At 34.4% G+C, this 72,089-nt stretch overlaps 1 long non-coding RNA gene across 1 annotated transcript; it reads left to right on the top strand.

Annotated features, from left to right (window-relative positions):
• The first annotated feature begins 32,298 nt into the window (after positions 1-32,298).
• Positions 32,299-39,270, top strand: LOC140595732 (uncharacterized). Its single transcript, XR_011997588.1, has 2 exons — positions 32,299-32,457; positions 35,904-39,270. It is a non-coding gene; the product is annotated as an uncharacterized lncRNA (long non-coding RNA).
• The last annotated feature ends 32,819 nt before the right edge of the window (positions 39,271-72,089 follow it).

The following is a 72,089-nucleotide window of genomic DNA, read 5'->3' as shown; positions in this document are numbered from 1 at the left end:
ACATGTGTGTGTGTGCTCTCTCACTGGAAAACAAAACAAAACAAAACAAAATTATTCTCTCAACGCCACATAATTTCACTTATATTTGGATTCTAAAAGTCAAATTAACAAACAAAAAACATAAACAGACATAAATAGAACAAACTGGTAGTTGCCAGAGGGGTAGTAGGAGAAATAGGTGAAAAGGGTTAAAATTCACTAACTTCCAATTATAAAGTAAATAAGGCAGGGCAGGGAACCTGAGTGGCACAGTAGGTTAAGATTTGGACTCTTGGTTTCAGCTTAGGTCATGATCTCAGGATCATGAGGTCAAGTGCCCCCATCTGTCTCTGTGCTCAGTGCAGCATCTGCTTGGGATTTTCTCTCCCTCTCCCTCTACCCCTCCTATTCTCACTCTAAGATCAATAAATAAATCTTTAAAAATATAAATAATAAAATGAAATAAAATAAAATAAATAAGCCACAGAGAAGAAAAGATCATTGTAGGGAATATAGTCAATAATATAATAACATTGTATGGTGACAGATGGTAACAACAGTTATGGTAAGAACAGTCTAATGCATAGAAATGTCAAATCACTATGTTGTGCACTTGAGAATAATACATTGTATGTCTATTCTTCAATTAAAATTTAAAAATACTAATTTCTTATTTTATTGATAATAAACAAAAATGCTTCCATATGTAGTAGCTATAATAAATAAAGTTAGATAATGGGTAAAATCTAATGTCAGCAAATTAAAAAGTGGGTTACTGCAATCGCAATATCTGGTAAATTAGGGATTTTTTTTCTACTTTTCTAATTTCATAAAGAGGGAAACTATATGAATTTTTTATCTTACATATAACAACATGGTTGCACTATTAATTCCAAAAATTTTATGTAAATATTACCTGCCTGTAATGATACTTTTTTCCTTAAGCTCTTCTATTTCTTAATTTCCTAAAAATTTAGTCTCTTTACCTGGCTTTTTAACTTTATCTTGGATGTTTAAATTATTAATAGAGGTTTTCTTTATTCCTAATAATCTTTTTCACAATAAAGTTAATTTTTTTCTGGTATTTATCTATATACTTATGTATTAGATTTTGTTTGCTACTTGTTGCCTATATTTACATTATATTTCTGTTCTTTTTTTATATGTCTGTCTTTTGTAAGTATCATAGATTTTAAAAAATTTCAATCTGATAATTTCTATATTCTACCAGAAAGTTTAATCTATTCATATTTATTGTGATTACTAAAATATTTATATGTATCTGTATGTCTATAAATTTAATCATTTTCACCCATTTATTGTATTTTATAAGATATTTTATATATATATATATATATATATATATATATAAGATTATATGAGAATATGTATATATTCTCTGATTCTGGGCTCTATTTTTCCTGCCTTTTCTCTATCCCCTTTTTTATTTCTTCTTTCCAGTCTCCTTTTGTATTACTTGCTTTTGTTATTCATATATTTCTACTTTACTCCCTTGAAAGATATACATTGAATTCCAGTATTTTAATTCTAATGCTGAAACTTTTCACATCCATACTGAAATTTAAAAATTCTTAAATATATATATATATATATATTTTTTTTTTTTATTCATAGAGACAGAGAGAGAGAGAGAGAGAGAGGCAAAGGCACAGGCAGAGGGAGAAGCAGGCACCATACAGGGAGCCTGACGTGGGACTCGATCCAGGGTCTCCAGGATCACGCCCTGGGCTGCAGGCGGCACTAAACCGCTGCGCCACCGGGGCTGCCCTGAAATTTAAAAATTCTTATTTTTAGTTGTATATGTCTTTATTTCTCAGTTTAGGTCTGATTCTCATATTTTTGACTGCTATTTATTCTCCTTCCTGGCAATCATCTTTCTCTAATGACTCATGTCATATAGGTATATATTTTCTTTTTGGTTGTCTTATTTTCTTTCAAGGTTTTTACATCATTATGATTTCCACCAATTAATTCTGTTTTTATTTCTTGAGTATTCCTACTTTTAATTTTACTATTGTTTTCTATATTCTGCAATAAATGGCTTCCATTGCAATTTTTTCTTAGCTAGAGACAGTGTATTTTCACTCCCTTGGGAAATACCTCAATATTTCTGATACAACAAAATACCATTTCTATTTTCTGATTCTAGTCCTCCAGTATGTCATATATTTATTTTCCTATATTTTCTTGGCTGGCATTGAATGTTGGAAAGACAGACAGCACTTGTGCTTAGTTTTCATTTTATTTTGTCTTTTGGAACCGTTCAAAGAACATACTTTCAAATAGTAAGTCGGTTGCCCGTACTGTTCTATCTCATGGACATTTCTCTATTACTCTCTTGGCAACAGTGGATACATTTTACAATTTCTCCTTTTCTCAGCATACTTCTCTCTTGGTGCCCATGATATAATACTTTGATAACTTACTTTTACCCCCTCTAAGATGCTACAGTATTTGAGGGTGTAAAGTTCACTTGCTATGAGAGTCCTGAGTCTTTTCTCTGGTCATTTCGTACAACTAATCAATTAGTAAAATCATGGAATTTTTGGCTTTCCACTCAGTTGCATTTGGATGAAACACCACAGGACAAGCTGGAGGATCTGGAATCCTTGAAGGGTGCCCAAGTCACTGAGTATTGCATTCCAGAAATGGGTACGAGGTATTTTTCTTATGGGATAAATTTTGACCAATATGAAATAAAAAGATAGGAAAGCACATAATCTTCTCCTCCTTTTCTCTGATTGAACACTCCGAGACATACATTCACCTTGAAGCCTGTCTAGATGTTCTTTCTATGGACCAAACAGCACAGCACTGGTGCTATATGATCCATCTGATATTATACCTACTGAGTCATCTACAGAAGTGAGTGAGTTTTGGGTTCTTTACTAAACAGTAACAACAAAAGAATGGATCAATACACATTTGTTTACTTAACTTTTTATTGTTTTTCACCCTGATACCCTAGATTCTCACTCCTTAAATAAATCATCAGTATTTTTATTTCCTTTAGGCTTTGTTATTTAAGGGATCAAGGCTAAGATATTATCTTTTTGTAGATCTTAATACACCAAGTGTCCAGATAAGGGGTCTGGCACATAACAAATACTCTATTAACTTTTATTCAATGTGTTCAGGGGTTGGAAGAATTGTTAAAAAGTAAAAAGAGCATCCTTCTTGCCCAGAGAATGTTTCTTTGCCCTAGATGCTAACAGGAGTGCTAAATTAATATTTCAGTTCATCTTCATAACAACACCATAAATATGGTTTTTTAACCTCCATTTGACAGATGAGAGCTTGGTGGCTTAGAGAGGTTAGCATGACCTATATGTTACACAATTCATGATTGATAGAGGTGGGAATTGTGCACAAGAAATTTCATGTTCTTCTGCTATTTTAGAAGCTTAACTTTATTCCTTATGACTCTAGGTTGAAAATACATGGCTGAAAATTTTTCATAGAGAGTGACACAAAATACTCCCATGGCCTAGCAAAAGTCATTTCTGCCCCGTCTGCTGTTCTCTACTAGTTAATGTGATATATGAAAAGAAGAATCTTCAGAGAAATGGAGATATCATTTGCCATTTACTTACTGTGTGACCTTGGGCAAGTAACTGAGGTGGCATGGACTAGTGTTTTCTTAAATCTAACAGGAAGAGAATAAAAACTGCCTCAGGAATCTGTTGCCAAAATTTTAATACATGTTATAAATCTTCAATAAGTGCTTTTATCCTGTTACTATATAATGCATTTCTTGGCTCTTCTGAAATAAAGTAAAATGTGATTTTGCTCAATGTGAAATAGCGTTAGAGCAAGTGAGAGTCTAACTTAAAAACAATGAATATTTCAAAATCCATCTGTAAATGGCTCTGGACTTTACCGGATGATATTTTAGCCCCAAAATGTATCTTCCTAGTGAGGTTTTAATTATTTAAAACATCTTTGAGTTCCCTAAATGCATGCATCCATTAAACTCAAATTAGGAAATTATAAAACTACAATGCTAAGAACTTGTGATTCTAAGTTGAATAAAGCAATCCTTATTACTTTTTGAGAAGCTTAGAGACAAACATGTGCTAAGTAGCTCTGCTGTAAAGTGAAGTATATTCGATCAGATGTAAGTGGGAAGAACTGTGGGAGCACAAAATGGATTTTAAGCTAAGTGGGGAATCTCAGTGTCTCAAGAACACCTTCCTACCTTTTTGGGCCTTGTTTTCTTCCATCTTTCAGTACTGGCTTAAAATGTATTGACTATGAAATAGACTTGAACCTGCTTGAATCACAATATGCAATGTTTCTTATGCTTATGATCATAATTATGTATTATTTCTCCCCCCATGATATCTTATTTTGGACACATTTTTAATGTGTTTTATCTCTTCACTGTTAAGACTCGATGTCTGTTGTGATGTCTGTTTGTGGAGCACAAAAAGATGATAGTTTAATTGTGCTTACAAACCACATATCCCATTCTTTATGTTATTTACACTTTCTAGTCTGTATTTATGTGTTCACAAATATATCTGATGAAGAAATCACTGAATGCACATTTTTCTAGTTGTATTATTGTGTGTGCATTTGTTTTTTTTTCCTTCATTTTAAAAAGATTTATTTATTTATTCATGAGACACACACACACACACAGAGAGAGAGAGAGAGAGAGAGGCAGAGACATAGGCAGAGGGAGAAGCAGGATCTTCCCAGGAGCCCGATGTAGGACTCGAACCCAGATCCCAGGATCACAACCTGAGCCAAAGGCAGCCACCCAACCACTGAGCCATTCAGGCATCCCTTTTTCCTTCATTTTAAATCATACTGAAATTGTTATGTGTAGGACACATTAGAGGCATGGTTACCCCCCAAAATTGAGTATTAAGTAACCAAAATACTTTGTTGAATTTATGAACAAACAGTTGTGGGAGACTTTGAAATGCATTAGAATCTATTAATGGGGTGTGACTTTTAAGCCAGAGCAGATACATGGTTCTTATCATGCAACCTGGGAGCGACTGATAGGTTGTCCGCTTACAGCTGGTAAGGATGATCCTACCTTAGAAAAACTCGCTATTTCTCCTAATCACCCTTCACTACCACATTCACAATACTCTGACATCAGGTATGTGGGATTTTCTTCTCCTCCACATCAAGCAATTCTCTGCTATAGCATCTGGGTATCCTAAAATTCAATTCAATTCTGACTCTACCTGGAGTAAGCACAGACCCCACAGGTTAAGTCTCTTGTGAGAGTGAGCCCTACATCTCAGAAGCTAGTCGAAAGTCAAGGTACTTTGAGTCCAAGTCCAAGTCACCTGTACTTCTGACTGAATGATTCTAAACCAGAAGTTCCCATGATTCCCTCTGTGGGTTCCATCATTTGGTAGAACAGCTTATAGAATTCAGGGAAAATGTTTACTGTTTACCACTTTATTATATAATAAAAGATAGGATAAAAGATATAAATAAAGAGCCAGGTGAAGACAGGTGAAGTTCAGAAGGATCCCAAAGTACAGAAGCTTCTGACTCCATAGAGTTAAGGTGTGCCATCTTCCTGGCAGAAGATATGTTCATCAACCCAGAAGCTGTCCAAAGCCTGTGCTTTTGGTGTTTTTTATGAAGGCTTTGTCGTGTAGGCATGATTGATCATCAACTCCATTTCTAGCATCCCTCCCTTTCCCTTTCCCATAGGACGGGGGGTGGAGCTGAAAGCTCAAAGCTTCTCCCCATGGCTTGATTTTTCTATGACCAATCCCCATGCAAAAAACCTCCAAGTGTCTTCTCACTAAAACTAAGACACTGTTATCACATCATCCAAGAAATTGCAAGTGATTTAGGAGCTCTGTATCAGGAATCAGGATCAAAGACTGAATATTAGGAGGGAAAAAAGGTACTCCTAGAGCTCTTATAACTTAGGAAATTACAAAAGTTTTAGAAGTTCTGTGGACCTATATATATATTCTATTATTTATCACATATATTATATATGTCTATTATTTGTTATGATATATACATATTCTATTATTTCACATATCCATTTTCATTTTTTTCCCCAATAGTTTATGTATCCAGTCACATACAATGCACTGACCATATTCTGGGTACTGCACATGGTCCTGGAGATACAGGAATTAAAAATCCAGTCAAAGATATTTGCCCTGAGGGAAATTATATTCTAGTGAGAGAAGAGAGGTGGTGAAATATAGAGTAGGTAAAATGGTAGTTTGAGTTCCCAAATCCAAGGAGTTCTAGGTTTAGGGAAACATAACTTTAAACAAGGTGATCAGGGAAGGTTTCATTAAATCCATATCATTTACTCTTTGTACAGTTCACTGTAGTGCTAACTTTTAACATATAATACCATATTCTCTTTAGTTGTTACATGAATTAACTTTCAACATGGCTCATTGAGCTGGCAGACATATTTTCAAAAGTTAACTATAAGCAAATGGCTGGGAAATGTAATATTTTGGGGGTGAGGTGGGAAGGTTGGTGATTTTTATTTTTAATTAATAGATTATTGCTTAGAGTACATTTAAGTTTGCAGAAAAATTAAACAGAAGGTATAAAGGGTTTCAAATACCCTCTCCTTCCTTATCTTCAGTTTTCCTTATTATTAACATGTTGCATTGGTGTGCTGCACTTGAGATACAAATGATAAACCAATGCTGATACATTTCTAAGTTCCAAAAATTATCATTCATATTTTTTGTTGTACAGTTCTTTGCATAATGTCACATGGCCACCATTATAGTGTCATACAGAAGAATTTCACTTTTTTTTTTATTTATTTTTTTATTTTTTTTTAGAATTTCACTTTAAAAAAAAATCCCTTGTGCTCCACCTCTTCATCCCTTCCCCTTCATCCCTGGAATCCTGGCAACCACTTACCATTTTCTCTGTCATTGGCTCTTTTCCGGAATGTCATATAGTTAGAATCAAACAGATTTTCAAACTGACTTGTTTCACTTAACAGTATGCATTTTAGGGTCTCTCATATCTTTTCTGGCCAAGATAGATCACATCTTGTTATTGCTGAATAATATTCCATGGTATGGATATATCATAGTTTTTTTCCGCATTCACTATGGAATAACATCTTAGTTACTTCCAATTTTTGCAATTATGATAAGAACTGCTTATAAACATTTGTGTGCATATTTTTGTGTGAACTTGTTTTCAGTTCATCTGGGCAAATAACTAGAACCGTGAATTGAATGCTAAAACTATGTTTAGTTTTGTAAGAAACTGTGTAAGTGTCTTCCAAAGTGGCTATACTATTTTGTATTTTCTCCAGCAGTGAATGAGAATTTCTGTTGGTCCACATCCTTATCAGAATTCAGTATTGTCAGTGTAATTTTAGCCCTATCACTATACCCTTTCTGATAAGTGTTTAATGGTATCTTGGTACTGTTTTAATAGTGACATCTAATGTCGAAAATCTTTTCATGTGCTTATTTGCCATTTTTATACCTTCTTTGATTAGATTGTTGTTCTCTTCTCAATTGGGTTGTTTATTTTCTTACTGTTGAGTTTTAAGTGTGTGTGTGTGTGTGTGTGTGTGTATTAAACAAGCCCTTTATCATATATGTACTTTTCAGATCAATTCTCCCAATCTGTGGCTTCTCTCTTCAATATCTAAAATTGTTTTTTGTTTTGTTCTGTTTTTTTTATTTTTACACAGCAGATTTTTTTTCTGGAGTCTAACTTATCAATTTGCTTTTTTTTTTTTTTTGGTATATAGTTTTTTTTATTGGAGTTCGATTTGTCAACATATAACACCCAGTGCCCATCCTGTCAAGTGCCCGTCACCCAGTCACCCCAACCCCCTGCCTTTTTCAGTCAGTGTTGTATCTAAAAAATTTACTGTTTAATGTAAGTCCATATAAACTTTCTCCTTATTATCTACTAAAAGTTTTATAGTTTTATGTCTTACATACACATCTATGAATACAGATCTATGAGTTAATTTTTTAGTTTTTTTGTGAAAGATGTAAGATTGGTTTCTAGATTGTGTGTGTGTATGTGTGTGTCTGTAGATATCCAATTTTTCTATCTTAATATCTTAACCATTTGTTAAAATTTCTCTAGTCAGTGGCCTTTGCTCTTTTTCCAAAGGTCAATTGATTATGTGTGTATAGCTATATTTCTAGGGTGTTTAGTCTGTTCCATTGACTCCTTTTTCACCAATATCACACTGCCTTGACTACTTTATTTTTCTAGTATGACTTAAAGTTGAGTCATGTTAGTCCCCCAAGTTTGTCCTTCTTCAATATTGTGTTGGCTATTTTGGCTCTTTTTCATTTCCATAGATTCATTTAAAAAATTATATCATGAAATGGTTTGCTGGGATTTCATTTTGGATAGCATTGAACTTAAAGATAAAATTGAAAAGAGCTATTATTTTAACAATATCAATCTTTCTGTCCATGAAAATGGCATCTATTTCCCTTTGTTTAAATATTATTTGATTTATTTCACAGAGTTTTGTGGTTTTCTTCATATACATCTTGTACATATGTTGTTAGATTTCTACCCAATTATTTGGTTGACCTTTGTGTATTAACCTCATATGTTGTAACATTTTCTGTGATCATTAATTCATTTTAGAAGTTTTTTGGTTGATTCTTTGTGATTTATACATTTATAATCATGTAGTTTTATTTCTTCCTTTCAATCTATACACTTTTATTTTCTTTTCTAATTTTAGCTAGGACTTTCAGTATCATATTGAATAGGATTGATAAGAGGGAAGTCTTTGCCTTGTTCCTGATCTTAGCAAGAAGCTTCTAGTTTCTCATCACTAAATATGATGTTAGTTGTGTGTGTGTGTGTTTTTTTTTGTAGATGTTCTTCATCACGTTGAGGATGTTCCCCTCTATTCCTAGCTTTCTGACAGTTTGTATCATGTGTGGGTGTTAGATCTTATCAGATGCTTTTTCTGCATCTCTTTATAGAGTCATGTAATTATTCTTCTTTAGCCTGTTGGTGTTATGGATTACACTAATTGATGTTTGAATGCAGAGCCAATTTTGCATTCTTGGAATAAATCTAAGTTGGTCATGGTGTATTATTATTTTCATACTCATTTTGATTCATTTTTTCAATACTTTGTTAATGATTTTGCGTCCATGTTCACGGGAGATATTGGTCTGTTAATTTTCCTTTATTGTAATATCTTTGCCTGTTTTTGGTAGGGTAATGCTTGCCTCACAGAATGAGTTTGAGAAGTGTTCCCTTTGCTTCTGCATTCTCAGAGAGTTCAATTTCAGAGAATTGGAATGATTTGTTTTTCAGATGTTTGGTAGAATTTAGCAATGAAACTATCTGGGCCTGAGCTTTTCTTTTTTAGAAGGTTAATGATGATTGATTATAGATTAAATTTTATATATATATGTATATGTTATATTTAATATATATATTTCAAATGATCTATTTCTCCTTATTTAATTAGTTTTAGTAGATTGTGGCTTTTAAGGAATTGGTGCATTTCATCTAAGTTACCAAAGTTGTGGGCATAGAGTTTTTCATAATATTACTTTATTTCCCTTTTAAGATCCATGGATTGATAGTGATAACTCTTTTTCATTTCTTATGCTAGTAATTTGCATCTTGTCTCTTATTTTCTTAATTAGCCTGGTTAGGAGATTATCTATTTCACTGATCTTTGCAAAGAGCTAACTTTTGGTTTCTTTGATTTCCTTTATCAGTTTTCTCTTGTCAACTTCATTAATACCTGCTCTAACTTTTATTACTTCTTTTCTCTTGCTTAAATTTAATTTGCTGGGTTACTTTTTCCTAATTTTTTAAGATAAAGACAGAGATTGTTTATTTTAGCTTTTTCTTCTTTTCTAATATATGCATTCTCTCCTATAATTCTCTGCAAAACATTGTTTCTGGCATCCCACAAATGTTCATGGATTATATTTTTATTTCCATTTAGTACAAAAAAAATTTAAATTTCTCTTGAGATATCGTCTTCAATGCATGTGTTATTTAGAAGTGTTGTTTAATCTCTAAATATTTGGAGGTGTTCCAGCTATCTTTCTGTTATTAATTTTTTTAATTTCCAAAAAACACTAAGTATATTGTTTATTGTTTTAAATTTGTTAAGGTGAGTTTCACGGCCAGAATGTGGTTTGTTTACATGAATTTTTCTATAGAAATGTAATTTTTTAAATGTGTATTTATTTGTTTGATAAAGGGAGAGAGAGAGAGAGAGAAAGAGGGAAAGAGAGAGAATGAGCTAGGAGAGGGAGAGAGGGAGAGGGAGAGAGAACCCTCAAACAGACTCCCCACTGAGTACAGAACCTGATGTGAGGCTTGATAACAAGATGCTGAGATCACAACCCAAGCAGAAACGAGTGTCAGATGTTCAACTGACTGAGCCACCCAGGTGTCCCGGAATGTAATTATTTTTTAACACTGTGGAGCATGAAGCATGTCAAAGATCTTGAGACCCATCATTATAAGTGGTACAACATTCAGCTTCTGATAGTGCTAATAAACCCTGTTGAATTAAAATGAAAAAAATTAAAACTAATGGAATTTGTAAACCTGGTGAATTATTTTAAATTAAATAATCAACATAGAATGTGGAGAAATAATTTATTGAATTTCTTGAATTCATGAATGTATTGTGGCTCCCTGTCACAGTCAGTTTAGGCTTATGTATAGTGATTAAGAACAAGGAACTTAATCCCATGGAAAAATTGTGGAAACAGTGCAAAAACAACAACAACAAAATAAAACAAAACAAAAAAAACCTTAAAATTATCCTACTTGAAAGTTAAGATAGCTAAACTCTGTTTTCATAAAATAGCAAAAGTCATTGTTTCAGGGCTGCTAAGAGTTCATTCTGTGGTGGTTCTGCTTGCAGCGGTTCCAGAAACAAAAGCTTTCAGGCATTTGGAAGTTGCACACTGAGAGATTTGTGAGTTATACGTGGGACAAGGATAGCATCTACCATCTGCCACAGGAATGAATCATCAACAAGGTTGTTTGTGCTAAAGTAAGTAAGCTACCCAAACCCTAGCTAACCAATATGCCAAATGGAGCTTGGAATGATGAGATGATGTACAAGGTAAATGAGATTGTGATTACAATTTTTTAAAACTAAAATGTATGTAGGCTCCACTTGACCTAAATATCCAAGCACTTTCTTTAATAATGTCCATTTTCTTTCTAGTTCTATGGTTTTACATTCTCCTCTATATATTCCCTCTGCATTTCAGAGGGATTTCATATTTAATACTGCATAAATAAAAAAATAACTGAATCTCCTTTAACAATCTCCTTTAAAAATAACTGAATCTCCTAATAAATGCAGCCTCTATTGAATTTTGTTTTGCTTAAATTCATTGCATCTTAATTTTTGAGAATAATAGTTAAATTTTTTCAGTATGAAAAAGGAAAAATAATAAATTAAAAGTTTTTATTTTATAAGTGTTATACAGAAGGTTTTACAATAAAATTATGTATTTGTAATTAGGATTTGGAAACTTTCTTTTAAATTTAATTGAAGCAACTTTACTTAATTTTTGAAGCTAATATTATATATTGTGTTTAAACAGAAAATTTGGTAATACATTTATTGTTACCTTGTAATAAAACATTTTAATAAAATATTTCAATTACTATTTTAGATAATGAACAAATATAATTATTTCCCTCTAATTCTCAATACTTTAAAATATTTTCATTATTATATAAATTAATACTACTATAAAATATTAAACTCACATATTTTAATTTTTGGAGCTTATATTTGTTACTTCAGTACAATCATATTTTTATAACCTCAGATGAATAATTAGCATTTTTATAGCTGTTTAAAGTGGAGTATGTAAAAATTCACTTGGCAAGTATCAAGCAATTGATTTTCAAAAACCTTTAAAATTCATTATATATTTTTATCAGATGTAGTTTAAATTTTTGTAACATTCTCACACAATAAAATGAATCTTCAACTTTTATTTCTCAGTGAAAAATTAGAAGTATGTTGAAATAAGCAGTTTGCTGATTTGGTTCCTTTTGATTGCAAATTCTTTTAAATATATGTTAAGAAACTATTACAAGGATGTGTGTGTGTGTGTGTGTGTGTGTGTGTGTGTTTTACTCTGGTAAAAAGAAATATGACAATTAGATTGTTTTGCTAAAAAAAATATTCTCAACAAAGTTATCATTACAGTATTCTTTCTAGAAGCTCTTCAAAATCTTAGGGAAAGCAGATTTATGAGAGTGAACTTTTAAGATAAGTCAGCATTTTTTATTTAACTAAAACTCTTCAGTTATCAACACAGTCTGGGCACACCGTTTTACTGAAAGGCATTTACTTTGATCCTTCAAAGGGCTTATTGTGCCTGATTAATCCATATATTCCTTTGGTCATAAGCATTCTCATTAAAATACAGACGGCTAGAGGATTCACTAAAAAGTACTGTGAAAAGAGAAAACCAATTCTTAGATAAGAAAGGTTCCTCAATTTAAATATGCTATACACTTGTAGTAAAAAGTCTGTCTTCGTGAGTCACTGTGAAAAATCAACCATAAAAATGAATTTTCCTTTTTGCTTAAGATATGTTTATATAAAGTATTCTTTTGATGGAGAAAAAAATATTTGTAGCTTTATTTATATACTCCCCAAACATAAGATATAAAAGAAAAAGCTAAGACTTCTAATCACAAATGTAAAATGAAAAATGCTTTAATAATGCAAAATGAATTATTATTTATCAGTGAATTTTGTCAGGTAATTTCATCCACTTCTCCACTCACATTGGACAGAAAGACTTCCTTTTAAAAACTGACAAAACTACTTTAATAGTCTGACAGCATTTGGGTTATTTCAACAAAGAAAGATGAAATAATGTATTACCAGAGCTCCTATTGAGGATAATTAGTATTTTCATAAAAAACAAAACAAAACAAGAAAAGTAACAAAGTGAAATTCCAAGCTATTTTCTACCATGTTCCTACAGGGAAAGAAAAGTTAATTTCAGTTGTGATTTTGCTCATACATATATGTATGTCATTGCTTTGTATACATCAACTATGAAAAAAAGTGCAATGAAAGATTTTCTAGTGATATTTTAAAGCAAATATCCAAAAGACTCCTTCCTTTTTTAAACTGGAGACAATTTCACCTTTGACCTATAACTTAAAAGAATAAGAAGTGAAGGAAATTATTATTTTCACTGATTCCCTTCCTTAAAACACAAGACAAGTGACTACTGTTTCTTGTTTTTCCCCTAACAGGAGACTTTGCAGAACCAAATGCTAATAATCTGAAATATTCAAAAGTTTTTTGAAATATCTTAAAGTTTGAATATATATATATGCCAGATTTCAATATATAGATTTAGAACATACATAATATATAGAGTATAGAATAGGATATGCATATATAATAACTCATTTCTATTACTTACAAGACAGCTATTCTTCCCTAATTTTCAAATATAAATAACATTTACATTGTTATTTTTCAAGAAGTATGACATTAAGGCCAATCTCTACATTGCTTCAATTTGTGCCTTTAAATGGTACATAGGGGCTGAAATTCAGCTTGTATTGATCACAGAATCAGGAGGGTAGGAATGGAGATAATTGCACCCAAAGATAAAGAAATCTTTTAAAAATTGACATGGCTTTATATATAAGTGAATCACATTCCTGTATAATATCATATATGTTTTCAAAACTAAGAGAATGCAGGGACACCTGGATGGCTCAGCAGTTAAGCGTCTGCCTTTAGCTCAGGGCATGATCCTGGAGTCCCAGGATCGAGTCCCACATCGGGCTCCCTGCATGGAGCCTGCTTTTCCCTCTGCCTGTGTCTCTGCCTCTCTCTCTCTCTCTGTCTCTCATGAATAAATAAATAAAATCTTTAAAAAAAAAACTAAGAGAATGCAGGTCATGTTTTAATACCTTTTATTTTTATGCTTTATATTTATATTGACTTTTAAGAAATGTTATTATTTGAAATGTTTGTATCTTTCTTCTCACTTTTGGTCATAAGTTTCAGTTCACATCTTTTACTTATAGAAAATATGAAAAGTAAGATGAGTGCTATACCAATTTTCAAAGGATGAATCATATTCTGTATGCATTGTGAAAGAGCCACTGTCCTGTGCTTCCCAAGTAGTGCCTGCTGACCTCACAGTCGCCTCTTCTCAAGACCTCACAGACTTTTACTGATCTGACTACTGAAAGGTTTGCGAGTCACGAGAAGCCTGTAGGATCCTACTCTAGAGCTAAGGCTAGTGCCTGTTTTGATGATGTTAGCCTGAATAACATCTTCAAGAGATTGAAAAAAAATGCAGAGAAATGTGGAAAAAGTGACAGAAATTTTTGGAGATGTCCTTACCTTTATGCACTGCCCTCTGTCCACATTCACATTCTGCTTTGCTTATACTCCATTCTCTCAGGCCTCAAGGTCTATGTTCTTAATTTTCCTACAACCTAAAATTAAACCAACCCTCTCCTGAGCCATAGAACTCTGTCCAAAGGTAGCTTCCTATAAGGGAGTCTCTATTTATGGATGTTTGGTTTCTGACCATTTTTAAACCTCACCCCTTCCCCTTCCTCTTTTGCTCCACATCTGGACAAGCTGATGAGAAAGCCCGGGTGCTCATTCTTTTGGTACCAGGAGGAGTTTCAAACTACTGCATACCCTTTTGGTGCACAGGAACCCTTCTCATGGCCCCACTCATTATTCCAAGCAAGTCCCCTTTCCTTGCTCTTTCAAGCCACTTTTACATCAGTTTAGGGGCTGTTTTGCTTTCACAGAGCCTCATCATGTAAGTAATAAGACCTTTCATACCTTTTTGGTGTGTATATGGCTTCAACAGTCTTGACATCTAAACTATATTTTGGGTAGGAGTTCATCCTATTCCTAGAGAGCAACTATACCTCTTTTTTTTTTTTCCTAGTCTTAGCTGAAATATCTTGTTTTCTGAAAAGTTGTAAACAACATATAGAGTATCTCCCACTCCCATACCACACAGTTACGAAGAATATTCTCTATACAATGTATCCTTTCTCCCTCAAAATTTGTATATAAATTTGTAATTATTGTTTTTATCTATTTATGTGCTTGTAGTATTATATATATATAATATTATATATATATATATATCTTCTTATGTCTAATCAAGAACTCAGTATCTTATTGCCTTAAATTCTACTTCATAAATGTCTTTCAAGTGGGGACCTCCTCTGTCTTCTTGAAGTAAGATCTAGATGACTTCTCTTCTAGATTACTAAAGTGCTTACCTAGTTGGTCTTCCTTACCACCATCAGAGCCTTCTGATCCACCAGTCATAGTTATATATAACATAAACTTTATATTGTAAATTTTTTAGGTCTTCCATCTGTCTAAAATTCTTTTTTTTAAATATTGTATTTGTTTATATGACAGAGAGAAGTAAGCAGGGAAACGGCAGGTAGAAAAAGAAGGAGAAACAGGTTCCCCGACATATCCTCGTTGCCAGGACCCCAGGATCATAACCTGAGTGGAAAGTAGATGCTTAACTGACTGAACCACCCAGTTGCCCCTCTCTAAAATTCTTTAAGGTTCATCATATTTATATTTTATTATACTTTATTTCCTCCATATTTAACTATATCTGACTCTTATACTATTGTTAAGTAAAAATACATGCATACTTTAAGGCTTTTAGGGTATATTTTAAATTCATATCTTTTCCATGGCCTTCAAGGCTCTAAATAATCAGGCCTCTTTCTGGGAACTCAGCTTACACTGCTTTTCCTCAAGTTTCAGCCACATCAACCACCTTTCCATTTGTGAGATGTGCAAAGCTTCCTACAGCATAAGGTCTCTCTCTACACAGTTACTTACTTTGCTCAGAAGATTCTTAAAATTTGTATATGGCCAGCTCCTTCAACTGTCACCTTCCCAAAGTAGCCTTCCCTGACTTCCCAACCTAATAAAGCACTCTACCCCACCATCCTTCACTCTCATAAGACCTTAATCCATTCTTAACCTTGGAAATTTCACTTTGAAGTGTCTTTTTTCAGGACACCTGGGTGGCTTAGCAGTTGACCATCTATCTTCTGCTCAGGTTGTGATCCCAGGGTCCTGGGATGGAGTCCCACATCAGGCTCCCTATAGGGAGCCTGCTTCTCCCTCTGCCTATGTTTCTGCCTCTGTCTGTGTCCTTAATGAATGAATAAATAAAATCTTTTTTAAAAAAAGGGTCTTCATTCCAAATACCTTCTGAGTTCTGCTCTAAGTGTTCTCAGATTCATCTCCATTAACAAGTAGGTGATAAGCACCGTAAGAGTAGAGACTGTGTCTTCCTCAATACACTGTTCTATCCATAACACAAAATGGGTAGCCTGTAGCAGGATCACAATAAATAAATGTTGACTGAAAGATTAGAATTTGAATTCAAATTCCTGAACCATATGTGAAAATCCTCAAAGGAGAAGGAGCTCTTCAGGTTGCCGCTTGAGAGTCCATGTGGCAGTATCCTTATTATCTTAAATTAGCCATTTCCCATGTGTGTATTCAAAGCAATACAAAGAAGACCATTTGTTTTTTTGTTTCCTTTTGTAAAAATACTGAAAATACTGTTTTTTTTTTTTGAAATTGTAATGTTTGTATTTCAGGATGCGTTTTAACTACTGATTAGCATTGTGTAAGATTTTGCTATTCTTAATACCTTGTATGTTTGACATCCTCTTTTCATTTTAGTGAACAGAAAAATTACATCACAGAGATGTGAAATCTTGCATTGTTTCCATTTAAGTGTTAAAGGATTCTTTTTAAATTCAATAATTCAGAAATTGTTATGTTAACAATTTCTTAGCAAGAATGATGTGGTCCTAAAAGATCCTGAACTCTGTCATTAAGCTTTTTCTCTTTAAATAAACTGTTGATGGTATGTTGGATATGCATTTAATGAAATAATACACATTTAAAAAAAATCTCACTATTCTTACTCTAGGACAAGAAACTCCCAGAAATTATGTGACTTTATGTTTTTAAGTGGATGAAACTATTAAACATATTTCACATATTGCAATGTCCTTTTAAACACTGTCATTTGATGTCATAGAGGAAAATAACAAAATATTTTTCTTTTATTCTCTATCCATAATTCAGTGATCTAGGCTACATATGCATTACACATGCAGACATATATGGGAGATGCATCTGTAGGATGCATAATTAATGAGTGAAATTAAAGCAGAAATTGCACATGGCATGCTTAATAACATAAAAGGTGATACAAAATAAGCAAAACTCCTAGGAAAATAAAATTCCTCTTTTGATATTATCTATCACCAAATATTGAATCATACTAAGTTATTAAAAAAACAAACAAACAGGCTCTTATATTCACTTTTAGCCATTCCACAATCCTAACAGATTATACATTTTTAAAGTTCATTTTTGTACTTTGTTCTTGGCAACCGGATGCCTCTTTTAAAAAAAACGTATTGATTTTATAAGCAAATGCATTGCTTTGGGAAGGATATTTGAAAAAGTGTCAAGGAGGAAATGAACTCCATGGGGAGAACTGCTAAAATCTGTCAGGTGATGTTTGGGCTAATGCATATCTCTGTTAAATTTCCTAATATCACATAGAAGTGAGTTAAGCATCAAACAGAAATGAAGCATATAAAGTAATAGGAGAAATATATCATATTAGAAGAATGATTAGTAATAATCTCTAGCTGCATTTTCACAGATCCTAATAATTATTTATATATGAAACTCTGTGAGTAGACATTTTTAAGAATTATTGTATCATGAGGTAAGTAGAAAAAGTACAGATGTTCCACTGCACTTCATATTTAATTTTGCTTCTGACGGATTCCCATTAAATGCTAAATGATTAGCTAAATATTTAGATAGTTGAAGAAAGCTATCCTTTAAAGGGGTTCTTTACAAGATTGCTGATAATTTTTAAATGGGGGAATATAATAGAGAATGTTATACATATAGCCATTAAATGAGTTTTCTTGTATGTTCATAGAGTCTGCGAAGGCAGGGACACATACTGAAGAAATAGAGCAGATGTTGGCAGACTTTCTCCACTTATAGCAGTCAGCTCTTATAGCACATCTCAGCTCTTCTATCAATCAGGAAACTTGATTGTAGAGAAACAAGAAAAAAAAAAAACTTTTGAGCCATCTTAAGTAAAGACCATTTTTTTTTTAAAGATACTAATGAATCTTGGGACTCTTCTTACTCAAATTACAGCTGGGTTGCTTAGCAAATGAAACATCAGACAGCTGTTCTCTACCTCCTACTCTGGGGCCACATACCTTTTTCCTTTCTGTTCTCTTTACAGTCCCATCTCTACATACCACTTTCCTCTGCAGAAGACTTACTTTCTACCCTGGAGAATGTGGTTTGCATGTGGCAGAGGGAGGAGATTATGTTGCCTTCAAGGTACACTACTATCTCACAGAGTTTTCTAACTCAAAATCTCCATGTTGTTTGGTTAGATGCTGTGTGCTCATTCAGAATACCACCTGCATTCTTTTTTTCATGTTCCTTCCTCTACTAGAGAGATTAAAAAGTAAAGAACATAATTTCTCACTTTCTTTTATTGTAAGGGCTGCCATGTAACACAAGGAAACACAAAGTGAAATCTAATTGAGACTGATTGAAAAAAACTTTGCTTTTGGAAAAGGACATCCTTACTTTCTTCTTCTTCTTGCCCGAGATGCAAGCTTAATGCTGGGAAGGAAGAGCACCTGGGGACATTTGTAAGGGACACTTCCTCCCAGTTTGAGTCAATAATTTATCTATGACTCAGTCATTCACAGCTAGAGAATTAGGTTCTTATACTACGTATGACTTCCTTGTTCAAACTCAGCAGAGTAAGAATGGATGTGAGTGGAAAAGAAATAATGGCTAGCACTAATAAGCTCAACATTCGTGATCATTTTTCTTTGATCCTGCAGGCATCATTGATTATTTACCAGTTTGCAAATGACAAGAATGATATTCCCCCAGACATGTGAGATTGTAAATATTACATTATTGGGAAGATAGTGTTTTGACAGAGAAAATTTGGCAAAATACTAATTAAGAAAGATTGCTAGTGAGAAAACTAAGTACTTTGCTTTTCTGTATATCAGTGTAAACCTTTAATACTGCAGAACATTAACCCTGCAGGTACAAAAAGAAAGTCATCATGATGATTTGTACATTGGAGATTTTTTTGGAACTCAAATATAATTTTTAGATTCTAGAAGAATATAATCCATTCATATATTTAACATTTACTGAGAGCTGATAATAACCCATTCTCTGTGCTTATCGACTGGCCTTTGCCCTGAAGGAGTTTAGTTTATTAATAGACACATATATCATTAATAATAATATTGTAAAAATTATACTAATAATATGGTTACACTATAAAGTAATTAATTTTATGTGCATATCAAAAACTGTTCACAGAAATACTCTTGAATTGACTTCCTAAGGCAGAAAGAATCATGGGATAGAGAGGTGTTGGGTTTGGGGGGAGGACCAGCAAAGGCATGCTAGGCAAAAGCAACAACATGAATAAGGTTTAGTGACCTGAAGTTACTCTGTGATAGGGACCTGGCAGTCAGTTTATTTACCCCTATGTTAGACTGAAAGGGTGTAGCAGAAAGCCAACTGGAAAATTAGGTTGGTGCTAGACTGCAAAATACTAAGGTCTTGCTGAAGAGGGTTAATTAACTCTTTTACTATTCGCAGTGGGGAGCATTAGAGACTTTAAAAATTTCAAGAGACATAACATAAATAGATCAAAGCTTTTAGAAGAGGGCTGTGTTAGTCATTTGTTCTCGGTTTCATATACTGCTTCATCTGCGCTCTTCTTGGCATAACAGTGGAGGCTGCACATTTTTCCCATACTCCCCTGCCTAGTCACTTATGGCTAGGTTCAGTCAATGCACTAGGGGGAGATTTGGGGATGGAAAGGAAATTTGAAGAGTAGGTGTTCCTCACATATTCCTTCCTCAGGCAACATTTCTTAGAGAAGCTGTACCTCTTCTACTTTGCTCTCACCACACCAACTATGTTTCCATGTTTGCAGCAGCTGACAGGCACATCTGCTCCAGCCCCTCCATTCACTATGAGTTCTGAAACTGGTACCACTACCTCCTCCCTATGTTTCTTCGGCTCTAAGAGTGGTAGTAGCCTCCAGTAGTTGTTAAACGTGGAGATTTCCTAATTTTTCCCTAATTGCCCTTTTCCTGTTATAAAATTCTGGGATTAACTTTCCATATTAAATACCTTCCATTGAATTACCTGGCATGAATTTGTCTAACTGTACTCTGATAAATTAAAAAAAAAAATTAAGATAACTCTGGAAGGAAATAGGTTTAAATTCTTTGTTATTACTTTTAAATGCCTTTGAATGAATGATGTAGTAAGCAATATCTTACATGAAAGTGCTGTCATGGGAATGACGCCAGTGATAAATTGGGGCATTTAATCATTGGAAGTTCAAAAATATATTTCTTTCTCTTTTTGCCAATCTTTCCATTAAAGCCTTTGCACAGCCTAACTTAATTTTAATATCAACTGATACTACTTGGGCAATGTCAATATAAAGAGCCAAAATAAGACTATCTTATTTCCTTGTTTTCTTCTATGTATTTCTTTTTCATATCAATCTGCTTTTTTTACAGAGATCCAAAAAAAGCTTGAGGATGTTGTTTATAATTTAAAACCTTGAAGTCATTAAAAATTTAATGGCTCAGTGGTTAAAACAGACAAGTTACTTCAAGCTCACCTGGCTTGGTTTTCAAGACAAAAATATTTGTCCCAGTTGCAATGCAGGTGTAATATAAACACATCAGTAGTGACAACATATTTTGCGCTTATCTTTTAAGTCAGTATTGTCACCACTGTATTTATAAAGTGAATTTAGGGACTTTCCCACAGAGAAGGCAGGTGAGGTTGATAGACAATAGGAAGGAAGTAATTTGTGCCAAGTTAGATATGTAATTGGTTTAAAATAGAATTGTACTAATCATTTTGTTGCTATTAACTTTTATCAAATTGATTAGTATAAGCTCATTCATAAACATTGAAGGTATATAGGAACATTTATTTTTAATCCTTTGCTTTTAAAAAACATTATTTGACTTCTCTAAAATATAGTAATGTTTTTGCTTAAAATTACCTTTAAGTTCCTTAGAAAATGGTATGGCTCCCCTCTCTAATAGTAACACATCTTTCTTCATATTATGTAAATAAAGAAGTTTAAATGTGAGATCAACATGGAGTATGGATTGTTAGAAGCATTGGTAAATTTATCTCCATTAAACTTTAAGCAATTATTTAATGTGAAATATTTCTAAAGTATCTCAGTAATTCATTTCCTAAAGTGATATTAATCCCAGAGCACACAATAGAGTATTATAAATTTTAATCAGATGTCCTTTAGATTTCTAAGCCTATCAGTTAAATCCAAAGATTGCCTTGGAAAAAAATGCTGAAATGTCCTAAACATTTCCAAATTTCCTTGATGCATAGCCACCAGAACTGACTGTGTGGTACTTGATGGAAAATTCTTCAAGCATACAACTTTGCATTTGGACTCTGACATTTGTATAAGATGATGGTAGGATTGGCCAACTCTCAGAGTATTTTCATTTTTGTTTTCTGTTCAATAATGGAATGATAGTGTTATGTTTATATATAATAATCATGTTGCAAATTTTATGGGTTAGCAAAATACATGAACAGAGAAAGAAGTACACTTTTGATCATGGAACCTGACTGTAAAAGTTAGACAGATGTTCCTGCCTTCAGGTTTAAGTAATACTGGTAAATTGTACACCAATAAAAAGAGAAAAACTTAACTGACATAAATCCCCAAAATATGCTCTATAAACATAAAAACATCTTAAACTGCTATGTACATATGCACATACATCTGTATCTATATGTATTCATTTTTTTTGTGTGTGTTGTATGTATACAGTTTACAGGCTGTTCAATTTCCCCTCCTAATTAGTTTACCCTCTATATATTTTAAATTCAAAGTATAGACAGGAAGTCCTTTTACCTTCCATGCAGTTATAAAGATGTGGTGAACTTTTTATGCCATCCATAGCAGTCATTCGTATTTAGAACATTTTCTGAGACTGAGAGACAGCAATACTAATTCAGTGATTAATACTTCAATATCAATAATGCTAATAGACTCTTTTAGTGATGAAATATTGCTACCTTGGAATCTCCTTTCTTCAACTTATTTAAAAATGACAGCCACGTCTTTAATGACAAAATATTTCAAGCCAGTGGATATTTCCTTTAAATGAAAGATTTTTCCTAATGATCATTAGAGGAATCTAAGTAGATCCATACAAGTATGTACAAAACCCAGCAGGTATTTGTACACTGTGATTGATGAGGCACTGTAGGTTATTATTCCCCAAAGACAGCAGACCAGGTTTATGTTGCCCGCTGGTACATGCCGGCAATTAACAGTGCCTAATATGACATAGGTGCTTAATCAAAACATTTTGAATTGATGTGTAACATACTTCCTCCAATTTTTGTCCCATACTAGAATTTATGACTGACATGAGTCAACATAGGGGGAGTCAGGGGGCCATAACTCCACTCCATTTGTTCTGACTTATAATGGGCCATCAGTGACTTTGTCTTGAATGATCAAGGGATGGACATATAGACATTACAAGTATTATTACAAGCTGCACATGGCTTCCACAGCTAAGGGAAACAAATCACTCAGAAACCATTTTGATTTATTTGAGGGTAAATAATTATTAAAACTGATTTTTTATTCTTAGTCTAGTGTTCTTTATAGAGCAGAAAACTGATGTTCTTGAAACTTCAAATCAGAACATTAGAAAGTCAAGCCTCATATAGTCATAATTCTCTTCAACTTGAGGTTGAAGACTAAGATGGAAATTTTTGCCTCAAAAATTTCAGTTTACTTTATAAAAACAGGAACTTGTTATATGGTGGTGCTTTATTTTCACAAATGTATCTACTTTCCAGCACCAAATAGTTGATCCCCATTATTAACAATTTTGTGTTTGTGAATTTGCCTACTTAAGCCCAACTAACTCAATACTTGGAGTGTTTTGTTGTCATTTGTGGACATTCCACATACATAGAGCAGTGAAAAGTTTGTGTGACCTAATGCACATGTTTCCAGCTGGGATCCAACAAGGCCATTCTCTGTCTTCTTGTTTCAGCTTTCATATAAACATGTCCTTTTTGGGTTATAATTAGTGTCACATTTTTGTTTGTTTTTGTTTCTTGTTGTTTTTGTTGATGGTGATTCCAACTGTTTAAGATGGCTTCTAAGTACAGTGCTGAGGTACTGTGCAGTTTTCTTCAATGCCATAGAGTATGATGTATCTTACAGAGAAAATAGTATGTTTAGGTAAGCTTCATTGAGGCATGAGTTAACATGTTGACAATGAGTTCAATGTTAATCAGCAGTATGAATTAAATAAGGTATCTCTAAAGACAAACTCACATAAAACAGGGTTACATATTGATGAATTGATAAAATGTTTATACCAGAGTTTTCCAAAAACCAACCCTGTATTTCCCCTAGGAATGAGGATTTGGTATTCACTAATTCGGTTTTCTTGGTGAATTTATAGAACATAACTACTGTAGATAATGAGAATCAACTCTATAACATTTCTTCATCCTGGGACTCAAGTAACATTAAGTTCTTGCCTCACCTGCATACACTCATGTGGAAACATAAATACATGCACATACACTTACTCTAGGAATACAAATTTATTCAGTATTTTTACCATAGCTATAAGAAGATTTAATATCTACATCTCAGATAGATATTGCTTTTGCTAAGGTTGTTAGCCTATGTCATAGTTACACTACAGCATTTTATGGGCCACTCCTTGTCCATTTCAAGGGATTAAATTTAGGGGAAAGATGGAGAATAGTGAATTATTCCATTCTTAACTCAAGAGAACTATGGAGACCACCAATAAACTAAGCTATAGGAGATCTTAGAGCAAGCCAATCACCACAGCAGCAAAAAAAGAAAACTTCCAATCATGAAAGCAATTGTGTAATCATCTGGTGATCAGGACTATACGTTTTATCACTGTAGCTCATAAAGCAAAATAAACTCTCAAATTCAGATTCTATATTATTCAAAGGAATTACTTTGTAGATTTATTTTATATTTGTATAATTAATTAACTACCTGATTTCATATTCACACAAACATGTTCTTTAAACTGAGAAAAATAGGAAATTTAGTAACATATTTTTGATAGAAATTCCATTATTCGTATGTATATAATTATTTTTATTTTTTATTTGATATAACCTAATATATAGAAAAGTGTTCTGCAAACATAGCCTTTGAAAATGTTCTAATGCCACCATAGATTTAATTCATGTGTACACATTAACATTCTCAAATTCCATATTCTCTTTCTAACTACTACTTAGCATTCAACATTCAAGTATCTTTGGATTTAAGCTCATAAGGCTTTTTGAATCTCTCCCGAAACTCATTGTTTTGATGTATTGATGTCAGCCCATTACCTAATTCATCAAAGTGACACTACATTTTAATAGAGTACCAAAGTATTAGTGCCTTATTTCATGTAGAAATAAAAATCCTGATAGCATTCTAGTTGGGGAAAAAAATGACAATTTGAAGCTTCCTATGTGAAGTTTCTGTGTCTGTCAATCTGTCATCTTCTAAGAGCACCTTGTAGTAAATGCAATTCAAGAAGGAGAGGCAAAAACATTGTGAAAAGCTCTGTGACTTCATTATACTCAATTAAATATAACCAACGAAGGCGTACAGATATTTGACGACCACTTCCCCATTGATTTGCTTTTTGTTTGAGAGTTTTAAAATCATATATGCTTTTGCTCACTTTTTAAATGTATTGTTTAATTTTTAATATGAGAAGATTACCTAATATACCTAACTCTTGTGTCTGTACCAAAACACTTTGGAAAAGCACCTGTAGTTGATAAATATTTCCTTCCATTGTTAATAATAGAACTTCTGTCTGAAAAACATTTGAGGAAATGAAATTGCAAATTCCACTGTGAATAAGCTTCCCATAGAAATAATTGAGGTGAATCCACAATTAATACTCTCTACCTATGCTATGAATGTCCTTACTGTAGCCATCTTCATCTCCTGCCTAGAAAATTGCAGAATATTTTTCTTCTCCAAAGTTGTACTACTGCTTATCATCAATCAGATGACAGAGACAAAAATGATCCATGTACCAAAACAAAGCCACTAACATCCTCACTTAACATTCTAATTTTATATTGTATAATTAATCAACTACCTGATTTCATATTCACACAATCATGTTCTTTAAACTGAGAAAAATAGGAAATTTAGTAACAGATTTACTAACAGCTTTGTCATTGGCTTTAGAGGGAAATTCAAACTGCTTTACTGGTAGCTACTGCTTGTTGTCTCTTTGTACAACTCAAACCTCAGTTTGTAGCACCTCCTCATTCCATTTTTATCTTACTGGGATCTGGAAACACTGACCTTTCTGTTAATTTCACAGCGAAGCACACCCAAGCCCTAGGTGTTTGCCTACCATCTTCTTTGGCATGGTGTTCCCTCCATACTACTCATGTTTGACAGCGACCTCTTCACCTGTGTATCACTGCAAACTATGCTATCCCTCATCACTCTCAGTTCACTCTTCTTGTTGATGCTTAGCTTTCTAAGAATAAGACATGCCCATTTATTTGCACAATTCCTTTTTTTTTTTGCCTTTCTCCTGCTGTTACAAAGTAGACTGCATGAAGTCAAGAGTCCTGAATTTTTTCAATTATTTCAAGAATACCACTTATAAGAAATGCATATTTTCAAATGAATGTACACACTCACTGTATCGGGGAAGATAAAACTAGCTGCTCTAAGTACACAACTCCCCAGATCTCAACGGCTCACAAGTTTATTCTTTCTGTGACTGGCTTAATCTACTTAGCATAATGTCCTCAAGGTTCTTTCATGTTGCAAGTGGTAGGGCTTTCTTCTTTTTGAAGGTTGAACAATACTCCATTGTATTGATATACATGTTCTTTATTCATACTGAGTTATGCATTAAAGAATTAGTAAGAGGGTAGATCTCATGTTAAGTATTTTTACCACTATTATTAAAAAAGCTTATTCCTTACTTACCTAATCATCCAGTACTTGCATCGATAATTTGACTTCATCCCACCTTCTATTTCTTCTATAGATAATACCCATTGACCTTTCATTTTGTAACTGAGCCAGTGATTGAATATGCTGCCCAATGGAAGCAAGAATCCCTGTAGACAGCATGTATTTTTTAGCATAGCCTCTCACACCTTACTTAGCTTTTTCATTTAATTTAGACATAATGAGGATTTTATTTTTAAAGCAATGACATTTTAAATGTTTTTGTCTAGCAAAAGACTTCAGTTTTTGCCTCAGACCCTGCTGTAATAACACAATCAGATTTAATGTTTATTTGATCTCACAGAGATTAAAGGATATTTAATTCATCGTAATGAGTTGCCATGTGTTCTGTTTTTACCGCTTTCATCCAACAAATGAAACAACATTTTAGAGATTCAGTGTGTTCCAAAACTGACATAGGTCAATAATAAGAGGAAAATAAATAAATACAATTTCATAAAATATAAAGACAAATATGTTTCTGTTTTTTTTCAGGTTCTACTTTACAGAGAGCCTTCATAATTTCAGTATATATGAGTGAAATACAAGTATAAGGCCAAGGCTTGTTTTAATGACTGAAAGAGTATATGGAACATAGTAGATGCTTAATACTTTTGAGGTCCTATGCAAATAGCATGAGGTACTCTTGAAAAGCCACTTTTAATTTTATATTAGACAAGATATGTAAAATAAGCAACAGCAATTCTCACGGAGAATTAATCCACATCCAGAGTAAAAACAGATTAAAAGAAAATTAATTATAAAGGAAGAGGGTATCCTTCTCCTATATATTCCTAATGTGATGGAAGATACATCAGATATCTTAAGCATGCATGTAAACTTCATGTATTGTTTCTGTGCTAACTGAACTTACGATTTTGTTCAGTTTACCATACATCTCAGTATAAGTAAAACAGTCATTGATTGGTAGCTAATAATCTCCAGTTCTTATAGTTATTGAAGTTCTTATTATAGAAATATATATTTCTGATTTATTAAATGCACATTGTTGTTTTTGGATTATTTTGTTTCATTTATTAATTTTTTTTTTGCTGTGTGTGTGTGGTGTGTGTATGTGTGTATGCAGGGTCATATTCCAGAGATGCTCATCTCAGGAGTAGTGAAAAGACTGAAGTTCTGAATCTACAAAGGAGAAGGTTAGATCCTATTGATTTTCCCTTTTCTTTTTTTTTTTTTTTTTTTTATTTAACAGCCAGTACCTGTCTTCTTCAGGAATACAAGACCTTGCTTTTGGTATCTGTAAAACTTTAGATTAAGGAATAATAACACTCTTGATTTTACAAGAAGGGGAAAAGACTATGGTTTCATCCCAGAATTTTAAGAGAAGTCTGATCAAATGGATTTTTATTTATTTATTTATTTATTTATTTATTTATTTATTTATTTTTATGATAGTCATCAGAGAGACAGAGAGAGAGGCAGAGACACAGGCAGAGGGAGAAGCAGGCTCCATGCACCGGGAGCCCGACGTGGGATTCGATCCTGGGTCTCCAGGATCACGCCCTGGGCCAAAGGCAGGTGCCAAACCACTGCGCCACCCAGGGTTCCCTCAAATGGAATATTTTATATGATGGATAAGGCAAGATGATCTGCTAAGAGAGGGTATGGATTTCAAGATTTATGGAGAATAGAGTCATTATAATTAATTTATATGAAGAATGTAAAGAACAATTGCCAGGCAGTAGAGTAAAACAAGGAAAAACTAAAGAGAATTTGGCAGCAGATTTTAGGAACTATTGAATTTGGTAATCATAGGAGTACTTTGACTCATTCATTGATTCATTTTTTTCAATTTTTTTTTTTCTGAAACATACAATTCTCTTGAGAAAAGTCCAGAGATGGCTGATGGTTAGATAGAGTTAGAGTGAGATTGTTTTGCAGAAGAGCAATCTAATAGCATTGAAGCATGGAGTTGAAAATATTAGAAGAATGAAAGCTGAAGAAAAATGTGAAAGTGTAAGGTATACAATATTTTCAACTTTGTATACCACTGTGTCATATATTTTAAGTTACCTAAATAATAAAGACTTAATCTATAGAAAATTTTTTGATCCAATATTTTTATGTTTAGGATTCATACTATTGGGGCCCTGGGTGGCTCAGTCAGTTAAATGTCTGCCTTTGGCTCAGGTCATGATCCTAGTGTCCTGAGATTGAGCCCCACATCAGGCTCCCTACTCAGAAGGGAGACTGCCTCGCCTTTTCCCCCTGCCTGCCACTCCCCCTGATTGTGCTCTCACTTGTGCTCACTCTCTCTTTCTCTCTAATAAAGAAATAAAATCTTTATAAAAAAGAATTTATACTATAGAAAATCTTAAATAGATATATAAATATATAACTACAAAAGTGTTATTTGCAATGATAAAGTGCCAAAAAATAATTAAATATATATTATATAGAATATTATGTAGTCTCATAAGAATTAATATGAATCTACAATTATTTTATTATCCCATTTTAGAAAACATAATATTTCTATGATATACATAGCAAACTAACAAGGAAAATACAATCAATTCTTAATAACAATTTTCTCAGTGTATATTACAGGGAATTTCCAGTTTTTCTTTTACATATTTTCCATTTTTTACATTTGTTTGTTAAAACATGAATTATTTTAAAAAAATAACAGCAAAGAATTTAAAGGAACTCTGTCTAACTTAGTCTAATTAATCAACTTTTTAGACATCGAGCATGTGTAGATAGATGCATTTAAATTGATGGTGGCCAGAGGAAATCATATTTTCTCACATACATTATAATTTTTGACTTTTCACACAGAATTACACATATTACACATTAATCTGTGCTTGGTACAGTATGGAACTGGATATCTGAACAATATTTGGAAATTGAGACTCACTCACCCTCCTGCTTAAAGAGGAAAGTATGAGCTAGCAAAATGTTCAGCCCATAGAAACACTTGAACCTGGATCATGACTGGCTGGTTCAAGCAGACCTTTCCCCTTCCCTCTCTTAAAGATCTATTTATTTATTTGAGAGAGAGAGAGAGTTGGGGGGGGGAGGGGCAGAGGGAGAGAAAGAGAAAAACTCAAGCAGATTCATCACTGAGCATAGAACCTGAGGCCGGGCTAGATCTCACAACTCTGAGGTCAAGAGCTGAAACCAAGAGTATGACCATTAACAGACTGTGCTGCCAAGGCAGCCAAAGCAGATATCTCTTTTTGACAATCTGAGCATGGAACACTGGAAAGTTAGTAGAAGGTAGAGTGGTTGAAATTAGGGTGGCATAGGAAACCGGAAAACAAACAAACAAACAAACAAAAAAAAACGGAAGCCCAGAAGTGTGATTAGTCATGAGGTAAAAGATTGTGAAGTAGAGAGAACACCCTTAGTATTATGGTAAAGTGGTAAGGAAGAATAAAGAACAGAATACCTGAGAGGTGCTGTGGCCACAATTACAACTACTGGTCTGCTTATTTAGAACCATCGCTGCTATGCAAGGCTAGAACTGCAACACATCCTAGTGGTAATCATTCTATTGCACTTTTCTGTGAGCTCTAGTTTTGCAGCAACTGATATTATTCCATCCTTCTTACTTCATTATATACACACATGCTGTATCTCCATTAAGCACAGTAACCTGAGTGGGTCCTTTTCCACAGAAATTGTAAATAAATCATAAATTGCAATCCGCCTGGCACAGTTACAAACCTGATTGCTTAACAGATTGACCCATTTTTTAGAACTAGTCTCTTTTCTTTTCCCTTCTAATTTTCCAGTTTCATTCCTCTCTTCTCATTATTGGCTTCATAGTTCTTGAGTCTTAACTCGGTCATGTATTTTGAGTATTATTTTCTGAGACTCTCAGTCTTCAGGGACATGCTTCCCTAATCTGCTGTCTCATCAGACTTGGCACACACTTTGATGAAAATAGTCTCAAACAAATGTAATTTTTATACATAATGCTTAGTTTCATTGAGACCACATTTTGAGTTCAGTGTTTCTTCCTTAAGAATATGTAGCTATTTCTGATAAAAACATTTCATCATTAAAATTTTATACTATGTGTCATTTCCATAAGCTCTGCCAACATAGTTCAGATTCATATACTGATTGTACTGATGCCCAAATGAAAAGTAGAGGAGATAGATACTTGGTTATGAGTGATATAAATTAAGAAAAGTTTTTTTTTTTTATGATGGCATGGTATACAATTTTCTAGGACTCCTGATCATATCAGTAAGTTCCCCAATTATATGTAATGCCTGAAATCTGTTTCATGTAAAGGATTGAACATCAGATAAGGACTCTATTTCATTCTTATGAATGTAGTAGGCATTTGCTACAAGTTTTCCATATGAGAAAAAGGAAATGATTCTCAAATGTTCACTAATACTTACAGATAATGAATTGAATAGATTTAAGTCTCTTACATCACAACCTGTGAAACTTAAGTTCTGAAAAATGTACAACCTAAAAATCATGGCTGCCTTTAAAACTATAATACCCTCCTAAGATTTTAATTCCAGTATAGTTAGAGATAGTAGTACCTTTAACCATCACATAGGTAATCCATCTCAATGATACACCGGGGCCAGGTTTCACAATAAGATTTCTACTATTATTCAATATCAGGCTATTATAATCTTGATGTGAAAAGGCTTTTACTTTTTAATTCTCTTGTAGTAAATTTGTGCAAATAAGACTTGGAATAATGACAGTCATACTCTTAATCTTCTCATGATGTGCTCTATCCCACAATGCAATTGCAGAGAGACTATAATCATGGGATGCGTTTAATGATCTTAACTATGCTATGCCAGGGAGCAAGCCTTGAGCTTTTCAAAAGGGCAGGAGTAGCAAACAGTAGCCATCATAAACACACATAGTCACTGGAGTTGTCCTGAGGGCCAAAATCATTGCCATCATTAGTAACACTTTAATTTGTTCAGCGACGAGAAATCAATCTACCAAAGGAGGATATCTATTGCGGTTTTCCAAAAGGCTGCTAGTGATAAGTGTAGTCACACTACAAATTTGACATTGCAAAGTTTTGTTTACATAGTTACACAAAACAACTAAGATAGAAGAATTGGTCAAATATAAAATTGGTGATTCTCATGTCTACCCATAAAGAGTGGTTAAAAACAAGAAACCTCTTTTTTTTTTTTTTTTACTTCCCACTCTCCAAAATTTTGTGAGAAGGGCAAATTTGTCCATTTCATTCTTAAAAAAATTTCACTGCAAACCTCAATAATATTTGAATATCAAAAGGAAAACATTACTTAAAATTTAATGAAATAGGAGCAAATAGTATATATTATTCCTTAGCTCATTTAAAAAAAACTATACATGAAATTGATTCTTTTAGTAATGTAGAAAAAGTAAAATATAAATTCTTAAACTTGGTAATTTATATATTCTTTGTGACATATTTTTGAATTGTTCTATTATCAGCATGTTTCATTGATAATGAAAATTATATAATTATATATAGATATTCTTAAACTCAGTAAGCAGATTTTCTAACAAGTCAGAAAATTGCATTTTAATTTGCAGTTTCTTCTTGATCTACTACTAATGAAGGTTTTACTGGATTATCTGCTTAAAGGTCAAAATGCTAATTAGGAGTTTCTCATCAGTGATAATTCAGATATATGGAAAAATGACAGCATTAGCTTTTTATCTTCTTGAGGTAACTTATTTTGTACTCCATTGTCTCATCAGAGTTCTGATAACAATGAAGATAGTTTATAACATTTAATACTTCTCATTTCAATGCAATACACACATTCTTAAGGGAACACATTATATAAATCTCATCACAATTTTCTCCTCTTCAGATGTGACTCCGTAATATACACTTTAATAAGCTATATTAATATAGCTTTATTAATAAGCTAAATTTTACAGATCACATTTTAAACTATGAATAAAATAATATGCTTTACACTTAAATTTTATTTTTACAAAATTACTTACATTGTATTTAAAATAAAAAAATCAGTGGTTTTAGAACATGTATTGCATTAAAAACTTCTTGATCTTACAGTTCAAAGTTTCTAGATCCAGGGAGGAATAATCATTTCATCTTGTCTGTGCTATATGATTTCAGGATTCATATCATATCACATTTTATTTGTGAGAAAGTTCATAGAACATGAAAATCTATTAATACGGTGGACATCCCTCTGCATATATAAACATAACCGTGCCCCACGAAATGAAAATACACATGGAAGGACACTGGTCATCTGATTTAAGTCACAAACATGTATGTATATTTACCAGCAATAGACTCTGTGTGTATGTGTGTATGTTTGTATGTGTGTAATTAAATTCAAGTTATCTTTAAATGGCACTATGCTTCAAAACACTTACACAATGTTATGACCATGGCAGTAAAGTGATGGCATATTCCAAAATAATAATTTAAGATTTTAATTGAGGGTCAATTTCAAAGTTTTTGGCAGATGTAAGAGGAATCAGTGAAAGATAGTGGATATTATTGTCAGTGGTAAACCTGATGTAGAAAATTCCAGGAAGAGTTGTAACTGTGAAAGAAGGCTACTCAATAGAAATTGCACCTTTGGTAATGAAACTCACCTTCCCTCATTTTCTGCCTTCTGATCTCTTATGGGTGCCTTCTTTTGCCCAAGCCAATGGGAAGCCAGAGAATAAGGAAGCCCTTGATGTGGTCTATAAAGGTTGATGTCCTGGATTACCAAACAGGATAGGGAAGGGAAAACAGGGAATTAAAAGAGGAAATGGAAAACACCTAGCTTGTATTTTCAGCATTTGTTCATGGAGTAGAAGACTCAACAAGAAGACTCAGTCAAGATGTCTTGACTTTTTCCTCAATCTATCTAAAGAGTAAACACAAACCAATCAAAATCTGTGGCAAAAAAAAAAAATGTTTGTAGAAAAAAACTGCAATCTGAATTCTAAGATTGATAAGGAAAAGCAAACTGGAATAGCTTAAAGAGCTCTGATAAAAGACAATTGAAGCACTAACACAATCTAATTTCAGGACTTACTATAAAGCCACACACATCAAGGTAGTATTAGTAAAATAATGGTGGAACAGAATAGAGAACATAGAAATAGACCCATGTCTGTAACTTCATCTGGATAAGATGCTGCAAGTCCTTTTGTTATTAAAAAATTAAGGTGCAGGTGCACCTGGTTGGCTCAGTCAGAAGAATGTGCAGATCTTGATCTCAGGATCATGACTTTGAGCCCCACATTGGATATAGATATTACTTAAATAAATAAACTTAAAAATATTAACGTGCAATAACACACAACTGATCAAAAGGAGACAAGTACTTTATAAGTTCTTATCTTTATTAAATCTTATAGGAAAATATTTTACTGAAAATAAAGCTTTTAATAGAATGTGAAGAGTTTTGTTTTTTCCAATCAGTACACATATTCACGAACACGAGTTATTGGTTATTAGAATGAGATATGATTCTGGTATTAAGTCTATCCCTGCTCAATTGTTCCTTAACAAATATAAACACTAAGAAGTTATGTCTCCATAAATAAGTAGAGAAATAGAACAAACTTTTAAAATAGCAATATAACTCATTTGTTCAAAGTTTTGCTATTGCTTCCAAAACTTACTCTGATTTATCATAAAAAAGTGTTTAGTTTTTCATAAGTGGATAACTAGATTAAGTTCTCCTTCAATTTTGTTAAAATAATGATTTGAGAATAATCTAAATTGAAAAGTACTTTGTTGCTAGGCATTTGTTCATTAAATTCTTCCTTATAAATGTATTATTGACAGGAATTACCACATCGCCCAGGATTTTGCACTTTAGAACATAACAACAAAATACAATGTAAGTAAAATATGACATTCTGAAAATCAGGAGAAAAGTCCCTTTGTGAAGGACATGTGAGAAAGGGAATCCCACTGGGCCAGAGATCTTTGCTGATGCACAACAAAAACTTTAGGAAATGGGAGACTTGGACCATAAAGATGTAGTCTTTTATATGCTTTGAACTTTATATACTCTTAAAGGTATAGATGCCCCAGTTTGAAGACATTCTTTTTTGTTTAATTTTTAACAAATTTTATTTATTTATTCATGAGAGAAAGAGAGAGGCAGAGACATAGGGAGAGGGAGGAGCAGGCTCTCCACAGAGAGCCCAATGCAGGACTTGATCCAGGATTCCAGGATCACTACCTGAGCCTAAGGCAGATGCTCAATGGCTGAGCCACCCAGACATTCCAGAAGACTATCATTGTATGTAGGGTAGGAGGGGAAATGTTCTATTCACTCAGTGTAGCTATTTGATTTCCCCTGCTTACAAAGTATCCTATGAGAACTTATTCATTGGTCATACATCACCTGAAACTCCTGAATTTCTTTATTGCTTTAGGATACTTAACTGTGTAATTAAATTATGAAATCAAATTAATTATCAAGCTATACCTTAAACAATATAGTAATTAAGAAAAAAAATTCTGCTTCAGTTTGGCATGAACCAACGAATATTAAATGCAAAATATTTTACATTAATATTTAATTTGAGAATATTGAAGAATAAAGACCATGAAAAAGTTCCACTTTACTCTTTTCTTTCTTACTCACCTCTTTTTACGAAAGAAAAAACGCCAATAGGATGCCTGGGTGGCTCAGTAGTTAAGCGTCTGCCTTTGGCTCAGAGCATGATCCTGGAGTCCTGGGATCGAGTCCCACATTGGGCTCGCTGCGTGGAGCCTGCTTCTCCCTCTGCCTATGTCTCTGCCTCTCTCTCTCTGTGTCTCTCATGAATAAATAAATAAAATCTTAAAAAATAAAAAGCCAATATATGTGAATGAGTGTTTCTATATAGATATGCACACACATATATATACACATATATTTGTGTGCCTTCAGGTGCACAGAAGCACACATACATGCACACACACAAACTCAAGTTAGATTAGGCCCAAGGCAGCCTTTTTTTTTTTTTTTTTTTTAGGATTTATTTTTTTATTTTATTTTATTTATTTATTTATTTATTTATTTTTTTAAATTTATGATAGTCACACACAGAGAGAGAGAGAGGCAGAGACATAGGCAGAGGGAGAAGCAGGCTCCATGCACTGGGAGCCCGACGTGGGATTCGATCCCAGGTCTCCAGGATCGCGCCCTGGGCCAAAGGCAGGCGCTAAACTGCTGCGCCACCCAGGGATCCCTATTTATTTATTTTAGAGAGAGAGAGAGAGAGAGAAAGAGAGCATGCGAGTCAGGAGAGGGGCAGATGGAAAGAATCTTCAAGCCAACTCCCTGCTGAGTCCAGAGCCTGATATGGGGCTTGATCTCAAGACCTGCAAGATCATGACCTGAGATGAAACCAACAGTCAGATGCTCAACCAAATGAGCTCCCCAGGCACCTCAGGCCAAGGTAGCTTTACTGTAATAAAGAATGAGGGAAGAAAAATTAAAAACAAACAACAAAAACAAAACATACAGACTGAGGAGATATTTCTGTCAGAGATATTTTATTTTTCCTTTCTTTTTCTTCATTTATTGCTGCCTATAGCAAGATCATAGAAATAAAAGCCCCAGATTTTTTGCTTACAGTTTTGGATGTTGTTCTTGTTGTTTGATGGCCTTTCCCCCACTCTTTATTTGACATTTGTTAATCTGTAATTATCAGCTTGGAATGCATCCTACTTTTTCTTGACTGTATCTTTGTTTCTTCCCTCTTTCTACACAGAGGTGAGAGAGTTTGAGTGCCAAGGACCACATCGTTAAAGGTCACAGGTGTGAACTCTGAAGAGCAAAATCCCCAGGACCTAGGAGATGAATACAGAGTTGGTAATAAGAGATCTGAAGGGATTTGGGAAGGTGACGATGGTATCTGCTACAGGACCTGATGGGACTGAAGCATTCCTTAAACTCATCAAATGGTTTGGTTCTTAGATAAAGGCGGGGGGTGGGGGGTGGGGGGGTGGAACTTGCTGAAATGTCTGCAAATAAAATATTCTAGCTAAGCAAATGTTCTGGTTTTTTACTGAATTAACAAGGATTTAAAAAGTATAAATAAACTGATACATAAAATGTCAGAAAGTGCCAGTTATAGCTATTATAGTCTTGTTGCCTAAAGGAAAAAGTGCAGGCCAGTAATTTCCTCATATTTAGAATGGGGGAAATCGGGTGAACCTTAAATATATCAGCATCTTTTTTTTAAAAGTCATTTTACTAGTACATATGATAAGATAATATTTACCAAATTACTCTTGGGGCACTTGAGTAGCTCAGTTAGTTAAGCATCAGACTTCTGATTTGGGATCAGATCATGATCTCAGGGTCCTGATCAAGCCCCTAGATGGGTTACACTCTCTCTCTGTCTTTCTCCCCCTCTGTCCTTCCTCACCTTGCTCTTGCTCTCTCTCTAAATAAATAAATAAATCTTTTTAAAAATCACTCTTGACATAGTGTGGTTTTCTACGTTAAAAAGTAGAATGTAATAACTGAATTTAAAACATCAAGATGACAGTGAAGTCAGGGGAAAAACAAAAAACTACAACAACAAAAAAAACAAAGCCTAAACAAGATCACATCTGGCAGTAATAGCAGTTAAAGGGTAAGCAATGGACTAGGTCCTGGGGATTAAAACCCTACACTGCCACTTGCTGGCTAGTTGTGTGACTCTAGACTAGTGAATTCACCTTTATATGCTTCACTCCTGTCATCTTTAATATTAGAATAACCTACACTTCTGAAAGGTAAGTTTTGAATTTGAAATAACTTAAACTATGTATACTGATCAGAACAGCATCTGCCATGTAGTTTTTAGTTATTATTATTTTTGTTATTATTAGTGAAAGTTTCTAGGCAACAAACCAAAATTCACACCAAAATTATTTGTTCTTATTATAGCAGTAGTAATCAAACATTTTCCATAAAAGACCAAACAGCAAGTAAATGTTGGCTTTGTAGACTATTTGGGCTTTGTCACAACTATGCAGCTTTGACCTTGTAGCCTCACTGGGAACAGCACAGATAATATACAAATGAATGGGTGTGGTTGTGTTTCAATAAAATGCTAAGTACAAGAATGGCTGCAAGTCACATTTGGCCCATGAGCTTTAGTTTGTTGAACTCCGTCATAAAGTAACAAATTGAAATTCCTTTTCTACCAGAAACAAAATGTGATTGTCTCTTTTTACAAATATAATAAATGTTTTATGAATATGCCAAAACAATCTCCTTGATGAATGTCAATTCTGTCAATTGACTAATCACAGTCAAAACAGATCAATTTGAGATTTGACTTAGGGGGCAAAAAATGAATTACAAACCTCAAAAAGAACATACTGGCCCTAATTCAGGGGTAGCAAAGATTTGAAATATCAGGGATATTAAATACTGAATATTTTTATTAATCTGGCACATAGCCCATGGGCAATATACCGAAAGCAGCCAACAATAATAATCTTTTCCCAATTACAATATTGATTGACCTTACACTACTTGGCTTAATTGAAAGTTCAGTACAATGAGGAATATTACTTTCTTGTATGTTGTTACTGCAATGGATAAATGATCTAATCTCAAAAATTTCTGAAATAGCAGAGAAAGGAATTCAAAGAGCCTAACGATGTCAGAAAGAAGAAAATTAGAGCTACATTGGACTTTGTGTATAATAATTTGCCACGTAATGTATTATGTGAAAAACCAAACAGAAATACCCTGAAAGACATCTTTCTATACTTATTTAAAATACATCTAGTAGAGGCACCTGGGTTGCTCAGTTAAGCATCTGCTTTTGGCTCAAGTCATAATCCCAGCTCCCTTCTCAGTGTGGAGTCTGCTTCTCCCTCTTCCTTTGCTCCCCCCTGCCACTTGTGCTCTCTCTCTCTCTCTCTCTCTCTCTCTCACACACACACACACACACTCTCTCAAATAAATAAATAAATAAAATCTTAAAAAAAAGATAAAACCCATTGGGTGTACTGTTAACCCGAATAAGGTGATAAACAGGCAAAGTCACATTACCAGAAATTGAATTCATTCAGGAATAGCAGAGGAATTGAAATTTGGGTAATGCATGTTGTACTATAGGCAAATCCGGTGAGAGTTTAGGGCAGGCTGTATTTATGGACAAGGAGTGCAAGGAGGGGGACATGCAGCCAGAGTCCAAGCATTAAGTTTATTGACTTGAGGCTGAGGAGAGATTCTTGGCGGATGTTCACTGGTCAGGAAAGAAGTCTTGGTCTTCTGTAAATCAGGCATTTAATGGAAATCATTCTCTCAGTTACAGATATGTTACTGAAGGCGCATGTATCCATTTCATATACTATGGTTCCATTTTATATTGAAATCCTTTCGTATAACTAACTATATTTGTATGGTTTATTTTTTGTGGCACTCTCTATTAAACAGGCAAAACTACACACTCACATACACAATTATACACTTAACAGAGGACCACAAAGATCCAAAAGTGTACAACTGAATTTCAAATATAGCCAGTCTACATTCTATATCGTATTACAGTAAATTCCTAAGGACAAAACGTTGGCTCTGAAAACAATGTTATTCTCTACACAGCATTGAATTATCTTAATCCAAAGTGGCATATCAATATGCCTTCCTAAATAATATTTTTATTTTTCATGTTTTATATTCTGAATATATTTGTCTTATCAAACAAGTTTATAAAGAGTATGCTACTTGTGCTTATATTGTAGCAAATTTTTGTCTGTCCCTCTGGAAATTTTTAAAAATTCAGTTTTTAAAAATATAGTCTCCATTAACTTTATCATTATAAACACTGGTGTTTCAGAAAAAGGAAAAAAAATGGAAGATATGTGGTCAAAGATGAGTCTTGCGAGATTTATTCTGTAACACACAATACTATAAAACAGTTTTTGTAACTGCCTGTTAACTCAGGAACAGTTCCTTATTTCTTTCAGAATTGTGCTATGCCACGTTTCTGTGTTTCTGCTGTGATTGCTTTAGATCCGGTTTCTCTGCTCTGTTGAGTTTAAAGGAATCAATCTTTGTAACTTCAGGCCTGAGCGCAGTGCCTGGCCTCAGTATCTTTTTGCTGAATAAATGAATGATTGTCAGTGTCAGTATGTCCACTGTTTTTTTTACTTATGTAGGAAAATTCACAACTAGTTCTGTTCAATTTCACCTTGACTGGTCACGGAGCAAGTTTTTACTATCCATCAAGTCCCATCACAGGGTTCAGCATGAGATCTAAGCTAAACAGTGTTCAGAACGTGAGCAGATGGTGGTAGAGAGCAGAATGGATGTCAAAATCCCATACTCTAGGACAGCCTGGTGCTGAGCATCACACGCAGCCTGCCCAGGTCTAAAGAAAATAGCTTCCCATTAAACAAACCCTTCATTAGTTCTTCTCCTGACTTCTCTGCTGTTTCCTTTAAAGATTCAGTTGGTCCTTGGGGCAGATAATTTGCTTTATTAGAAGGCATTTCGAATCTTTCATCTTTTCAGTTTGGGTGTTAATTCTTCTTACCATGTCCAGTAGAATTACCCAGCCAAACAATCTTTTTCCATGTATTTCTCTCTTTCTCCCTCCCTCTCTCTTTTGATGATCTTTTTAATTGCAATTTTGATTTCTTTAATAGTTAAAACTATTAAGATTATCTATTTTATCATGGTTGAGTTTTAGTAGTTCATGGCCTTAGAGAAACTGGTCGTTTTCTTCCAGGTTGTTAAGTTTATGAGCATAAAGTTGTTTGTAGTGTTACCTTATTATTCTTTTAAAGGGTACATTTCTAGTGAGATCTTGTGTCATTCTTGATATTGGTGATGTGTCTTCTGTCTTTTTTATTTTGGTGAGTCTTGCTAGTAGTTTATCAATTTCATTTATTTTTCAAAAAAACAGGGTTTTTTTGTTTTATTGATTTTTTTCTCTTGATCTTCATGACGTTTTGAGCCACTTTATTAGTTTTTGACAGTGACTAAGTCACACAAAGTCCTATGTCTGTGGACCATTATCATCTCCATTGATGTCAGTTATGTACAAATTATAGACATAAATTTGCATAAGGAAAATGAAAGGCAGAAACACTGTTGGTTGAGTCTATTTCAAAGTCCTTCAGAAATTTTTCCTGCAGTTCCCTCTAGAAGCTCTATCTTTTGCTTGTTCTTCCTTTCTCTTTTTTTGCTCAATATTTATGATGCAGAGTTACCCTCCTTTGTCTGCCCCAAATTGGCCACAACTAGATGCAGTGTAGCTTCAATACTGCCATTCCTGGAAGTGGGGGGATAAACTGCCTGTAGAGCAGTAAGAGTTCAGTGCTCATATCTAGCATCCTGATAAAGATGCAAAAGGAAGATACACAACAACTCATGACTGTAATGCTTTCCCAGCAACAAGAGCAGAAAGATTTAGCCTAACTAGTCAGGCCATTTTCAAATTCTTGCTGAAAAAAACGATAAACCACAATCTTATAAATCCTATTCTAAAGGGTAAAATTGTGTCAATAGTTTTCTCTATTAGAATATTAGAATTCAAGTAGAATCTGAAATGTCACTTGAACACATGCCTACTAACTTCTGCTTAATTGTAGAGAAGCAGGTGTATGTGTTAAAATTCAAAGAGGGAACCCGACCCAAGTCTAACTGCCATCTTCCTGTGTACTTGTCAGGCAATAGTGATAGCCACAGAAGTGAAGCTGGATCTAATGGTCTTTGTGCTCCCCATAAATCTTTTTTTTAAGATTTTATTTATTCTTGAGTGACACAGAGAGAGAGGCAGAGACATAGGCAAAGGGAGAAGCAGGCTCCCTGCAGGGAGCCCAATGTGGGACTTGATCCCAGGACCCCAGGATCATGCCCTGGGCTGAAGGCAGATGCTCAACCACTGAGCCACCCAGGTGCCCCCCCCATAAATCTTATTTTTAAGTAAGATCTTATTTTGGATGCTAGTATAGTTTTCAAAAAAGGCAAACCTAGGTAAGTTAGGTAGCATGACAATTTTAAAAGATTTACTTATTTATTTTAGAGAGAAACAGAGAGAAAAAGTGAATGGGGGAAGGGGCAGAGGGAAAGAGAGAGAAACCCAAGCAGACTCTGCACTGAGCACAGACCCAAACTCAGTGCTTGATCTCAGGACCCCAAACTCATGACCTGAGCCAAAACCAAGAGTCTGATGCTTAACCAACTATGCCACTCAGATACAAATTTAGAATCCAACTTCCATAAAGGTGTAGAATTTAGTTAACTAGTTCTTGAGGCATGGGTGCAGTTTATAATATGGTAGTTAAGATCATTTGCATAACATAGACTATTTTCTCTGACTTCGATAAAATCTAATAGATGAAGCAAGACTATTTTCATGACAAGTGGGAAAAGCAAACATGCTTCATTGACATTTCATTAACATAATGATTGTCCTTACTCTTTCATTACTTTCCAACCCAAAGTATAATAAATAGCAAACACTATCCATGTGTATAATGATGGTTGTGTCATCAAGCATGCATAAACAATAAATTTTATCTTTTATTTCACCTAAGTTAAAAAGTATATTATTTATGTTTTTCAGCATACAGTTCACTATATTTAAGATTCTATAGTCTTGGAGGATCCAGGACTCTCACACAATTTTTAAAGGGATAAAACACAACCCCATTCAAAGGAAAAAGAAAAAAAAAAAAAAAAAACCTTCCACATTCTGAGGCATGTATTTGAAAAACAATACCCTCAGCTCTTTTTTAATACTTTCATTTTGGAGTTGGGCATTTGACAAATGCATCCATCTGTCCACTATATCATTGATTTTGGAGGTGATTTCTGACTCTGTAAGGGGTCTTCTCTAGAGTTTGACAGCTTTTGATGAAAATATGGAATTAGAGAAGAATAACTTGAGCTGAGACAGATGATCAACATTATCTAAGGCACTGAAAATAAGTGCCCTCATCTTTTTCTCCGACTGATGATTTTCTTATAGAAATGCACTGGGGAAAGTGAAGACCATCACAAGTGATTGAGGAGACAAGCGTAAAGGATACAATGGTAATAAATAAATAGTTTAACTTGAACAGGATACTCCCTAAATATCCACTAATACAAGAGATGAAAGAGAAAGAAAATGCCAAAACATACACACATCCACATGAACCTAGAGCAATTCAGTGTGAGACAGGTGTAAGGGACAAGAGAACTGTTAAAATAATTGGTGAAATGGTAAGTTAGGTAATAAGCCAAGTGACATGAAATTTGTTCATAAGAAAATGGTTTTACTCTGTTAGTCACAAAACTGGGAGCATACTTTGCAGCTAAAATTACCTAGGTGATGTTTCAGTAACTCTCAAAGCCAAACCCAGAATCTTCAGGAACTCACTAAAAGATTGACGTATGTTTACTCTCCCTCCTAAGTAAAAAAAAATGAAATATATTTCATAATTTACCTATGTGTATTTCTGTTTCTCTCTCTCTTTTTTCCTCTCTTTTTAAAAGATTTATTTATTTATATTAGAGAGAGAGAGAGAGACAATGAGAGACACGAGCATGCACAGGGTTGGAGGGGCAGAGGAAAGAATCTTAAGCAGACTCCATGCTGAGCACTTAGCCCAAGGCAGGGCTGGATTTCACCATCCCAAGATCATGACCTGAGCCAAAACTAAGAGTTGACACTTAGCCACTGTGCCATCCAGGTGCCCTTCTGTTTCTTTTTACAAGGGACTGGGATTATGAAAAGAGGAAGACATAATAAGAACTTGGTTCTTACACTTCCTCTTTAAAGGCAAGTGATTGGGGAGGCAGTAATTATAAAGGGACTTCAGACTAGATAAGGAGGAGACTGAATTTTTGAGGTCTATGTTAAATGTTTGTTTTGATTTCTTTAACCAGATACTGCTTTTTAAAGAATAATCCCTTTTATGTATTTCAGAATGGCTGCTATCTTATTGTATAGAGGAAACTGATACTTTACCTTTGTTTTTTGTTCTACCTTTTCATATAATTTATAGCTCTCTTATTGGAAAATCAGTAAAATGAATGAGAAATTACTGAAACATAGCTTATTATTTCAGATTTAAATTTATGGTATAGGGCAGCCTCAGTGGCCCAGCAGTTTAGAGCCACCTTCAGCCCAGGGCATGATCCTGGAGACCAGGGATCAAGTCCCACATCAGGCTCCCTGCATGGAGCCTGCTTCTCCCTCTGCCTGTGTCTCTGCCTCTCTCTCTCTCTCTCTCTTTCATGAATAAATAAAATCTTTTAATTTTTTTTAAAAATTATGGTATATTTTGTACACAATGACAAATATACAAAATATTTACTGAAGATAGAAAAGTTGGTATCTAAATTAATGAAGCTTTAAAGCTGATTTGAATTGTGGTTCTTAAATTTCTGTAGAATTTTGGATTTCTCAGATTATCTGTTCTAAAATGCAGAAGAAATTCTAGATCATCTCTTACCATATTAGACAAAACAATATAAATCTAAAGATGTAGTGTTTTGAGAGCAACATAAATAGGAAAAACAATGACCAGAGTAAAATATTTGAAATATAAAAAAGTCAGAAATGACCTGTTTAATGAACAATTTTGAAAAACAATATATTCACTTAAGAATTTTCTGTGGCTATAATAAAGCTTTTAATTTAAGAAGGTAAGATTTCAAAAAAACTATTGAGTTATATCACTACAGGTAACAAGAAATAGTTCTGTTAAGTTATTCAATGTGTGAAACAAAATGAGTACCTACCAACAATAAACATAAACAAGATGTTTATTGTGAAAATCACTGAGAAAGAGAGGAATTATGTAAGTTCATTCCAGTCAACTCAGGTTATTAAATTTGCATATTGTTCCTTGACTTTGAGTCACCTCATATTTTTTTTTTTGTAAAATCCTATAAAGATACACTTGGGAATTATATAATGTGTTAGTGAGGGTTCTCCAGGGAAACAAGAGCAATAAAATATGAGACAAAGAGAGAGTCTATGTGTATGAAAGAGGGATGGGAGAGGGAGTGAGAGAAAGGGAAGGGATGGAGGAGAAGGTGCCTGTATGTGCATGTGAGAGAGAAAGATTGAGAGAGAGAAGGAGAGGGAAATATATGATTCATTATAGGAATTGGCTCAGGGGATCCCTGGGTGGCTCAGCGGTTTAGTGCTGGCCTTTGGCCCAGGGCAAGATCCTGGAGTCCCAGGATCAAGTCCCGCGTTTGGCTCCCTGCATGGAGCCTGCTTCTCCCTCTGCCTGTGTCTCTGCCTCTCTCTCTTTTTCTCTGTGTCTCTCATGAATAAATAAATAAAATCTTAAAAAAAAAAAAAAAGAAAAAAGAATTGACTCATAAGGTAATGGAGTCTCTTCCTATAAGCTGGAGAACCAAGAAAGCTGGTGGCATAATTCAGCCTTGAGTTTGAAGGCCTGAGTATCAGAACTATTGGTGTGACTCCTAGTTCAAGGCTGAAGGCCTGAGAACTGGGAACTGTTGTTTGAGTTTCAGAGTCCAAAGGCCTGAGAACCAGGAGATCTGATGTTCAAGGGCAGAAAAAGATGGACATTCCAGGAGAAGAAAAGAGACAGAATTTACCTTCTGTTTGTTCTGTTTGGGTCTTTGATGGGTTGGCTGATGCCCACTCACATTGATGAAAGCAGATTTTTACCCAGTCTACAAAATCAAATGTTCATCTCTTCCAGATAGACCTTCATAGACACACCCAGAAAGAATGTCTTACCAGCTATCTGGAATCTCATAGCCCAGTCAAGTTAACATATAAAAGTAACCACCATATACAACCAGTTAACAAGTCATTGATCTCAAATGTCAAATAAATGCAAGAATTCCCTTTCACATATCTTGGAAATCATTTAGAATCATTTTCCATCTAGATGAAAACTTTTTTGATAGGACATGACTAACTAAGGAATATTATTTTTTTTAATAACTCCAAATTTAAAAACACATCTGTGTAGTGTCATAAACAACGAAGTCAGAGAACTGTTCTAGTCCCAGAATTGCCATTCTATGTAGACAGGTGACCTTGGAAATATCATTTAACTGTTCAAATTCTTTTTTATATTTGCTTAAATCAAAAGTTATTTTGGGGTCTAATTTTTTTTCTCCATGTTGACCTGATACTTCTTTACTTTTTTTTTTTTTTATTTAAACATCAATCTTAGAATTACATAAAAAATTCTTTGACATTACAAGTCTACTCATGTTGGATGATAATTTGTCTAGTTCTGCCTTTTTCAGCTTTATATTCCAATTTCCTTTGCTTTTTTTATCTTTTAAAAATCTTTTTAAATTTTTTTAAAGATTTTATTTATTCATGAGAGACAGAGAGAGAGAGAGAGAGAGAGAGAGGCAGAGACACAGGCAGAGGGAGAAGCAAGCTCCATGCAGGAAGCCTGATGTGGGACTCGATCCTGGGACTCCAGGATCATACTCTGAGCAGAAGGCAGACACAACCACTGAGCCACACAGGCATCCCTAAAATCTTTTTTTTTTTTTTAATAATTGTTGAACATGTGTCAGATAAAAATACATAAAGAAAAGATGTATAGCTCACTGTGTTGTACACTTGAAACTAATATAACACTATGTGTTAACTGGAATTAGAAATTTCACTGTGTTAACTGGAATTAGAAATTTAAGAAAAAAGGTGTATATCTTATCAAATTATCGTATCCATTAATCTCATTTAGGAATTGGATTTTATTTACAACATGATTTGATAGGGGCCCCTAGAGAGTAATGCTTCCTTTAGGTTTTTTTTTCTTATGTCATTTTATTTTATTACTCTTTCTGGAATATTGTAGGAAATTAATATTGCTAGTGATTTGGTTGTTTCTACAAGCTCTGATCTTCAACCCCCTCTTCACTTTTAAAAAATCTTTAAAAGAGCTCTGTTGACTTTCAACAAATAGTGTTAAAAGTGAATTAAAAAACATTAGTGAATTAAAAAACATTATTTATTTGACACACAGAAAACATAAGTAGGGGAAAAGGCAAAGAGAGAAGGAGAAGCAGGCTCTCCACTGAGCAGAGTGCTACTTGGGGCTCCATCCCAAGACCCTGGGCTCTTGACCCAAACTGTATGGAGACACTTAACCAACTGAGCCACCCAGACACCCTCAAAAATGCGTTTTTAAAAACAACAAAATAACTGCCCATTCCAAGTCAGATGGTACCAAATGGAGGGAATATCTCATTTTGAACACTGGCATCTTTACCAATCTCACCCACTTTTATGCTCCCATAGCTTCCCCTCCCCCCCATGAACTCTCAAAGATTTACGAAGTGTTTCTGTGATTAAATCTGTTATAATTTTAGGCCTTTGAATGTATTTCATCTTGTTCTGAAGGTCTGAATTTATTTAGAGGTACTAATACTCTTTTACTACTCTTTGTAAGTAAAATAATTTGTTTTTTTTTTATTTTTATTTATTTATGATAGTCACAGAGAGAGAGAGAGAGAGAGAGGCAGAGACACAGGCAGAGGGAGAAGCAGGCTCCATGCAGGGAGCCCGACGTGGGATTCGATCCCAGGTCTCCAGGATCACGCCCTGGGCCAAAGGCAGGCGCCAAACCGCTGCGCCACCCAGGGATCCCTGTAAGTAAAATAATTTGGTAGTCATGTTACATAGTCCTGTATGCTTTTTGGTTATCAGTAGATACATTCTCTTAGAGTTAGTTGTTAATTCATGTGAAGAGTTATAAAGAACACATAAGTCTCTTAAACATAAGAATCCTTTAGGGTCCTTTAGATCCCCATTTAAGTCTTTCTTATTAGTTTTAATTTATTCTTCTCTATTGTTGACTTTTTCAACTTTGTCATTCAAAAATCTTTACACATTTATTGTTTTTCAGTGTTTTCCTCTTAACTATGTTTATTCTATTATTTTGATTTTGAAAATAATTATTTTGGGTAGAGAAGAACAGATATAATAAAGTAATGCTGTATATCTGTCCTTTATTTATTTATTTTTTATTTATTTTTTATTTATTTTTTATTTTTTTTTATATCTGTCCTTTATTAAAGACATGACTCATACTCCAGTACTTGCTCTGAATTATGCCACACTAGCTACTTTGCTTGGTCCTTCTCTTTCCTCAAAGGTCTCCGTTTATTCAGGACTTTAACCTTCCAGAATATACTTATATTCTCTGCTTCCCCTTGAATCCCTTATATGTTCCTCTTAGTCAATCTTCAATTTATAATATTGTGTCCTTCATGGTTAGATCAGTTTAAGGATGCAAGTGAAACATGTAAAGTGTTAAATTAGAATACATAAAACAATAGAGCAGCAGTTAAAATTGCATGTACCATATAAAAACTATGAGCCTTACAGTATCACCCCATTAGGAAAGACCAATTAAAAACCACAGCTCTTTCATTCTTCCCTGACGGTCATGAGACCAAAGGTTTGACAGGTTGAAAATCTGGTCTTAGTTACCTATATTGCATATTTTTAAAATAATCTTGATTCATTTCTTGACACCACAAAATTCCAAACTAATTTTTATATGTCATTTAAATGTTTAAATTATATTAGCCAGATATTAAGCAAAAAAGGAAAAGACAACATACTGCTCTATGAAGGCATCTTCAGGATGAGCTTTGCTGCGGCTTCCCAGGCTGCTTACTCTTGTCATTGCCACAAAGGTAACCAATGATTTCCCTAAATCTTTTCCCCAAATAACCTTTTCCCAGGCTAGACCCTGTCAGATTGTGATGACTGCTCTCAGAATTGAATCTGATTCTGGTTTTGGAAACACACTTCTGTGTGTTTGATGGAGGATGTTTGCAATGTGTGTGTTAACTTACAGAGACTGCAGAAATATCACACATCCTGAGAATGGGAGAAAGAGTAACCAACTGAGGACAGGATTAGAATCCATAAATAAAGACAGCCACTGCTATTTAGAAGACAGTAAGGTAAGTTAGAAAAGAGCAAGAAGGAAATAGATAAAGTAGGGATTGAAATTTAATTTTTTTCTCCAAATGGAATCTTTAGGAAGATTGAAAGTAAAAATGGCTGAATCATCAATTTTCTCAAATATCTCGGCTTTTACTTAAATTCCATTGCTTATTTAGACTCCAGATTCTAGAGAATGGTACGATCCACAAAGGTTCTGAGAATATGAATGCTTAACTGTAATTTTTTTAGAAACCCTGAATGATAAATGGATGCAACTGAATTTCACCATACGCATCACATCACAACCCTTTCCTATTTTTATAAACTGTTTTATCATAACCACCTAATCTTATAGTTTATAAAATCCCAGTGGCCTGCCACGCTACCAAATTGCTGTATGATTCTAGCAATCTTGGGGTAGAATCAATGCCCAGAAATCAGTGGCATTTCTACACACTAACAATGAGACTGAAGAAAGAGAACTTAAGGAGTCAATCCCATTTACAATTGCACCCAAAAGTCTAAGATACCTAGGAATAAATCTAACCAAAGAGGTAAAGGATCTATACCCTAAAAACTATAGAACACTTCTGAAAGAAATTGAGGAAGACACAAAGAGATGGAAAAATATTCCCTGCTCATGGATTGGCAGAATTAATATTGTGAAAATGTCAATGTTACTCAGGGCAATTTACACGTTTAATGCAATCCCTATCAAAATACCATGGACTTTTTTCAGAGAGTTAGAACAAATAATCTTAAGATTTGTGTGGAATCAGAAAAGACCCTGAATACCCAAGGGAATATTGAAAAAGAAAACCAGAGCCGGGGCATCACATTTCAGGTTGTACTACAAAGCTGTGGTCATCAAGACAGTGTGGTACTGGCACAAAAACAGACACATAGATCAATGGAACAGAATAGAGAACCCAGAAGTGGACCCTGAACTTTATGGTCAACTAATATTCGATAAAGGAGGAAAGACTATCCACCAGAAGAAAGACAGTCTCTTCAGTAAATGGTGCTGGGAAAATTGGACATCCACATGCAGAAGAATGAAACTAGACCACTCTCTTGCACCATACACAAAGATAAACTGAGGGATCCCTGGGTGGCCCCGCGGTTTGGCGCCTGCCTTTGGCTCAGGGCGCGATCCTGGAGACCTGGAATCGAATCCCACATCGGGCTACTGGTGCATGGAGCCTGCTTCTCCTTCTGCCTATGTCTCTGCCTCCCTTCTTTCTCTCTCTCTCTCTCTGTGACTATCATAAATAAATAAAAAAACAAAGCAAAACAAAGATAAACTCAAAATGGATGAAAGATCTAAATGTGAGACAAGATTCCATCAAAATCCTAGAGGAGAACACCCTTTTTGAACTCAGCCACAGTAACTTCTTGCAAGATACATCCACGAAGGCAAAAGAAACAAAAGCAAAAATGAACTACTGGGACTTCATCAAGATAAGAAGCTTTTGCACAGCAAAGGATGCAGTCAACAAAACTAAAAGACAACCTACAGAATGGGAGAAGATATTTGCAAATGACATATCAGATAAAGGGCTAGTTTCCAAGATCTATAAAGAACTTATTCAACTCAACAGCAAAGAAACAAACAATCCAATCATGAAATGGGCAAAAGACATGAACAGAAATCTCACAGAGGAAGACATAGACATGGCCAAGATGCACATGAGAAAATGCTCTGCATCACTTGCCATCAGGGAGATACAAATCAAAACCACAATGAGATACCACCTCACACCAGTGAGAATGGGGAAAATTAACAAGGCAGGAAACCACAAATGTTGGAGAGGATGCGGAGAAAAGGGAACCCTCTTACACTGTTGGTGGGAATGTGAACTGGTGCAGCCACTCTGGAAAACTGTGTGGAGGTTCCTCAAAGAGTTAAAAATAGACCTGCCCTAAGACCCAGCAATTGCACTGCTGGGGATTTACCCCAAAGATTCAGGCGCAATGAAACGCCGGGACACCTGCACCCCGATGTTTCTAGCAGCAATGTCCACAATAGCCAAACTGTGGAAGGAGCCTCGGTGTCCATCGAAAGACGAATGGATAAAGAAGATGTGGTTTATGTATACAATGGAATATTCCTCAGCCATTAGAAAGGATGAGTACCCACCATTTGCTTCAACGTGGATGGAACTGGAGGGTATTATGCTGAGTGAAATAAGTCAATCGGAGAAGGACAAGCATTATATGTTCTCATTCATTTGGGGAATATAAATAATAGTGAAAGGGAATATAAGGGAAGGGAGAAGAAATGTGTGGGAAATATCAGAAAGGGAGACAGAACATAAAGACTCCTAACTCGGGGAAACGAACTAGGGGTGGTGGAAAGGGAGGAGGGCGGGGGGTAGGGGTGAATGGGTGACGGGCACTGAGGGGGGCACTTGACAGGATGAGCACTGGGTGTTATTCTGTATATTGGCAAATTGAACACCAATAAAAAATAAATTTATTATAAAAAAATAAAAAATAAATAAAATCCCAGTGGCTGTTGCCTTCCTTTCTGTGTGGAAAACCAAGAAATCAAATATTCCACATCAGGTGAAAATCAAAAACATTTATCCTAGTAAGAATTACATTATTTAAACTCTATTATGGTAATGATTGTTTGTGTTTATAACCATTCCTAACTTAGCCCCATTAACTTACTTTAACAGCTCCCATCCATTTAAAAAAAATTTGCTATATGAGCAAGTGTAAGGTGATGTTCCTCAGAGGCAAAGCCTGAGCTATTCATAGATCCTTATATAAGTGACTTTTGAGAGAGTCTTTTCAGAAGAAAACTGTAAAGAGATGAGTGAACATAAGTAGGGAACAGGAAGAGACTAAGCTGAGCTAAGATGTGGTTTCAGGTGAAGTGAAGGATAACCTCTAACCTCGTCTGATCCCCCGATTAACTCTGGAGCATAAACCCCACCTTCATATATGAAGGAACTGAGTCTAGTCCCTGACTAGATGCTGCCTAACAATGAGAGAGAATACGTATAGTATAATCTCCCAAGCACCACCCATCACGGGCAGTTCTTGGTGATGGATTAAAGTATGAACCATTAGCTTTTCATACCTTCAGCAGCTAATAGTGGAAGTTTTGGCTTGGTAAAGAAAATTGAGGTGGAGCATCAACAATATCTGCTACTAGAAAGAACGGAAGGAGTGAGCAGTAAATGAAGTTGACTAAGATTTCAGAGTTGTTTTTCTTAAAAGACATGATTACCCTGGTGAACAGTTTGTATTTTTGGATATAGGGCAGCAATCATTAGCCACTACAAAGATCGGCAAATAGATGGAACCAAGCCTTCCCAGAATCCTGTTTTAAATTTTACCTGTTAGATTCATTCCAGACTTCCCAAAATCCCACATCACGCGATATTGTCTAAATGTCAAACAAACTAGTTATGGATTCCTTTCCATAAAACTGGGGAAAGATAAAGAGGCTCAGCCTTATTTTTATAACTATACCTTAATCACAAGACAGTAAAAACTTTGCTAGACAAAAGGCAATGCCAGTGGTCCACTGAGAAAAAAAAATGGAAGAAAAATGTAGTTGAATTTTTTTTTTTGTAGTTGAGTTTGAAATATCTTCTTATATCAGACATCTGCCCCTTAAGTTGGGGGCAGAAAAAACAATAGATTTTTTTATTGTCTCCTTTAATGTTACTTGATAACCTGTGTATCCTAAGAATGCATTTTTTGTTCATTTCACTTTCAAAATCTAATTGGCTTTATTAAATGATATGAATAATTTTAATCAGCACCCCATCTAGCAAATAGAGGGGCTCCAAGGAGTTGTACAAAATGGAGGATTTTGTAGGAGGGTAGGGACAACAAAGTTATTAGTAATAGAAAAGGATTGTTTCAGGGGAGCTACTTTCTAAGGGGATCTTAACTTTGCATTAAGTCAGTCAGAAGAAACCAATTATTCAACAATTGCCTATGGTCAAACCTTTGCTGATAAGTTGGAAAGTAAAGCATACATTTAACTTAATGCAATAAAAAATGCACAGAATCAACAGTCAATACAGGCAATATATTCAGCTACTCCATTTAGATAAAAACACTCAAAGAAAGACAAGAGAGCATAAAAGAAACCATGAAATAATAGTTCTTTGATATTAAATATAAGATCTCCTGGGGGGAGGATAGATGATTGTGAGCATAAATCAAATACAAAATTTGTATTTCATTTGATTATATATATATGTGCATATATTTATAGTATTTGCATATGTACACTTTTAAAAGCTGAGTTTTGTTCATGCCCCTTCTATCAAGGGAGCGGAATAAATAGACTGTGTGCGGATGTGCTCATTGTATACTCCAGCACTTTGAGGCTGGTTGTCTTACCATATTACTATGGTTCTTTCTTTAGTGAGCAAATTAATCAATGTTTTAAAAACCTGTACCTAGTGAAGGTTCTGCATATAGACTCTACCCAGTTTCACAACACAGAGTCTTTTAGCATAGGTGTTTCTGTAACTGTGATAACAGTGCCAGGTTTGATTTTGTTTATAGTGCCGTAGGGATCCAGTGCAGCTTGTGGCTTCAGACAAAGCGGCATCTGGCACCATGTGATGGGAGGGAGGAATTCCACTCGTAGACTACTAAAATGTTTGCTAGCAAAAACCTGCTCAGAGTTTCCTTTTTTCCTTCCCTATGGTACTTTTGCTTCTCTCCGTTTATATAAATTGTAAATGGGTCAAAAAAAAACATGTCTTGAAGAACCACAAACATCAAAATGAGAGACATAATTTAGAGCAATTAGTGCATTCCTTACCAAAATGAGATGAAATTAAAGTATCTTAATTTCTTTTTATCCATTCAATTAGGCATTATTAAGCCCTCAGTGATCCCTTAATTATACTGGACATTTTTATAATCATGTATTTGCATGATAGATTTTTTTCTAAGAAATAACATTTAGAAGCTATGACTTTTTCACCCCTTTTACAACTAAATGACTTATGCTTTGAACACTGTTCTTGCTATTCTCCTTCAAACATCAACAAAAATATACATAAGTAGTAATAACATACAATAAAATGTTGTACATATTAAGGTTTGTTGGAGTAAAATAGAAAGTTTGATATCTTTGAATATTATTCCATTGAACAACATGGTTATTATATTTTTTCGACACCATTTTGCTCCAGTCATAACTATGATTTATTTCTTCAATTTCACACACCCAGCTCTCCCATCTATAAGTTATCTATGGGTTGTATTTGATATTTTGAATATTTATAAATAAACACCAATCCGGAATCCTCTTGGAAAGCAGATATTATGTTCTATTCATAAACATAAATTGTAGAGAAATAAAACAGAATTCAGTTCAGTGCCACAGCTCCTCAATGGCCTCAGTGGCCTCAAGAAACATTTTCTTGTTTGCTGCTACTTTGTAGCTTACGTTTTTGGCCTTGATGCTAAACAAAGAGATGCAACTGCCAGATTCAGAAACATATCTCCTTTCCTGATATGTTCAGTTTGGATTTCATAGTGTTTAAAGGAAGTTAGAACTAACATTTAAAAGTTGGAAGATTTCACATAAATGCACAAAAATACAACTTCTCTTGAGCAATTGCAAGTGTTGGTGACAATGAACGCTAATTTTAAGCTGACAACACTTGGCTGCAATTGAGTAGCAACTGCTTGCCTTAGCTGGCAGTGCCCACTGTAGTGTGTAGTTGCATGGAAAATACATCTGAACTTAAACCCAGCAAATTTTACCCATTTAAATAGCTAAGAAGACCCCTGCGATTAGAGTTTGAGAATCTTTCCAAAATGAATTCTGTTATTGGTGTGTGTGTGTGTGTGTGTTTTGCTTTTACTTCTACATAGTCTAAGATAATTATCCTGAAATTCAAACAAATACCAGGGAGTATCAGGGGATATCATGGTCAGGCTTCCTGAAAGGGAATATTTCATTCAAAAATATCAAAATTAACTATATATTTTCTTTAATTTTATATAGCTTTAAAAAATAATACTTTCTTAATAAATATAAAATAGAGCAAAGAATTTAAAACGGAAAATAAATTTAAAATAAAAATTAAAAATTAAAAAAATTAAATGGTCACAGGACCTAAATAGTAGGCATTTTTGCAAATACATACAAATGGCCAACAGATATATGAAAAGGTATTCATAGCAGGAATCATCAAGTAAATTCAAATCAAAACCATAATGAGATATCACTTCACACCTGCCAGATTGATTTTATTAAAAAGACAAAAAATAGGGCAGCCTGGGTGGCTTAGTGGTTTAGTGTGGACTTCAGCCCAGAGCCTGATCCTGGAGATTCAGGATTGAGTCCCACATCAGGCTTCCTACATGGAGCCTGCTTCTCCCTCTGCCTGTCTCTCTCTCTCTCTCTCTGTCTCTCTGTGTGTCTCTCATGAATAAACAAATACAATCTTAAAAAAAAAGAGAGAGGAAATAACAAATGTTGATAAGGATATGGAAAGGGGGAGAAAAGAGGAACCTTGTACATACACTATTGGTAGAAATGTCAACTGTCCACTATGGAACAGTATGGAAGTTCCTCAAGAAATTAAAAATAGAACCACTGTATGATCCAGCAATTCTACTTCTGAGTTTACATCCAATGGAAATGAAATCAATATCTCAAAGAGATGTCTATCTACTCATGTTCATAGCAGCATGATTAACAATGGCCAAGGTATGGAAACAATCTAAGTGTTGGCTGACAGATGGATGGATAAGGAAAATGTAATAAGAAAAAAATATATATATACACACACACATAAACACACACAAATGTACAGTGGGATATTATCCAGAGATTTTAAAAAAAGGAAATCTTGTCATTTGTGGCAACATGGATGAACCTGGAAAGCATGTTAAGTGAAACAAACCAGAAAGAGAAACTGTATCATATTACTTATATGTGGAATCTAAAATGAAAGTAAAGCTTTAGAAACAAGGAGTAGAAAAGTGGATGCTAGGGATTGGAGGGTGTGAGGAATAGGGAGACTTTGGTAAAGGATAGAAAATTTTAGTCATAAGATGAATAAGGTCTGAGGATCTAACCTATAACATGGTGGCTATATTCCATAGCACTGAGTTGTGTAAGTGAAATTCACTTAGAAAGAACCCAAGTGTTTTCATGAAACAAAAAACATATAAAACATTTTTAGACTTTTCAAAACAATTGCTTTTAAAAACTGACTAGGTTCTATATTTGCAAACGTATCCAACAATTTAGTAAGAATATTAGGAAATCTTTCTAAAAAATAAAACAAAAAAATGCACTCAGTGGCCCTTCATTAAATGCTTCATTAAGATGAAACATTTAACAGAGGGAAAGCAATATATCTATCATGGTTAAAATGTCACTGCCAAATCATCACCTTAAGAGCCCTTTTCTCAAGGAAGACCCAAGAAATAAAAAACAAAGTAAACATCAATACAGGTCCATTTAAAAATAGCTCAAGTAAAAGCCTTAAAAGAGTTATTGATAGAAAGACAGATGATGATGATGATGAAGATAGATAGATAGATAGATAGATAGATATAGATAGTTGTAACATAAAATTGTTATGAAAATTAAATAAAATTAAATGTAATAATGAATATAAAATATGAATGGTACAAAATAAGTACTTGAAAATGAGAGTTCCTTTTAATATTAGTCAATGAACAAAAATATTAGGTGAATAAAATATAATTCTTGAGATTCAGTTGATTGAATGAAAGGAGAGTTAGAGAAAACTTACTCTAGACCCAAAGCCCTACTGTCATCAGAGAGCAGTATTTCCATAGTATTTTATGGGTGGAAAATCTGAGCATGGGTGTAGATGCCACATGTATCAAAGATTCTGCATTTAAAGTCTAGAAAGGGTATTAGAGGCTCTGAATCAATACTGGTTTTGCTAGTGATGTCTATACTGAAGATAATTGAACACTGGCTTACTATAGCTGAACACACTACATATAGGCAGAGTTAAATCCAGATACCAGATTTTCTAGCAAGCTCTGATAAATATATATGCAAATTGTATTTTTGGACTCTGCAGCTTTAAGGAATACCTTATTAATTAAATATATATTCATTACTTGCCTAACATGTGACATGCATTCTGCATGCATTTCTTAATTGGCCAGAATTAAAAAAAAAAAAAATTCTGTCCTTATCAGGCTTACATTTTTATTAGAAAAAGTCAAATTAGTAAGCAAAATTTGTAAATAAATGAGATAATTTTAGATTGCAATAACAGTACATAGCAGTGTTTATGTGGAGAGTTCAGTTGTTTACATGTAGATGAGACTGGGAGTAGTGAAATAAGGAAATTCCCATATTTGCTGTCCATTTATCCTGATAAAAAGTGGCCTAACAGATAATTTGAAGTAGAAACATGCCCCCTAAATTAGCATGCCATTAAGTATGAGTATGAAATATGTCCTGGATCAGCTGGAAATTAATCACCACAGGGAGTTATTAATTAGTTCAATAGCTGAATAGGAAGGAAAATATAAAGTAACTATTTTCATTTTCAGTAATGTCACTGTTCACATATTGCCTGATGTGAACAATTGTATTTATCATGTGCTCAGAACTTTACAGTCTATAATGCACTTTCATATCAATTACCACTAGTGACAGATAGTAAATAAAGGCTGAAAAATGTGCAAAGGTTTGACTAAACTCATGCTTCAGTCAAGAGGGAGATTTGAGTAACTTGAGAGTTTTAACTACACACCTTGTATTTAACACAATAATATACTTAACCCCAGGTTAAGGCATTTGGAAGAAACCATTAGAGAATTAATTCATATATTAACATTTTTTTAAAGAATATGAATATGTTATCCAGAAGGGATAGTTCTTTCTGTGCCTTAAAATCTTGTTCTGTGCCTTAAAATCTTCATAAGTGAAGATCCATAGTTTAACTTTGGAGGACATTTCATGATTGTACAATGCCAGCATTCAGGACAGTACTACAACTAAAAATCCAACTTTAATGTAATTTCATTTTTAATTTACTTTACTCTTGAGGTCTTTAGTTGTGTGGAACAGAATTGAGCATCAGTCCATGCAAGGGTTTTGTTCCATTTTTTAATGTTTTGAATTTGTTTTATATTAACATGTTTTCCCCTTCATTCTTCATTCCAATATTATATCTTGATATCCTCTGAGGTGCCAATCACATGCATTTAAGTTTTTTCTTCCAAACTATTTTTCCTTTTTTTTAAGTGAATGTTTTATTTTACTTTATTTTACAAAATGTAGTGTATCTTTTTTAATGTGTATTTTTATTGGAGTTTGATTTCACAACATATAGTATAATACCCAGTGCTCATCCCATCAAGTCCCCCCTCAGTGCCCATCACCCAGTCACCCCATCCGTCTGCCCACCTCCCATTCCACTATGCCTTTGCCGTGTTCATTTCCCAGAGTTAGAAATCTCTCATGGTTTGTCACTCTCTCTGATTTTTCCCACTCATTTTCTCTCCTTTCCCAAATAATCCCTTTCACTATTTTTTTATATTCCCCATATGAATGAAACCATATGATAATTGTCCTTCTCTGACTGACTTACTTCACTCAGCATAATGCCCTCCAGTTCCATCCATGTCAAAGCAAATGGTGGATACTCATCATTTCTAATGGCTGAGTAATATTCCATTGTATATATAGACAACATCTTCTTTATTCATTCATCTTTCGATGGGCACCAAAGCTCCTTCCACAGTTTGGCTATTGTGGACATTGCTGCTAGAAACATCGGGGTGCAGGAGTCTCAGCTTTTCACTGCATCTGTATCTTTGGGGTAAATCCCCCGTAGTGAAATTACTGGGACATAGGGTAGTTCTATTTTTAACTCTTTGAGGAACCTCCAAATAGTTTTCCAGAGTGGCTGTACCAGTTCACATTCCCACCAACAGTGCAAGAGGGTTCCCCTTTCTCCACATCCACTCCAACATTTGCAGCTAGGGCCTGCAAAGAGAAACTGAATGTGTCAAGAAAGCATTAAGTAGCTGGGAGATCATGACTACTTCCTTCGTGGATGGGGCATTAATAGGAATAAGGTGTAGAGGGTAGGTACACTTTATATATCTCTGTTTTCTGAGGGCGATGAGCAATATTGAAAAGTATTGAACAGTGATCCAGGTCTAGCTTTACCTGGTGCCTTGCCTTATTCCTCTTTCATCTGCTGTTTGACCCAGGTCAGGAGACTCAAGCCACTCAGAGAGTGGGATAAATCCAGTTTAAGTGAAAATTAAACATTTCCCTAACCCTCGTGTCCCCCCCCTCCAAAGCCCCCAACTCTCTGAAGAAAGTTCATGGTATTTTGATCACCTATTAAAATTACTAAAATATTATTTAATTAAAAGACCTAATTTTGGTAAAGACTAAGCACCAAGAAAAATAATGCTTATAAGTAAAAAGAAACAATTTAAAAATATTTCAGCATGGTAAAAAGTATGTACATATAACTAGAATTCATTGGAGCAGGGAGATGGAATAGGAGCTTGCTCTGTCCACTCCATCCCAGGACCTCAAGATCATGACCTGACCTGAAACCAGACTGTGGTCTGAAAGTCAGACCCTTACTGGACTGTGCCACCCAGGAGCCCCTGTAGTTCACTTGATTTTAATCTGAAAAAGTATCTTTCTGTTATCAGTATTCACATTAGGTTTCAGGACATAAATGTATGGCATTAAAATGTTATTTTATGGGATATACTTTCACAAGACTGTTTCTAGGTCATTTCAGTGACAGAGTGAAAGCCATTTGATACTAACAGCAAGGTAGTAATAACAGTTGCAGGCACGTGATAGGAATAAACCTAACCAAAGACGTAAATGGCAGATCATCCATTTCTTTGAATAGAACAACATTTGTTGTTTCTCGTCTTGTTAATTTTCCCCATTCTCACTGGTGTGAGGTGGGATCTCATTGTGGTTTTGATTTGTATTTCCCTGATGGCAAGTGATGTGGAGCGTTTTCTCACATGCTTGTTGGCCACGTCTATGTCTTCCTCTGTGAAATTTCTGTTCAGGGCTTTTGCCATTTCATGATTGGATTGTTTGTTTCTTGGGTGTTGAGTTTAATAAGTTCTTTATAGATCTTGGATATCAGCCATTTATCTGATACGTCATTTGCAAATATCTTCTCCCATTCTGTAGGTTGTCTTTTAGATCTGTTGACTCTTTCTTTTGCTGTGCAGAAGATTTTTATATTGATTAAGTCCAAATAATTCATTTTTGCTTTTGTTTCCCTTGCCTTCACAGATGTATCTTGCAAGAAGTTGCCGTGGCCAAGTTCAAAAAGGGTGTTGCCTGTGTTCTCCTATAACATTTTGATGGATCCTTGTCTCAAATTTAGATCTTTCACTCATTTTGAGTTTATCTTTGTGCATGGTGTAAGAGAATGGTCTAATTTCATTCTTCTGCATGTGACTGTCCCATTTTCCCCGCACCATTCATTGAAGAGACTGTCTTTTTTCCAGTGGATAGTCTTTCCTATTTTGTTGAATATTAGTTGACCAGAGAGTTAAGGGCCCATTTCTGGGTTCTTTATTCTGTTCCATTGATCTGTGTGTCTGTTTTTGTGCCAGTACCACACTGTCTTGATGATAACAGCTTTGTAGTACAACTTGAAAGGTGATGCCACGGCTCTGGTTTTCTTTTTCAATATTCCCTTGGCTATTCAGGGTCTTTTCTGATTCCACACAAATCTTAGGATTATTTGTGCTAACTTTCTGAAGAAAGTCCATGGTATTTTGATAGGGATTGCGTTGAACGTGTAAATTTCCCTGGGTAGCATAGATATTTTCACAATATTAATTATTCCAATCCATGAGGGTGGAATGTTTTTCCATCTCTTTGTGTCTTCCTCAATTTCTTTCAGAAGTGTTCTATAGTTTTTAGGGTATAGATCCTTTACCTCTTTGGTTAAATTTATTCCTAGGTATCTTATGCTTTTGGGTGCAATTGTAAATAGGATTGATTCCTTAATTTCTCTTTCTTCGGTCTCATTGTTAGTGTATAGAAATGCCACTGATTTCTGGGCATTGATTTTATATCCTGCCACGTTGCCAAATTGCTGTATGAGTTCTAGCAATGATCTAGCAATTTGTATGAAGTCTTGGGGGTTTTCTATGTACAGTATCATGTCATCGGTGAAGAGGGAGAGTTTGACTTCTTCTTTGCCAGTTTGAATGCTTTTTATTTCTTTTTGTTGTCTGATTGCTGAGGCTAAGACTTCTAGTACTATGTTAAATGGTAGTGGTGAGAGTGGACATCTCTGTTGTGTTCCTGGTCTTAGGGGAAAGGTTCTCAGGTTTTCCCCATTGAGAATGATATTTGCTGTGGCCTTTTCATAGGTGGCTTTTAAGGTACTGAGGAATGTTTCCTCTATCCCTAGACTCTGAAGAATTTTGATCAGGAATGGATGCTGTATTTTGTCAAATGCTTTATCTACATCCATTGAGAGGATCAAATGGTTCTTGTTTTTCTCTTGTTGATGTGGTCTATCACATTGATTGTTTTACAAGTGCTGAACCAACCTTGCATCCCAGGGATAAATACCACTTGGTCATGGTGGATAATCTTCTTAATGTACTGTTGTATCCTACTGGCTAGTATTTTGTTGAGAATTTTTGCATCTATGTTCATCAGGGATATTGGTCTATAATTCTCCTTTTCGGTGGGATCTTCGTCTTGTTTTGGAATCAAGGTAATATTGGCCTCATAAAACGAGTTTGGAAGTATTCTGTCCCTTTCTATCCTTCGGAACAGCTTTAGTAAAATAGGTATTATTTCTTCTTTAAAGTTTGATAGAATTCCCCTGGGAAGTCATCTAGCCCTGGACTTTTGTGTCTCGGGAGGCTTTTGATGACTGCTTCAATTTCCTCGCTGGTTATTGGCCTGTTTTCAGGTTTTCTATTTCTTCTTATTCCAGTTTTGGTTATTTGTGGTTTTCCAGAAATGCATCTATTTCTTCGAGATTGCCTGATTTGTTGGCATATAGCTGCTCATAATACGTTTTTATAATCATTTCTATTTCCTTGGTATTGGTTCTGATCTCTCCTCTTTCATTCATGATTTTATTAAATCGAGTCTTTTTTTTTCTTTTTTAGATAAGGCTGGCTAGAAGTTTGTCTATCTTATTAATTCTTTCAAAGAACCAATTCCTGGTTTTGTTGATTTGCTGTTAATTCTGGTCACTATTTCATTGAGCTCTGCTCGAATCTTCATTATCTCCCTTCTTCTACCTGGTGCGGTTTTATTTGCTGTTCTTTCTCTAGTTCCTTTAGGTGCGAGGTTAGCTTGTGTATTTGAGGTTTTCCCAATTTTTTAAGGGAGGCTTGTATTGTGATGTATTTCCTTCTTAGGACCGCTTTTGATGTTTTTTGATGTTTGAACAGTTGTATCTTCATTTCATTAGTTTCCAGGAATCTTTTTAATTCTTCTCTAATTTCCTGGTTGATGCATTCATCTTTTAGCAGGATGCTCTCTAACCTCCACGTGTTTGAATGTCTTCCAAATTTCTTCTTGTGATTGAGTTCTAGTTTCAAAGCATTGTGGTCTGAAAATATACTAGGAACAATCCCAATCTTTTGGTATTGGTTGGAACCTGATTTGTGACCCAGTATGTGGTCTATTCTGGAGAAAGTTACATGTGCACTTGAGAAGAATGTGTATTCAGTAGTGTTCAGATGGAATGTACTGTATTTATCTGTGAAGTCCATCTGGTCCAGTGTATCATTTAAGGCCCTTGTTTCTTTGGTGATGTTGTGCTTAGAATATCTGTCACTTGCAGAAACTGCCGTGTTGAAGTCTCCTACTATTAGTGTATTGTTAACTAAGTATGTCTTAACTTTGGTTATTAATTGATTGATATACTTTTTTTATTTTTTATTTTTTTTTTATTTTTTATTTTTTTGATTGATATACTTGACAGCTCCCTCATTAGGGGGAATAAATATTCATGATTGTTAGGTCTTCTTGTTGGATAGACCTTTTAAGTATGATATAGTGTCCCTCTTTATCTCTTACTACAGTTTTTGGTATAAACTTTAATTATCTGATATGAGGATTGCTACCCCTGCTTTCTTTTGAGGACCATTTAGATGGTAAATGTTGTTCCAGACTTTCATTTTTAGGCTGTAGGTGTCCCTAGGTCTAAAATGAGTCTCTTCTAGACAGCATATAGATTAGTCTTGCTTTTTTATATAGTCCGAAACCCTGTGTCTTTTGATGGGATCATTTAGCTCATTCACGTTGAGAGTAACTATTGAAAGATATGAATTTAGTGTCATCCTAATACCTATTCCATCCCTGTTTTTATGGATTGTTTCTTTGGGCTTCTTCTTTCTTTTTCATGGTCCCCCTTAATATTTCTTGCAGAGCTGGTTTGGTGGTCACATACTCTTTCAGTTTCTGCCTATCTTGGATGCTCTTTATCTCTCCTTCTATTCTGAATGAGTGCTTTGCTAGATAAAGTATTTTTGGCTGCATGTTATTCTCATTAATACCCTGAATATATCATGGCAGCCCTTTCTGGCCTACCAGGTCTCTGTGGAGAAATCTGCTGTTAATCTGATATTTATCCCCATATAAGTTAAGAATCTATTGTCTCTCATTGCTTTAAGGATATTCTCTTTATCTTTGGAATTTGCATGGTTCACTATTAAATGTCGAAGTGTTGAATGGTTTTTATTGATTTTAGAGGGAACCTCTCTATCTCTTGGATCTGAATGCCTGTTTCCCTCTCCAAATTAGGGAAGTTCTCAGCTATGATTTATTCAAATATGCTTTCTGGTCCCCTGTCCCTCCTGGTGTTTCCTGGAACCCCAATTATATGTAAATTCTTCCTTATGAGGCCCTCATTTATTTCCCTTAACCTTTCCTCATGGTTTCATAATTGTTTTTCTCTCTTTTCCTCAGCTTCCTTGCTTGACATCAACTTGTCCTCTATGTCACTCACCATTTCTTACACCTCATTAGCCCTCGTCGTTAGGACCTCCAGTTTGAATTGCATCTCATTTAATTGATTTTTAATTTTAATCTGATTAGATCTAAATTCTGCAGTCACTGGGCAGCCCGGGTGCCTCAGTGGTTTAGCACCGCCTTCAGCCCAGGGCATGATCCTGGAGACCTGGGATCAAGTCCCATGTCAGGTTCCCTGCACAGAGACTGCTTCTCCCTCTGCCTGTGTCTCTGCCTCTTTTTCTCTCTGTGTGTGTGTGTCTCTCATGAATAAATAAATAAAATCTTAAAAAAAATAAATTCTGCAGTCATGATGTCTCTTGAATCCTTTATGCTTTTTTCCACAGCCAATAGTAGCTTTATAATTGTGTTTCTGAATTGGCTTTCTGATATCGAATTGTAATTCATATTCTGTAACTCTGTGGGAGAGAGCACTGTTTTTATTTCTTTCTTTCTGGTGAATTCTTCCTTCTAGTCATTTTGCTCAAAGCAGAGTGGCTGTATGAGTGGCTGAGTCAAGAATATAAACCACAACCTACGTAAATTTCACACTGGATGATTCTGATGAGGTCAGAGACCAGGAAATGAAAACAAGGATCAGACCAAAATAAAACAAAAGGATTACTAAAGTGAAAAACAAAATTAAAAACAAAGTAGCAAAAAATAAAAGGCCAAGAATCCCAAAGAAGAAGAAAAAAATGTAAAAAAGAAAAAGAGAAGAGAAAAAAAAAAGCAAAAGTAAAGAGGAAAAAAGAGAGAAAAATAGGGGGGGACTGGGAGATGGTGGTGGTGAAGAAGTTGAAGTGAAAGGAGAATGTAGTCTACCCGAGGGGTCCTAGAGGGTGATTCTCTTGTTTCTGAGTATATTACACTCTGTATGTTAGAAGATACTCAGTCTCATATTTATATAAACCAGCAATACTTGTAGAGAGCCCCAACATTGACCACCAAAACATTAATGAGATAAAAGAGGGGGGCAGAATGTGGATGAGGAATCTCACAGAATGAACTAGCACAGTATACCACTTGGTTCTGGGTGCATGCTGGTCATGTTTTAGAAGGTATTAACTTCTGCCATTGTAGAACAAAATGAGGCAGAAAAACCAGAAAACACAAAACAAAAAAACATATCTCGTATATCTCCCAAAATTAAATTGAGTACATTGAAGGGAATCTAGAAGCAGAAAATATATCTAAGACATGTAATTGTAGAAATATGAAAGTCAAAAAGGAAGAAACTTGCTAGAAGCAAAAACCTTTTTCTCTGTAGCATTCCGGTTATTCTCTCTTTAAATCTCAGTTCAAACCCATAGGTGTTCAGGATGTTTTGAAAGTTATCTAGGTAATTTGGTGGGACCAGGTGAGTTGAGGACCCTACTCTTCTGCCATCTTGTCCCTCCCTCCCCTATTTTTCTATACATTTGTTTAGATACATATTTATCTTTGAAATACGTGTACTATTATTATTAGAAAATATATTCTTGTATTTTAAATTAAATAAAGGTATTAGGATTAGAGAAGTTTTTTTTTTTTTTTTATCCTAGGTACATATCATTAAGCAAATACATAAAATATGACAAAAATGTGTTGTGGGAAAAAAATAAAGTACCATGCTTTAGCCAGAAGGGTTGAAATTGGATACATATTGTTCTCATTGATACCTTTTGTGTTTTTGAGCATTATAGAACAACTTCATTATTTTCGCTATTAGTTCTCCAATGTTGCCATAGCAAATAACTACATACTTAGCAGCTTAAAACAGCACATATTTATTATACTGCAGATCTCTGGGTCAGAATTCCAGCACTGACAGTGTGCTATCAAGGTGTCAGTAATGCTATATTTCTCCTGGAGTTTTTGGAGGAGAATCTGTCTCTTTACTCATTCAGATTGTTAGAAAAGTTCAACTTCTTGTGGTTGTCAGTTGCAGTAGATCCCAACTGCCAAGACTGCCCACATCCCCTTTGCTCATGGATCCCTTCCTTCATAGTCAAGCCAGAAACAGCGGGATGGTTCCCTCTCATGCTTGAATCTCTCTCTTGTTTCTTATTCTGTGTTTACTCTTTGACTCAAGCCAGGAATATTCTCTAGTTTTTAAGAGTTTATGTGGTTAGATTCAAATCACTTGGCTAATTCAGGATAATCATCCCATCTCAAGATCCCTAATCTTAATCACATCAGTAGAGTCTCTCTTGCCATGTTAAATAAGTAGTCACGGGATCCAGGAATAACAGTATAGACATCTTTGAGGCATACAGGAGTCATTATTTGACCTATCACAGTTCCTCTCCTCCCTCTAACCCCACTCCTCTTTTTTTTTTCTTCTCTTAATTAACAGACTATCTTTTTTAATTTTTTAAGGAATTTTTAAAAAAAATCTATTTACTTATTCATGAGAAACACAGAAAGAGAAGCAGAGGCGGAGGGAGAAGCAGTCTCCCTGCGGTGAGCCTGATGTGACACTCAATCCCAGAACCCCGGGATCATGACTTGTGCCAAAGGCAGATGCTCAACCACTGAGCCACCCACGTGTCCTCAGACTTTACTTTTTAGAACAGTGTTTTTTCACAGAAAACCTGAATGAAAAGCACAAGGAGTTCACATGCATGCTTTTCCACTCTCTGCCCTGCTATTGTTTTCACTATTATGAACATCTTTCATTAGTATGGTAAATTTGTTACATTTGATGAACAAATATTGATACATTACTATTAACAGATCTCTTCTGATCCACTTATCCTTTCCTGCCTCTTCCCAAACATCTTGCAACCACTGATCTTTTTCACTGTCAGTATACTTTTGCTTCTTTGCAGAAGGTCATATTGTTAGAATCATACATTAGTATAGACTTTTAAGACACCACTCTTTCACTTAGCAGTATGCAATTAAGTTTCTTTCTTTGTCTGTTCATGGATTGATAGCTTGTTCTTTTTTTTATTTTTTTAAGATTTTTATTTATTTATTCATAGAGACACAGAGAGAGAGAGAGAGGCAGAGACATAGGCAGAGGGAGAAGCAGGCTCCACGCAGAGAGCCCGACGTGGGACTCGATCCAGGGTTTCCAGGATCACGCCCCAGGCTGCAGGCGGCACTAAACCGCTGAGCCACCAGGGCTGCCTGATAGCTTGTTTATTTTTATAGTTGCATTCTGTTGTAGGATGCACTCCAGTGTATTTGTCTATTCACCTATTGGAGAAAAATCTTGGTTGCTTCCATGATTTGGAAATTATGAATAAAGCTGCTATAAATATTCATGTGTAGACTTTTGTATGGACATAAATTCTCAGCTCATTTGAGAAAATACCAAGAAGCCTGATTGCTGGATCATATAGTAAGACTGCATTTGGCTTTATGGAAAAAACTGTCAAACTGCTTTGTATATGGCTGAAGCATTTTGCCTTCTCATCAACAATGAGTGAAAGTTCCTGTTGCTCTACATTCTTGTCTGCATTTAATGTTATCAGTATTGTGGACTTAATCCATTCTAATAAGTGTGCAGGTGTACTTTGTTTAGTTTGTGGTTCCTTAATGACAAGTGATGTTTTTATATGCTTATTTGATTTCTGTATATATTTTTTGCAAAGTCTCTTTTTTAATTAGTAGAAATTCAGTTTATATTCTGAAAAGTAAGTAATTGTAGTATTATATACAGATTAATAACAGTTATTTTTTTAAAACCTATGTGGGAATTCTGAAAAGATCAAATCTTAAATGGATGTACCTACAAACCTCTCTCAAATTCATTACAACCTTCCACTAAATCCTAATAAAATAAATACTGAAGGTAAAGGCAGGTAGATTGTAGGGAAAGCTATAAATTTGGCTAGATCTAGAATGTAACAGATAGCAGAAAACAGTATTTATTTTTACTTTAGACATTATCTGCCAGTTCACAATCTCACACCTGGAGACTATCAAACTCTATGGTCAGACAAAAGAGCATGGCAGAAACCGTGGACTACATAGACAAGGGTAGCAAAGCTGGGACAGATGGTATTGGGAAGTCTCTTGCTTTCCAGAGATCTGCAAGAGAGCAGAACAGTTAGTTTGACTCCTCTCCACTGAAGCTGGAGAGCACTACCTTATTCACCAGAGCAGATCAGAGAAATTAAAAGGTTCTCAGGCCCATCACTTGCCATAGAAGTAGATACTTACAAGTTGGTCCTGCTTTCCATGCTACAAAAGCTGTTTCTGAGAAGAATCCAGAAAATTGAAAAGTAACAGATATCCAAAATAGGCAGCCTACACCTAAAAGAAAGAGCAGAGTTATTTTATGTGATTGAAATTGAGTTGATATCAGCTTGAGACAGGCTGTTATAATTACAAGATGTTTCGTGTAAGCTTCATGGTAACCACAAAGGAAAAAAAGATAAAAGATTCACAAAGAGAAAGAATTTAAATCATATAACTATGAAAATTCAAAAAACCCTAAAAGAAGATAGTAAGAAAGGAAAAGACAAAGATCTACAAGATGGAAAAAAAAAAGTTAACAAATGACAATAGTAAGTCTTTACTTATCAATAATTACTTTAAATGTAAATGAATTAAAATCCTCAATGAAAAGACATAGAATGGCTAAATGGATTATAAAATAAGATTTATCTATATGCAGCCTGCAAGAGATTTTCTGTAGATTTAAGGCCATACATAGGCTGAAAATGAAGGATGGAAAAATATATTTCATGTAAAAAGGATGGCTGTACTTAAACAAAATAGACTTGAAGTCGAAATCTGTTACAAGAGACAGGTCATTATATTATGACAAAGAGTCAACTCATCAGTGAGATGTAACAGTTACAAATATGTATGCACCCAACATCAGAGCACCTAAATATCTAAAGCAAACATTGACAGATCTGAAGGGAGGAATGGACAGCAATGTAATAATAGTAGGGGACTTCAATATGCTACTTTCAATAATAGATTGTGCAGACAGAAAATCAATAAGGAAACATCAGACTTGAATAACATAATAGACCAAAAGAACCTAACAGATATATAAAGAATCTTCCACATAATAATAGGAGAATACACTTTCAAGTACACACAGACCTTCTCCAGGACAAATCTCGTGTTAGGTCACAAGTATCAACAAGTTTAAGAAGATTAAAATACCAAGTATCTTTTCTGACCACACTAGGATAAAATAAATTAAAAATGGAAGGAAAATGGGAAAATTCACAAATATGTGTAAATTATACAAAATACTTTTGAACAACCTATGAGTCAAATAATACATCACAAGGGAAATTATTTTTTTTTAATTAACTTTTATTGGTGTTCAATTTACCAACATACAGAAAAACACCCAGTGCTCATCCCGTCAAGTGTCCACCTCAGTGCCCGTCACCCATTCCCCTCCAACACCCGCCCTCCTCCCCTTCCACCACCCCTAGTTCATTTCCCCGAGTTAGGAGTCTTTATGTTCTGTCTCCCTTCCTGATATTTCCCAACATTTCTTTTCCACAAGGGAAATTAAAAGATTCTTTGAGACAAATGAAAGAACATATCTGACTTACAGATTGCATCAAAATCAGTACTCAGAAGTTTTTAGTGATAAGCACCTACATTAAACAAGAAGAAATCTCAAATAAGCAACCAAACTTTATACCTCAAGGAACTAGAACAGGAAAAAATGAAACCTAAAGTTAGTGGAATGAAGGAAATAATAAAAAATAGAATAGAAATAAATGACATTAAGAATAATAGAAAAAAATCAATGAAACAATCAGTTATTTGAAAAGATAAAAATATTGACAAATCTCTAACTATACAAAGGAAAGGAGAAAACTCAATAAATAAAATTGTAAATGAAAGAAGAGACATTATACCTGTGCCACAGAAATAATAAGGATCATAAGAGACTACTATCAATGACCATACACTGTCAAATTGGATAACGGAGAAATTGGTAAACATGTGAGCTATGAAGACTTATTTATGAGGAAATACTGTGAACAGACAAGAAAGAAGAAAGAGATTGAATCAATAATCCAAAATTTCCCAATGTAGAAAACCCCAGGACCAATTCACTTCATTAGTGAATTATAACTAACATTTAAAAAATAATCAATCTTTCTTATATTCTCCCAAATAAATTGAAGAGGAAGGAACACTTCCAAACTCATTTTTATGGGACCAGCAACACCTTGATATCAAAGCCAAACAAAAACACTACAAGAAATGAGAACTTGGGCCAAAATCCCTGATGAACATAGACACAAAAATTCTCAAAATAATATTAAGAAACCCAACTCAAACATACATTAAAAGGATCATCCATCATGGCCACATGGGATTTACCCTGTGTTATAAGGACAATTCAACATGTGCAAATTAATTTATGTGATACACCAGATTAACAGAATAAAAGATAAAAATCACACAATCATTTTAATAGATATAAAAAAGCATTTGATAAAACTCATAACTCTTTCATGATAAAAACTATAGACTAGATGTAGAAGGAATTTATCTCAATATAATTAAGGCCATATATATGAAAGGCTAATGAAGTATCATCATTCTCAATGGTGAAAAACTGAAAGTTTTCCTGTAAGATCAGAAACAAGACAAAGATATCCACTCTTACCACTTCTACTCAACATAGTATTTGAAATCCTAGCCAGAAAAAATAGGCAAGAAAAGAAAGTAAAGGGCACGAAAAAGAAAATATAAAATTCCCTCTTTTGGCAAATGACATGATTTTAAACATAGAAAACCCTAAAGAAAAAAAAAAAAGAAAGAAAACCCTAAAGATCTCTCTCTCTCTCTCTCTCTCTCACACACACACACACACACACACACACACACACACACACACAGGGCTCTTAGCACAGATAAAATCAGTCCAATGGCAGGACACAAAATCATACAAAATCACTTGCATTTCTATACATTAATAATGAACTATCCAAACAAAAAACTTAAGGAAACAATCCCCTTTACAAATGACATCAAAAAGAATAGTATACTTAAGAATACATTTAGATTTATTCCTAAGTAGTTGAAAGGACTTGAACACTGAAACTATAAAATATAATGAAGAGACTAAGGAAGATTTAAATAAATGTAAGTTTTATCATTTTCAGGGATTAGAATACTTAATATTGTTAAAATTTCCATACTTCCTGAAGCAATCTACAATAGATTCAGTGCAATCCCTATTTCTGTAGATTGAATGTTGTGTCCTCACCCCAAATTCATATGATAAATCTTAACACCCAAATATGATGATGTTTGAGGTAGAAACTTTGGGAGGTGATTTAGTCATAAGGGTGGAACCTTCATGAATGGGACTTGTGACTTTATGTAAGAGACCATAGGAGCCCTTGGATGACTCAGTCAGTTAAGTATCTGACTCTTGATTTCAGCTTAGGTCATGATGTTAGAGTTCTGGGATCCTGACCAATGTGGGGCTCCACACTGAGAGCAGAGTCTGCTTGGGATTCTCTTCTGTCTCTTTTTCTGTCCCCTCTCTTTTTCTCTCTCTTTCTCTGTATCTCTAAATAAATAAAATCTTTAAAAAGAGAGAGAGACAGGGAGAGAGAGAGGGATCTCAGGGAACTCCTTCCCTCTGCCGTCCTAGGTAAAAGCAAAAAGACAGCTGTCTATGATTTAGGCAGTGGGCTTTCAAGTAATACTGAACTTGCTGACATTTTCATATTGGACTTCTTGGTCCTTCAGAACAGTGAGAAGTAAATTTCTGTTGTTTATATGCTACCCAGTCTATGGTATTCTCTTATAGGAATCTCAATGGACTAAGACAACCCAATATAGAAAAGGTGTGAGTATTAAGTCAGGCCAACTTTCAGAGGGTCACCTGGCAATCTGTACAGAGGTTGAACAAGGTACAGAATTATTTCCACTGATAATTTGATTTCTTGAGATATAAATCAAACCACAGTAAAAGATATATGAACATCATTGCAAATATATACATATACGTGCATTGATACGTGTTATATGTATGAACTTCTGACCATGGTGTATTGTCATGTGTGAATAGTATGTGTGGTAAGAACCCACATTATAAAAACTAATAAATGTATATTTTTATCTGGTAATAAAGAATATGTCTACAATTACATATACAAAATCTTAACAATATTTACTTCTAGATGGATACTGATATTGACATACATCTTACTTTCTTTTTTTTATATTTTTATTGTCTGATTTTAAGTGTATGTTATATTTATGATAAAAAAATAAAAATAAATTCAAGGGAAAATTACTCTTATTTAATATACCTGGAATAATGCCACAAGCAACTTACACTAGAGAGAAAAATTTATTTATTTGAAAAATATTTCAGAATATTTAACTTGGTCTTTTCTTCTTTTGGTACCTTTTCTTCTGGACAATAGAAATGAATGAGCTATTAAAATATAGTTGAAGAACACTGAAAATACATTTTGACAAATTGTGCCACCACACATTTAAAAAGAAAACACATTTAAATATGCCCTTTTCATTTTTATATTCAGAATTTAAAATATTCATCCTGTATTAGGTAGAAAAAATCTTTAAATAGTTATACAAAGCAAAATTTTACACAATTATTATATGATTGATGTCAATTTTTCCCAGAGCAATCATATAAGGAATGTGAGGTAATCTTCAAAGTTCTAGAGTTAAAAATTGAAAGATTAAAAAAAAGACTCTAAAATTCAAAAATTATATTTTGAAAAGCATCAGAAAATTAAAGACCTAGGAATATTCTGTTATTTTTTATTAATATTATGTCTCACCCTATAATTAGGAAATGTATTTATCCTTTTCAGCTCAAATGGTGTATATAGTTGTGCTTTATTTGTTTTTGTAGTCTAGACCCCACCTATGTGATCCCTTCATTGTTACTCATGCAGTTATTCAGTACGCAGTATTGTTACTCAGTACTTTTACTACTTAACTTGCATGAACATACATTGCATGCAACTATACATTTGGTATCATATGGCATGATCAAGCGCTTCTTCACTGAAAAACAGCCTTAGACTAAAAAACGAAAAAGATTACAAATTTAGGTAATTATTTCTTATTTTTCATTTGTT

The sequence above is a fragment of the Vulpes vulpes genome, chromosome 15, assembly GCF_048418805.1.
Source record: "Vulpes vulpes isolate BD-2025 chromosome 15, VulVul3, whole genome shotgun sequence".
NCBI lineage: Eukaryota > Metazoa > Chordata > Mammalia > Carnivora > Canidae > Vulpes > Vulpes vulpes.
Note: the sequence above shows the minus strand (reverse complement) of the source record. Positions and strands in the feature narration are given on the sequence as shown.